The sequence below is a fragment of the Helianthus annuus genome, chromosome 5 (genome assembly GCF_002127325.2).
Source record: "Helianthus annuus cultivar XRQ/B chromosome 5, HanXRQr2.0-SUNRISE, whole genome shotgun sequence".
Lineage (NCBI taxonomy): Eukaryota > Viridiplantae > Streptophyta > Magnoliopsida > Asterales > Asteraceae > Helianthus > Helianthus annuus.
In genome coordinates, this window is record NC_035437.2 from 41497817 (window position 1) to 41569905 (window position 72089).

The 72089-nt window shown below is 36.8% G+C and overlaps 1 protein-coding gene across 23 annotated transcripts; it reads left to right on the forward strand.

Moving 5' to 3' along the window:
* The first annotated feature begins 26848 nt into the window (after positions 1-26848).
* On the forward strand, positions 26849-32817 carry LOC110940940. Of its 23 annotated transcripts, none has more exons than XR_004894566.1 (18): positions 26849-27281; positions 27477-27579; positions 27768-27918; positions 28013-28070; positions 28147-28378; positions 28486-28562; positions 29587-29630; positions 29757-30102; positions 30242-30289; positions 30518-30591; positions 30678-30777; positions 30866-30926; positions 31015-31088; positions 31688-31739; positions 31844-31954; positions 32107-32203; positions 32312-32378; positions 32460-32817. XR_004894566.1 is itself a non-coding variant. In XM_022182512.2 (16 exons), the coding sequence occupies exons 4-12, from the start codon at positions 28283-28285 to the stop codon at positions 31026-31028; spliced, it is 555 nt and encodes a 184-aa protein (XP_022038204.1). In that variant the 5' UTR covers positions 26850-27281; positions 27872-27918; positions 28013-28070; positions 28147-28282; the 3' UTR covers positions 31029-31088; positions 31688-31739; positions 31844-31954; positions 32107-32378; positions 32460-32814. The 23 variants fall into 23 exon arrangements, 2 of the variants coding, with proteins under 2 accessions (XP_022038204.1, XP_022038201.1); XR_004894567.1 differs by having other exon boundaries at positions 32107-32144; XR_004894563.1 differs by having other exon boundaries at positions 32107-32378.
* The last annotated feature ends 39272 nt before the right edge of the window (positions 32818-72089 follow it).

Sequence of the window (72089 nt, forward strand, 5' to 3'; positions counted from 1 at the left end):
TGCGTCTGATTTCAATAGATCATCAACTGATTTGAAGCGTAATCTTGGTGACGTCTATGTGAGTGAAGATGGAGTGGGATCGTCTGCAAGTAAACCTCGCATAAGTGGTGACAACATCTCTTTTGATGAGGATCATGCCAAGAATTAATAACCAAATAATCATACTTTTACAAGAACAGAACAATTATTTTGATGTTTGAGAGTTTGTTTTGAATTTTTATGTTGATTGTGCTTTAAAAACTTTATATGGTTTGCTAATGTCATATGACATATTTATCTAACTGTTGTGTCGTTTGTTTTAAATAATGTTTGTTCATGTTTCTTATTTAATTAGATTAGTTTTTTAGTAATATACACATATGATGTAGATTAAAACCATTATTTCAAAAATGTGTATAATTTAACCGTTACTATATTTACCTTTAGATGACCACTTACTTTTGTTTCTTAATTTATTTGTAATCATTACTTTCCATTTAAAATTTAAAATATGTTATATTCATAATTACAGGTAATAGTAATTTTGATTGTTTTATTCAAAGATTTAGGAAATTTGGTACACTTTCTATATTTATGATTATTTCTATATTTGAGGTAATCATTTCCATTTTAAGCAATTTACACTGATTACTATTATAGAATTCCAAAAATAGATTATCTCTATAAAACCAAAGAAAAAATACTCATTTCTTCATTTCAGCTTCAACGTTCTTTCAATCTTCATTCAGATTAATCTCAAGTTCTATTTCTTTTTTTATCACTCTTTTATACATCCAGTAAGTTAGTGATTATTCAACTATTATTCATATGTATCCTAATTTGATGTTATATCATTTATACATATTATGATGTTTGCTACATATTATAAAGTTTTGTTATGAGTAAATATTTTTAAATAAAAAACTTTTGTAGCTTAAATTCTGACAGTAAGTTATAATGTTTCATTTTACCTTTCTGTTGCTGTTTAGAAAATGGATGATAGGTTTAAACATCAATATTCATCTTCTTTCGAACCTTCCATGAATGCCGTTATTAACGATTGTAAGTGTTGTTCTTTTTATTTTTATACTGAAACATATTTTATTTAAAAATAATTCAATATAGTAATTAATTTATTTTGTTCCCAATTTCTTTCAGATTATACACGTTGGTTATCTTACGTTATGAAAGGTAACTTACTATTGTAATTAATTTGAAATTTATTATTACATTTTTTAACTTAATCTCTATTTATTCATATTTTTTATTATTCCTTTGTTGCCCTCTATAATTATTTTGTAATTGTAGCTAACGAGGCCAGGCATAGAAGAAAGTTAAGAAAACAATATCTTGATAATAAGAGGGGAAGATGTACTACACAACTTCATCCTTATTTGGTCAAAGGTTACTTCTTTTTTATTAATACTGTTAATTTTTTCAAAATTTCTTATTTTTTTATAAGTATTATTATCATTAATACTATTTAGTTTTTGTTATTTCATATTTTTTTGCTTTAACCATTTTGCTCACTGCAGTTGCCGAGGCAAAAAGAAGGCGTAGGTTAAGAAAACTATATATTAATAGTAAGAGATCAAAGTTTAATCGAAATTGTATTCCATCAAAAGTGAATTCAACGTCTTCATCAGCAACACGGGTCGTTTTAAACAACAAAGAAAACATAACACCTAATTTTTCAAACATAAGCTTGCCTACAAATTGTTCACCAGTTGTTCCTTTAAGTAAGTATTCTTTTACTTAATACCATCTTATTAGAACTTTAATATTGTTTTACATCTTACGTAAGTCTTTTTATTATTACTTTACTTACAATAATGTCTTTATTTTTTTTTGTTAGGAAATCGTTTAAATACTTCCTTAAACGGACAAACTTCCATTATAACACCTACTACTATTAAGAAGAACGGAAAAGATGTGCAACACTCTTATACAACACCCAACCGTACACCGTTGTCAAATTTATCAAACATACTACCAGGTTTGTAAACAAAAAGAATGGTTTTAATTCTAAATTTTTTTATTATATTTATAACTTTGATATATGTAAATTTAAATTTATTTAATGGTTATTTGTAATATGATATTTGTTATATTTTTTTGTTAGGAAATCATTGCATTTCTTCAAGAAGGGTTACTTCTACATCTGCGTCGGATTTAAATTTGAATGGAAAGATCAATGTAGTATTGCAAGATTCTTCTAAAATTATTCGAAGTTCGACTACTTCAAACAAAGAAAACGTAACACCTTCTTCGTGTATGACAAATATACTTTCAGAAAATCGTAATCCCTCACAGTTTACTAATGCTATGTCTTCTTTGAACCGTATTTCTCCCGGTATATTTAAAAATTATAAATTTTTCTGAAAACTTTTTATTTTCTACAAAAAATATACCTTTTCTTTAATATTGTTTTATTTGTTACAACAGACAATGTTGCAACGTCATCTACTTTACCACTGACCGATTGTTATTCTATTACTCCGCGGATTGTTAGTAAACGAAATGCTACATCTATGATGACGGATTTGTCTTCTGTTAAAAGGATGTCTTCTGGAAGACGTAAGTTGACGCATACACCAATCGAAATAGAACCCATACGAATGGCTGATCTTGATTCAGATGATGAAAATGTTGATCAACAAGTTATTAAAGACCTCAGGAAAGGCACATCTACATGTAACAAAAATTAATTGTTAATCATTATATGTTTACATTCTTATGTCTTAAATTTTCGTTTAATTGTGAAGCTTACCTTGACCATGGCGACCAATCTGTTTGTTGTGGGTTATGCTTTGCAAAGTTGTGGCAAACTGAAGCTGGAAAGGGTCGTATGACACTTCAAAAGCGAACATATGCCTTATGTTGTGCTTATGGTAAAGTTGACTTACCTGATTATAAAGAATCTGACCCATCTTACCAGATGCTTTTTCGATCTTTGGATTCAGATAGCAAGTTTTTCTTAAAGAATATTCGACGTTACAATTCAATGTTTTCCTTTACTTCTATGGGAGGAACAGTTGATACTAAGATAAACAAAGGTAATGCTCCTTTTGTTTATAGAATCAGCGGTCAAAATGCGCATAGTATGGGTAGCCTTCTTCCTAAACCCGGTGACCAACCAAAGTTTTCTCAACTTTATATTTACGATACTGAGAATGAACTGTCCAATAGGAAGACCTTATTTGGGTATGTTATTTTTATCAGCACCTATATTCTTAATCCAATGTTTTTTTTATAATTAATTATTTTTATTGTATTTTATACCTATTGTTATATATCTTTAATTTTTATACCAGGGACTCAACAACTCAATCATCTTCCAGATCAAAAGAGCTTGACGATAAATTCATAAAGTATCTAACTGACATGTTAGATTCAAAAAATATGTTGGTAAAAACATATCGGATGGTTAGAAACCATCTTCATGAGAAACCTAATGTTTCTCTTAGGCTTCGGTTGATTTATCAGAGAGATAAAGATGGCAGGACTTACAATTTACCTACATCATCCGAAATTGCTGCTTTAATTGTTGGCGATGAAAATCAAAGTGTGGAACAACGTGACATTATTGTCGAAGAGCAGTCAGGAGTTCTTAAACGTATTAGCGAGTTACATCCTTCATACCTTGCTTTACAATATCCAATTCTTTTTCCTTATGGAGATGATGGCTATAGGATTAACATTCCTCATAGGGATTTTGGTCCAAACACGAAGAAGACACGTCCAAATTGCACAATGAGAGAGTTCTTTGCTTATAGGATGCAGGATAGGGACAACAAATTCTCTCTAATCCTTAATGCAAGGAGGTTGTATCAGCAGTTTATAGTCGACGCATACACAATGATCGAAAGCGAGCGGCTAAACTACATAAGATTTCAGCAAACCAAATTACGATGCGAATCTTTTAACAGCCTAAGAAGTGTTCAACAAGGTGGCCAGACTGATTTGTCTCATACCGGAAAACCTGTGATATTACCATCTTCTTTTACTGGTGGAGCTCGATATATGATGCAAAATTACATGGATGCTATGGCTTTATGTAGGAATTATGGGTATCCTGATTTTTTCATAACTATTACCTGTAATCCGAAATGGCCCGATATGGTAAGGTTTATTGGTGACACATCAGTTAAGCCTAAGCCTGAAGACAGACCCGACATTCTTTGTAGATTGTTTAAGATGAAGTGTCACACCCCCAAAATCCCACATGCGGAGTACTACCGCTTGGAGGCGTGACTGACCAGGATCAAGCCATCAATCATATCAAACATAGCATTTAATCGTAATAAAAGTAATTAATGTAAATCATCATGACATGATTGATGTTTCAAAACCAAACATCGTTTAAATAGCGGAAGCATAGTATGAAATCTCAAAATAGTTATAAGTTCAGATAAAGTTCATGATCCGTATCCCACAACGACCTGCTCCTCCCTGTGCAAGCTCCATAATGTACCTAAGGTCCTGCAAGGCATGCAGCAAATAATCAACAAACTAGTTGAGCGAGTTCACAGAAAGTAAGTTCATAACATAGTGCATAAGTATAACTAGTGGGGGCTTCCCATACTAGTGTGTACTAAAGGTGGGGGCTTCCCAAACCTTGTGTTTATATTACTGGTGGGGGCTTCCCACGTTTATCCTTACTAATGAGGGCTTCTCATCAGTGGTACTTACTAGACTAACTTCCGACCATGTGTTCTTCTTTACCGAGAACAGGAAAACGTACAGGGTCACGTAGGCTTTACGTGACGTGCCCTTCCCCGAGGACATGGTACGCGTGGGGGCTATGTAGGCTTTACGCAGCGTGGCCTTCCGACCCGGAAGCCAGTAGATGGTATTGGGTTACGTAGGCTTTACGTAACGTGTCCTCCCGACCCGGGAGACAAATGGCAAATACTGGGTTACGTAGGCTTTACGTAACGTGTCCTGACTACCTGAGGACGATGGTCTATAGTCTAGAGTATGCGTAAGTACGAGTAACTCTTTCCATATCAACATATCCAACCCAATTCCCAACCCGGGAATCCCATGCCTTGGCTGTGTGAACTCACCTTGGTTTGCTCGGCAGATACACAAAGAGTACAGGTAGCAAGTAAATGGTCAACCACGTCCGGATTACGAGTAGTAAGGATGATCCGAGTAGTGTGGATCTTGTGCCGTCGGGTTCCAAGTAAAACGAGAGAGAGAGAGCAAGAGCTTCTAGGGTTGTGTGTGTGTTATGTTTTGTAACAACAATGAGAATCAAACCCTTACCAAAGGGTTTAGTGTTTGCGAGTGGGGAGTGGGCCGAGCCCACTCGGCTGCCTAATGGATCCGTGAACAAGGTGTGGCCCAAAGGGCTTGTGTGACCGGTTAGTGTAGTTTGGGCTCGTGCAACACATAACATGCATACACACATAATGCACATAAACAAACATTCATTTAAAATCATATGATTCAGTTCTCGTAAGCACGTAACGTTACATCAAAGCAAGTCTAAAGTTCGAGTTGTCACATTATCCCCAACTAATTGGAAATTTCGTCCCGAAATTTGGTATGCACTTACTGAGGAAGCTAGGTAAACTGTATTGTTCACTGATTTTCCTGGGGTGTCACATCCTCCCCCCGTTGATCTGGAATTTCGTCCCGAAATTCCAAAGTAGTAGCTTCAGCCTCAGTAGTGGTTGCATTGGTTTCGAATAACTGGGGGTACTTTTCTGTCATCCTGTCTTCGCGTTCCCAGGTGTACTCTGGGCCACGTTTGGAGTTCCAACGAACTCGAACAAGAGGGATTCTCTTGTTTTTGAGGACCTTCACATCCCGGTCCGTGATTTCAACTGGTTCCTCGACGAACTGCAACCGCTCGTCGATAGTGAGTTCCTTAAAAGGAATGATGAGGTTTTCATCTGATAAGCACTTCTTTAAGTTCGATACATGAAAGACATTGTGAACTGCCCCGAGTTCAGCTGGTAGATTCAACTTGTATGCTACTTTGCCAATCTTTTCTATGATTTCGAATGGTCCGACGTATCGCGGATTCAGTTTGCCCCGTTTGCCAAAACGTACTACACCCTTCCAGGGTGAAACTTTTAATAAAACCCGGTCCCCGACCTGAAATTCCAATGGCCTTCTACGCTTGTCCGCGTAGGCTTTCTGACGGTCACGTGCTGCCGCCATGCGTTGTCGTATCTGTGCAATCTTTTCTGTGGCGTCCACTACGATCTCTGGACCCGTGATCTGACTATCCCCCACCTCTGCCCAGCAGAGGGGTGACCGGCATTTACGCCCGTACAATGCCTCGAATGGAGCGGCTTGGATGCTGGTATGATAACTATTATTGTAAGAAAACTCCACCAAAGGGAGGTGCTTTTCCCAGCCGTTGCCGAAATCGATAACGCATGCCCTAAGCATGTCTTCAAGTGTTTGAATCGTTCGCTCAGACTGCCCATCCGTCTGAGGGTGATATGCTGCGCTCATGTCTAATCGTGAGCCAAAGGATTTATGCATCGCTTGCCAAAGCTCTGACGTGAATCGTGCATCGCGATCCGAAATAATGGACGTGGGCACCCCGTGCCTCGAAACAACTTCTTTAAGATAGACGTCTGCGAGTGTGGAGAACTTATCCGTTTCCTTTATAGCCAGGAAGTGTGCAGACTTGGTGAGTCGATCCACGATCACCCATATGGTATCATTCCCACGCTGGGATCTAGGTAGGCCTGTAACGAAATCCATGGAAATTTCTTCCCATTTCCATTGCGGTATCTTAGGCTGCTGAAGTAGGCCAGCTGGTTTCTGATATTCAACCTTGACTCTCGCACAGGTCAAGCATTTTCCAACGTACGTAGCGATGTGGGCCTTCATGCTAGGCCACCAATAAGTAGTGCTGATATCGTGGTACATTTTATCCGACCCTGGATGTACCGAGTAGCGAGACTTGTGAGCTTCATCCATTACAAGTTCGCGTAGACCGCCAAAAAGTGGGACCCAAATACGCCCCGTTACATAGTAGGCGCCGTCTGCCTTCTGTTCCATCTGTTGTCGTGAGCCGCGTAAGGCTTCAGCCTTGACGTTTTCGGGTTTCAGTGCTTCTACCTGAGCATTTCGTATCTGTGCTGGAAGGCTAGACTGAATCGTAAGCTGTAGCGCTCGCACGCGCTTTGGTAAGGTGTCCTTTCGACTAAGGGCGTCAGCCACAACATTGGCTTTGCCTGGATGATACTTGATAGCGCATTCGTAATCGTTAAGTAACTCGACCCATCGTCGTTGACGCATATTCAAATCCTTCTGCTTAAGGATATGCTCGAGACTCCTGTGATCGGTGTAAATCGTGCACCTGGTACCGTACAGGTAGTGTCGCCATATCTTAAGCGCGAAAACAACAGCTCCCAGCTCTAAGTCGTGCGTCGTGTAATTCCGTTCATGAACCTTTAGTTGACGAGAGGCGTAAGCGATAACCTTGTCGCGCTGCATTAACACACACCCAAGTCCCCGAATGGATGCATCACAATAAACCACGAAGTCATCTGTGCCCTCTGGCAATGAGAGGATAGGTGCACTGCAAAGTCTATCCTTTAGGTGCTGAAAAGCAGTCTCCTGGGGCTCTCCCCAGCGATAGGTAACACCCTTCTGTGTCAGTAACGTAAGCGGCTGAGCAATCTTCGAAAAGTCTTTAATAAACCGTCTGTAGTAACCCGCCAAACCCAAGAATTGGCGTATTTCTGTCGGTGTACGCGGTGCAGGCCAGTCTCTGATCGAGTCTACCTTTGATGGATCGACATGGATCCTATCCCTGTTCACCACATGGCCTAAGAAGTGGACTTCACGAAGCCAGAAGTCGCATTTAGAAAGTTTAGCGTACAGCTGTTCCTTCCGAAGGAGTTCCAATATAAGGCGAAGATGCTGCTCGTGTTCCTCCTGACTCTTGGAGTAAATCAGAATGTCGTCGATGAAAACAATGACGAACTTGTCAAGATAGGGTTTGCACACCCTGTTCATAAGGTCCATAAATACAGCAGGCGCGTTCGTTAACCCGAACAACATGACAAGAAACTCGTAGTGGCCGTAGCGAGTTCTGAATGCAGTTTTGGAGACGTCCTCATCCCGGACTCTCAGCTGATGGTAACCAGACCTTAAATCTATCTTCGAATAGTAGCACGACCCTTGCAACTGGTCGAATAAGTCGTCTATGCGTGGAAGTGGATAACGGTTCTTCACCGTTACCTTGTTGAGTTCACGGTAGTCGATACACATCCTGAACGTACCGTCTTTCTTTTTCACGAAAAGTACTGGAGCTCCCCAAGGCGAAGAGCTTGGACGAATGAAACCCTTTTCCAAGAGCTCTTGTAGCTGCTTTGACAGTTCCTCCAATTCTGTTGGAGCTAGACGATATGGTGCGCGAGCTATGGGTGCTGCTCCTGGAGCGAGCTCGATTTGAAATTCGACCTGACGATGAGGCGGTAAGCCAGGTAAGTCTTCAGGAAACACCTGAGGGTAATCACGTACAATTGGAATATCCTCCAATTTCTTTTCCTTTGCCGATGCGTCTGTAACGAGTGCCAGGATGGCAGTGTGCCCCTTACGTAAGCATTTCTGAGCCTTCAAGAAAGAGATGATGCCAACCACTGCACCACTCTTGTCGCCTTGAACTTCGAGAGGTTCCTGACCAGAACGAGGAATGCGAATAACCTTCTCGCTGCATAAAATTTCTGCCTGGTGTTGGGATAACCAATCCATCCCAATCACGACGTCGAAGCTACCCAAAACTATGGGAATGAGGTCGATAGAGAAAACTTGACCAGCTAGGATAAGATTACAGCCCTGAACTACGTGCGTGGCTTCTAGACTTTTACCGTTAGCTAACTCTACTACGTGTTTGGTGGGTAAAAGTGTTGGTGCACGTTTTAGCAGTTGACACATTTTCACAGACATATAGCTTGTATCCGCACCCGAATCAAACAAAACAGTAACGTAAATATTGTCGAGGAGAAACTTACCCATAACAACGTTGGGATCGTTCACTGCGTCACCTCGACCTAGCACAAAAGCGCGTCCCCTAGCCTCGTTGCCATTGTTGTTGTTGTTTCCACCGTTGTTGTTCCCGTTGCCCTGGTTATTATTGTTGCGATTCTGGTTCAACTGAGGGCAATCGCGTTTGAAGTGACCTTCAGCCCCACACTGGAAACATCCCCGGTTTCCACGCTGTGGCTGCTGCTGCTGCTGGTTTTGTGGAGCTGGTTGCTGAGGCTGCTGATTCTGATTCGCAGGCCGTGGACTCCTACAGTCCTTGGCCTCGTGACCCATCTTAAGACACCTTTGACAGCGACCCTTGTTACACGGGCCATTGTGATGTCTGTGGCAATTGTGGCACTTAGGTTGACTTCCCTGATATCTCCTCTGTCTGTGACCACCAGAGGATTGCTGACTGGGACTCTGATAGTGGTCAATCTTCTGCTGCTGAGCTTGTGGCTGAACGGATGCTGAACCTTTACTAGAATCTCCATCCCACTTTCTTTTGCTTTCGCTAGTAGTAGCAGGAGTAGCTGAAGGAGTGACTGTAGCAGTAGCGTTGACACGCTTAGGCAGTTTATTCTGATCCACTGCCTGGTCGGTGATGCGATGAGCGAGGCGCTGGATTTCCTGGATGTTATCGAGATTAGCCGAAGTGACATGGCTCTGGATTTCTGGCGCCAATCCCTTGAGATACATCTCAATGCGCTTGTATGGAGGGTCCACCATAGTTGGACACAGAACGGCCAGCTCATTCGACCGTTTAGTATACGCTTCGATCTCTGACCCAACCATTTTCAGATTATACAGCTCGTCTTCCAGCTTGTGGATATCTTCCCGCGTGCAATACTCACGCTTGATGAGTTCCTTAAAATCGTTCCATGGGGTGGCGTTAGCAGCTGCCAACCCCAGAATTTGCACCTGCGCGTTCCACCAGGTTAGCGCGATTCCTTCCAAGGTGCCGGTGGCAAACTTGACTTTGCGAGCCTCAGGGCACTCGCACATTTCGAATACTGATTCTAGCTTTTCAAACCAATGGAGGAGTCCCACTGCCCCCTCGGTGCCACTGAAAGAATTTGGACGACAGTCCATGAAGTTCTTGAAAGTGCAGACAGGCTGCTGCGCGTGTTGACCTATTGTGTACGAATAGGACGAAGTTAAATACGAGAGTTAATGTAGGATCTAAAGATCCTAGTGTGTGCCTATACTGCAGGATATACTACCTGCTTGAGCTGCTGCCACTGCCGCAGCAACTTGAGCTTGAACGAGAGCCTCTAGCTGGGCTTGTGTCATGTTAATTCTTCCAGACATGATCTTCATTGTAACAAGTAGCATAGGTAAGAATGGTTCGCGAATAGGGCGATGACGGAAAAGTGTAAGCACGTAGGGATTCTCATGCTATAGTATCATGTGTATCTAAGCGTAATGCGAGCAAAGTTCTAAACAGTTCTAGCAAACAGGCAATAAACATAACCTTATTACCTAGGATGTCGAGTCTTGCACGTGGAGCGAAGCGTCGTTGTGGATCGTTGAGAGCACTGTTCTGGTTATAGTCTGGTTTTAATAAAAACGTTTTTCCCCTATTAAAACCAAGTTCTCTATAACCAATGGCTCTGATACCAATTTGTTACACCCCCGAAATCCCACATGCGGAGTACTACCGCTTGGAGGCGTGACTGACCAGGATCAAGCCATCAATCATATCAAACATAGCATTTAATCGTAATAAAAGTAATTAATGTAAATCATCATGACATGATTGATGTTTCAAAACCAAACATCGTTTAAATAGCGGAAGCATAGTATGAAATCTCAAAATAGTTATAAGTTCAGATAAAGTTCATGATCCGTATCCCACAACGACCTGCTCCTCCCTGTGCAAGCTCCATAATGTACCTAAGGTCCTGCAAGGCATGCAGCAAATAATCAACAAACTAGTTGAGCGAGTTCACAGAAAGTAAGTTCATAACATAGTGCATAAGTATAACTAGTGGGGGCTTCCCATACTAGTGTGTACTAAAGGTGGGGGCTTCCCAAACCTTGTGTTTATATTACTGGTGGGGGCTTCCCACGTTTATCCTTACTAATGAGGGCTTCTCATCAGTGGTACTTACTAGACTAACTTCCGACCATGTGTTCTTCTTTACCGAGAACAGGAAAACGTACAGGGTCACGTAGGCTTTACGTGACGTGCCCTTCCCCGAGGACATGGTACGCGTGGGGGCTACGTAGGCTTTACGCAGCGTGGCCTTCCGACCCGGAAGCCAGTAGATGGTATTGGGTTACGTAGGCTTTACGTAACGTGTCCTCCCGACCCGGGAGACAAATGGCAAATACTGGGTTACGTAGGCTTTACGTAACGTGTCCTGACTACCTGAGGACGATGGTCTATAGTCTAGAGTATGCGTAAGTACGAGTAACTCTTTCCATATCAACATATCCAACCCAATTCCCAACCCGGGAATCCCATGCCTTGGCTGTGTGAACTCACCTTGGTTTGCTCGGCAGATACACAAAGAGTACAGGTAGCAAGTAAATGGTCAACCACGTCCGGATTACGAGTAGTAAGGATGATCCGAGTAGTGTGGATCTTGTGCCGTCGGGTTCCAAGTAAAACGAGAGAGAGAGAGCAAGAGCTTCTAGGGTTGTGTGTGTGTGTTATGTTTTGTAACAACAATGAGAATCAAACCCTTACCAAAGGGTTTAGTGTTTGCGAGTGGGGAGTGGGCCGAGCCCACTCGGCTGCCTAATGGATCCGTGAACAAGGTGTGGCCCAAAGGGCTTGTGTGACCGGTTAGTGTAGTTTGGGCTCGTGCAACACATAACATGCATACACACATAATGCACATAAACAAACATTCATTTAAAATCATATGATTCAGTTCTCGTAAGCACGTAACGTTACATCAAAGCAAGTCTAAAGTTCGAGTTGTCACATGAAGCTTGATGCATTGATAAAAGACCTTAAGGAAAAAAAATTTCTTAGCGATATTAATGCTGGTACGTGGAATTTAATATTTTTTTTTCACTTAATTGCTTTTTGTATTTGCTAATTTTTTTTTCGACAGTTGTTTACACCGTTGAATTTCAAAAGCGTGGTCTGCCACATGCTCATTTATGTGTTTTTATGAAAGCTGATCATAAGGTTCCTACTGTTGAACATATTGACCCTTTTATCTCAGCTGAGATTCCTGATAAAAATGAAGATCCTGAATTATATTCTCTGGTCTGTGAGTTCATGATTCATGGTCCATGTGGACAGGCTAACTTGAAATGTCCATGCATGGTAAAAAACCGTTGTTCTAAGAACTTTCCAAAGAAGTTTTTGGAGGCTACTTCTGTTGATTCAGATGGATTTCCGCTTTATAGGCGAAGAGACGATGGTCACACAGTTATTAAGAAGGGTGTCACATTGGACAACAGGAGCGTCGTTCCATACAACAAAAGGCTTCTTAGAAGATATCAGGCGCACATCAATGTGGAATGGTGCAATCAGGCAGGTTCAATTAAGTATTTATTTAAATACATTAATAAAGGACCAGATAGAGCCACTGTTGCTGTTATAGATTCAGACAGAGGCATTGAGGAGGAGATACCGAAAGATGAAATAAAAGAATATTACGAGGCAAGATATGTTTCTGCATGTGAAGCGAGTTGGAGAATATTTGCATGTGAAGTTCACTATCGGTATCCGTCTGTTATGAGGTTACCATTTCATCTTCCAGGCCAGCAAAATGTAGTTTTTAGTGGTGAAGATGATATTGAAGATGTGCTAAACAAACCACAGGTTAATTCTTCTATTTTTTTGGAGTGGATGAACATGAACAAAAAACCAGAAACTTTAAAACTTACGTATGTTGAGTTTCCATCAAAGTATGTATGGAAGTTAAAGGATCGTTGCTGGCAGCCGCGAAAAAATTATGTTGTTGTTGGAAGACTTTATTCAGTTTCTCCTTCTCTTGGTGAAGCTTATTACCTTAGAATTCTTCTAACCAAGGTCAAGGGTCCACGATCATTTGAAGAAATTAGAACCTATGAGGGTGTTCTTTATCCTACTTTTAGGGATGCATGTTATGCGCGTGGCCTATTAGACGATGATAACGAATACACTGAGTGTATTAAAGAGGCCAGTTTTACCGGAAATGGTCATTATCTTCGTTCATTGTTCGGTACACTTCTTTTGTCTAATACTCTATCAAGACCAGAAATTGTTTGGGAAAAGACCTGGGAGTTTTTGTCGGAGGACATTTTATACAACATGCGAAAGGATTCTGGGTTTAGTGGTAAATTTTTTTTTTTAAAAAATTTCTACTCTTTTTTTTAACACATAAGTTTTTTTTTTTTTTTTTAATTTAGTTTTCCTTATTTTAATAAATTATGTTCTTAAATATATAAATGTAAATTTTTGTTGTAGGTTTTGCTGTCTCAGACGAGCGTTTAAAGAATATAACGTTGTCTAAAATCGAAAACTATCTTATCCGTAATGGATCCAGCTTGCATAGATTCTCACCAATGCCTGTTCCAGATGAAGATTCCACATTATATGAGGCTAACCGTCTAATAAATGCGGAGCTTTCTTGGGATAAGGATGAAGTTAGGGCTGAATTCAATAAGCTTCATAATTCTTTAAATGATGATCAAAGAGCAGTGTATAATGAGATTATGAGTGCTGTTGGACGTGGGAAAGGTGGTGTTTTTTTGTGTATGGTTATGGTGGTACAGGTAAGACATTTCTTTGGAAAACTTTAGCTGCTTCCATAAGATGCAATGGACATATTGTTGTTAATGTTGCTTCAAGCGGGATTGCATCACTGTTGTTGTCACGAGGCCGTACCGCCCATTCAAGATTTCATATTCCGATTAATCTTACTGAAGATTCCGTTTGTAATATCAAACCTAATTCTGAAATCGCTAATCTTCTAGACGAAGCCAAGTTGATTATTTGGGACGAAGCACCGATGGTACACAAACATGCTTTTGAAGCTCTTGATCGTACATTGAAAGATGTTTTGAGTGTCTCCGACTCACGTAATTCTGAACTTCCCTTTGGTGGAAAGACTATTGTTTTCGGTGGTGACTTTAGGCAAATCTTACCGGTCGTACAAAATGGCACAAGGCAAGAATTGTACATGCCTCTTTATGTTCATCTTACATCTGGTCCACTTGCAAGGTTTTAAAATTGACCCGTAACATGCGTTTATCTGTTGGAAGCAGTAGTTCAAACATTGATGAGATAAACGATTTTGCGAAATGGCTTCTTGAAATTGGTGAAGGCAATATTGGTGATGGTAACGATGGCGATTCAACTATAGAAATACCAAATGATCTTCTAATCACCGATTCAACTGATCCAATTCAAAGCTTGATTGACTTTGTATATCCATCAGTTCTTGACCGTTTTAAAGATTGTGACTACTTTTCTGAAAGAGCCATACTTGCTCCTAAAAATGAAGTTGTACATGGTATCAATGATCGTTTGCTTGCATTATTTCCCGGTGAAGAAGTAGAGTATCTTAGCTCAGATAGTCTATGCCCAACTGAGGAAATTAATGATCCATTACACCAAGATTTGTATAATCCTGATGTGTTAAATAGTTTGATTGTTTCTGGCTTACCCAATCATAGATTGGTGTTAAAGTTGGGTGTCCCAGTCATGCTTTTGAGGAACATTGATCAGCAAAATGGGTTATGCAATGGTACACGTCTTAAGATCACGCGTCTTGGAAAACGTGTTATCGAGGCTGAGATACTATCTGGAGGTAATGTTGGTTCAAGAACTTACATTCCCAGAATTAGCATGATCCCTTCAGACAAGAAAATACCTTTCAAATTTCAACGAAGGCAGTTTCCCATAACCGTCTGTTTTGCCATGACTATTAACAAAAGTCAAGGGCAGTCTCTTTCCAGAGTTGGTCTGTACCTAAGAGACCCCGTTTTCTCACATGGTCAGCTTTATGTTGCGTTGTCGAGAGTAAAGACAAGAGATGACGTGAAGCTTTTAATATCTGACAAAGATGGAAGGCCAACGAATACAACTGTAAATGTTGTTTACAAAGAAATATTTGGAAAACTGTAGTTTAGAAATTAACAAATATTATCAAATTGTAACATTTGAAGTTTATTTTTTTATATAAATTATTGATTTCATTTTACATCTTCATCTATTATAATTGTATTTAAGTTTTAGATTAGATTATTTAAGTATAATTATCATTTGCAATATTCGTTTACAAAATTTTTTGTATTTTCTTCAAATATAAATATCACAATTTATTATAAAGTTTTGTTCAACTAATAATTTATATTACCCGTATTATTGAAAGTGTTTTTATATAGTTTTGTAACTATTATAGATCTTTAAGGGTACAATTTGTAATTATATTTTAATTTACTTCAAAATACGTGCTACTCAAAACAAAACCATCATATCACCTGCAACATCATTACCCATCAATCTTCACTTTCACCATCTCACTCAGTTATCTTTTCTTCACCGCCATTCTCTCTTAGGGTTTCAACCTTCATTGCTAACATCTTCTACAATACAATCAACAGCTACACTACAATCAACACAAGAAGGTATGTTATTGATCTATAATCCGGCTATTGAGAGTTTTTCCTCATATTGTTTTTCAATCTTTTGATTTAGATGTTATAATTAGAAGATTTTAAAATGTTCTTATGTTCAATCCACTGTTATACTTAAATTTCTTTAATAAAAATCCGATTATCAATCTGATGTTATGTTTACAACAATTTCCCATTTTTTTATGTTTCTTAATTTCCTTTATAGTTGTAAACCGCAATTATTTTATATAAATGTGATTAATATTTAAGTTCACAGATAATAGCTAAGTCAAACTTGCTTATTCATTGTAGGAATCAATTTATATGTATACTTTCAATCTTTATCAGTAATAAAATATTTATTTTTTTCCACTGTTTATATTTTGTGATGTTATGATTTTATTTTTTCATCTAAAAAGCTGTTGATAATATTTTTACAGATATGGATCCAAAAACCAGTAGTTGTTGTTTCTTGAAGTTAATCGATCTTCATCATCCCACTAAACTGGTATTTAATTTATGTTATTATGTTTAAAAACAAAATATGTTGATACTTATATGTTTTTTGTTTCACATTATAGGAAATACCCAATGATTTTGCCAAATTAATGTGGGGAGAAGAATTCCCATATGGTGATCGTATTATAATTTTTGCTGCTGACAACTTATGGATTGTTGAAATTGAGAAATATGGGGGGGGGGGGTCCTGTTTTAGGTGATGGGTTTGATAAAGTCGTTAAGGACAGTGGTTTACAAATAAGCGATTATCTGTTGTTCAACAGTATTGGACCATCTACATGGTATCTCGATGTCTATAAGTCATGTGTCTTGGATAACTCTTTTATTACTTCCATTAGAGTTGATGATGATTTCGTTGTAAGTATTCTATATAAAAAAATTATTTGTTTATCTCAAATTTGTTATGTGAAAACTTTGTTTAACATAATTGTTAACAAATCTACAGGTCATGCCAGACAAATTCTGGGGACAGTTTTACGGCAGCAGTTATAAAGGTGGATCAGCAACTGTTTATATTGGTGATAGGTTTTGGAATGTGAAGATGGAGATGTTGTCCGGCAAATGTGCTTTCACTGATGGATGGTCTAATTTGATTACAGATCTGGAATTAGAATCTCGGACTACTTTTATTTTTACAATGGCTGGATATAAGGCTTTTCAGTTGTCCGTTTTTAATCATGAAACCGGTACTCAAATGTATTTCAAGAAGGTTGACGTTGTTGTGTTGGATGATCCTATTTACGGAGATGGTGGATTTGATTTACTGCTTGCGGTTAGTGTTATTATGCTTACAACACATTGTTTTTCGTAATATGCGTTAATTAGTTAATATTGAAGTTAAAATTGTTGTTGTTTTTTAATATTATTTTTTTTGTAGTCGGAACACAAAGAGAGGGTGATTACTAACGAAAGTGATGTTGATGAAGATCTTTGTGGTCATATAGTTGCTGAATCTAACCGGTTTTCATCTTTCTCTCATACCTATCAGTCCCACGTAAGTGTTTCACAATGTCCGTTATATATTATATACTGCTTCGTGTTCTATACTTATATTTTTATCATTTATTATTATTTAGAATGACCAAAAAGGAAAGTCAAAGATTATATTTGGTCACAAGACTATATCTCCAAAGGTTGTTTCTTATATACTGTTTTTATTTAATACTTAATTTATATAAATTTAATACAGCTGGTTATGTTAAATAATTTATGGTTTTGTAGGTTAATCCTAAGGTAAAATCTGACATTTCTGTTGGGGATAAAGTCCTTTTGACAAAGGTTGTTTATGTTATAATTGTACATGTTTATATATATGGTTTTAACACTTATTGTCTCTTATTCAATTATGTAGGCTAAACCAATTGGTAAGTCATTCAGACGCAAGATATCCTCAGGCGCTTATGTTGGCCGTATGTGTTGTACATCAGGGAAGTTCAAAGAAAATGATGTAATTAAATTCACCAAGAAAGCCGAGAGGAGACTGGTAAATTTTATAATATTATTTTTTTCCTTATAATATAACATAATACAGGAGACATAACTTATGACTAAACAAGATATTTAATCCGTTAATTTTTATAATATGTATTATGACTAAACATAATACAGGAGACATAACTTATGACTAAACAAGATATTTAATTTTTTTTTCTCAGCGTTTACCGACTGATGTTTCAAGACATTTGTGTCTTTCTCTTGAAAACCTGCACCATGTTACAATTCATAACGAAAAATGTGAACTACTTAAGTTGGCCACAAGACGCGAGAAGTCTGTGAAAAGTTTCAGGTATGGTTTTAAACAGTGGCCAGCTTTCTTGAAATTGAATTACATCGACTTCGACTCTACTCTTTTCTTTACGTACGTGAAGTCTTCTCATCGTTTGATGTTGACCAAAGTCGTATCCAAGATCACAAAGAAAAGAGGCCGTTGATAAATGTTGGTTATTATGTTATGTTAGATGGTTAAGTATGAATATTTAGTGTGGTTTTATGGTTTGTTTGTTTTGAAACATTGTCATACTACTTATGGTTTGTTAGACAACTTTTTTGGTCATATGTATTTGTTTTTAATATGCTTATGACGTGGTTATGTGAAATTCATGTTACGTTAGATTTTAACTTAATAAATAATAAATTAATAAATTTAACCTAAACATATTATAGATTATCAAGATATATTTTATGTTTTTATTCGATAACATTTGACTATTATAACTCGTGAATCAAGAATCATTTTGTTTTCGTAATGATATTTTAATTTTAGAAACTTCCATATAATTGTAACAAATTAGAAGGGAATAATTACAATTTATTTGTGTCAATACATATATTTGGAAACATGTATCTTCATTAGTTATATAAGTTTTCAAAAGATTTGTAATAGCATTTAATTATTATATATTACTATATGTCTCATATCTATATATATACATAAATACCTATTATGGAACTCGGTTTTCTGTATGATACCAAAATACTTTGTTTTTATATCAAGTTGTCCGAATCAATTCAACTCAGCTGGTGTTGATTGTCGATTTAATCTACAAGGTAACATTATTCAGTTGTGTATGTTTATTAAACCTATTATTCTTGAAGATCATATTATTTTTAGATTTTTATAATATTGTTGTTCATATAACTGATAACCATGAATGATGTTAAATGTTCTTAAACTAATAAGAATAGATTATCACATGCTTGAAAACGTTTCAGTATGTGTTTTAATTTATGTTTTTTAAGTAATCATATATTAAAACATTGTTAACAAGAATATATTATCACAAATCATTTTTTTTCATAAATGATGTTACAGTAATCAACTTATATTATGAATGGAATAAGAAAATTTAATTATTTTTTAAAATTTTTATCATATATATACTTTTAATTGGTGATTCTACGTTATATTTGTTTGTAGCTTTATAAAATGGCTGAAAGTTCTTCCAGGTATTTTTTTTCTTTTTAATGATAGACTTTCTTGCGCAAAATACCCATTATCAACTTATATTATATTAATATCTTAAGTTTTTCAATCAGTAGTAGAGAACCTTTCTTTTGTAGACACATGAATGGAGCGGACGAAGTTTTACTGGTATTATATAAATTCATAAATTTGTTAAATTTAAATTTTAATCTTATGTTGGTATAAAATTTAAATTTTCCTTATCTTTTATAAATAAGAATTATAATTATAAGTTATTTTGGATTACTTCTTTATTAGGCAATTCCTTCGGACGCTGCATCCAAATTGTGGGGTAATGATAAATCACCAAAAAATGTTATTATACAAACTCAAGATGGTCGAAAATTTAATGTTTCTATAAGTGAAGCGAAAGGAAAAGATTTCTTTTTCCATGGTTGGTCAAATGTTGTTGAACATTTACAACTCAAAAAAGGATGTTTCGTGCTCTTCAATCCTTTTGATAAATCTATATTCAAAGTAACACATTTCATTAACGGTGTGTTTCAAAGCTCTTTCTGGACATCGCAACTATCTACAACATCTCTCTTTGTTGTAAGCTTATTTTTTCAATCATATTAATGATGTTATTAAATTTATGTTTCATGAACTGATTAATAAGCTAACATTTTTTTTTATAATTTTTTAATATTTCTACAGCTCATTCCTGACTCTATACTGGCAAATTACTATGATTATACGTCCGATGATATAATTTCCAATATAGATGTAGGCAACCAAAGCTTTCACGTCAAGATTGAAACGCTGTTTGGTAAAGTTGGTTTCTCCATTGGTTTTGATGTTATTGTTAGTTTGTTTCACTTGGAGGCGGGTTGTTATTTAATATTCACAAGAGGTTTTGGAAATTATTTCCATTTAACAATTCTTGGAAAAAATGGTGTTGAAATTAATTATGCTGATGTACAACTTGATGAGGTAAGTATACATTTGCTTCCTTTTTCATATATTTAATTTCCATATTACCATATGTTATTCTAATAAATGTTGTTTGTTATTTTTTAGACTATAGTTGCACCTATTGATGTAGTTGGCGAGCCAGCTATTGATGAACAAGAAAATGTTCCTGTTTATAAGTTTCATCGTATGTCTTCTAAAGATTTTGTAAGTTTTAATATTATTTTACGAAGTACTAAATATAAATAATTACATATATTTTGATGCACATACAAATACATTATTATTTTTTATTATTATTCTTATTAATTTTATTTAAAAAATAATACAGCGACTGCCTGATAATGTTTCAAGAATGGCTAAACTTGGTGCTGATTTGAAACCTATGACCGTCAGACTTTTGCATCTTTCTGAGCAACTTGAGTTTACCAATCCTACCAGACGTGAAAAGAGAGGAGAAGATTGGCGTTATGCTTTATCAAAATGGTCCAAATTCATGAAACGTGCACGCATTAACGAGGGTGATACAGTTTACTTTTCTTTTGATAAAACTCATCAAGTCCTAAATGTTGACTTGGTTGTACCTCACCCAAAAAAGTGTAGGGATTAGTTTTTTTACATTTATGTTTTTGATATTTTCTTTTCGTATGATATACATTTACTTTGTGATATTTAATAGTTTTTAAATTTTTATTCATACACCTTATTGGTCATTAAAGTTTTCTTTTATTAAAATTTTCGTATATATTTATTTGGTGTGAAAGATAGATCTACAAAACGTGACTATTCACTGGATTTAACCTTCCTTTATTACTTAATTACTTTTAATGAATTGAACATTAACCATTTGTTTCGTTATATTCCGTATTTACGAGACTAAGTTGATTACTTAATTCCTTTTCATGAATTGAACATTAACTATTTGTTGTTAAATATTATTTACTATTCAGTTACAAGTCTAAATTTAATTTAAGAAATATTGTAATTTTTACAATTTTTTCCATTCAGTTACGTTTATAAACTTATTTAAAAAAAAAACCTATTTTTAGAAATTCTATTTTATTAATCAAACACTATATTTTATTTTCTAAACTAATAAAATTTATATTCTTTTCATATTTTATGTAATTAACTTGGTTCCAATTCATTTTAGTCATGTTTTATTTTTTTTACTTCATTTTGTTTTGTTACAATACATATTTAGTACATCTTACATTCAACTTATATAAACAATACGAATCACATATAAACATCAACAACTTATTATCCGTGAATATATCTACTTAAACATTTATAATCAACAACAGTTTATAGATGATACCAACGTTAATTAAATACAAAAATATGTTATCTGGGTTGATGATATAAGACTAACTGTCTTTAAAGCAAAACTTCCAAATACCAAAATAAAACATCATAACCACTGCTTACGTGTTCAAAACAAAATTAACATAACATAAGTAGCATAAAAGAGTCATGATTGTTGGACACAAAAAAGATTTATCATTAGAGTAGTTGTTAACCTGCATTAACCCCATCCACGTGTGATAAAATCAGGAGATTTCCTGATGTTACAAATGTGAAATGCATTGTGTCACCCAAATTAATGCCATTCTCCCTCATGAACATCGGCCAACCTTCGATTGCATACCTTACACGATCTCCATTCTTCTGTCGCCTCAGATTCATATCGATGGTTTTTCCATTCATGTTTGTTACTTTTAACTCATGCACTTTATTTCTGAATCCGGCAAATCTTACAACATTAGCAGGCATTCTCTGCATAAATTCCATAATTAACAAGTAAATTATGCATACGCATTTTATAGTATTTCTATTTATTATTCACTATGTTAAAAAAGTCATACCAAGCGGTTTTCTCCTTTTGTTTTGAATTCATATTTACCACTTCCGTCAACAGTTTTTTTTCCTTGAAACAACCTTTCTTTCAACATCCACTATCTTCAAAGCATTATCATTTCTCTTTCTTTTTTCGTTTACCTTAATTTTTAAGACATACATTATATTTAGACTAATTTCTTAATGTATAAAAAAATATTTATCAATCAATGTTATTATCTTATCATATACTTACCAATCGATTTTGAGATCTCTGTCCAACTGTTTTGACGTTTGGCATTTCAACTTCTATTCTGAACAGCATGACAATATGCCTCAACCTCTTTTCCTTTCTTCTTTACCTGTTAAGAGAAACACTATCTTTAGATAAAAATAGATAACGATTATTAACTAAATATGTCTACATATATTCAATAAAAAAAACTTCTATTATTATGTTTGAAATAATTACATCATGTTTTGTTGTTTGGTTTTTCTCTTCTCTCATCCAAATCTTTGTTTCTTCTTCTGACTTTTCATTTTCAGCAATGTTTTTATTCACCACCTGTTTGTTACTACCTTCATGAATCTGTCAATGATAGTTAATAATATTAAAAAATGTGATGGTAATGTATTTTATTCTACATAAATGTCAACTTAGTACCTCTGAAATCAACTGATCTATCGAGTCATCATCATCACAGAATGTCTGTTATATAATAACATATATAAATAAGTCCTATTTTTTAGTAAAAAATTATAATTTAGTTTAAATTACTTACAAACTGAACGTTTTGGTAGTAAGTGTCTTTAGGTATTTCCATTAGAGACTCATCTTCACTTTTATCTTTGTTGGTCAAAACAACCTCAACTCCTTGACGATAAATTTTTAAGTCAAATGTTTCTTTGTCCATCATCATCAACAACAATATATCATCATCTTCAATCCCAATATCATGAAATAACTTTGGACAACCTTTTGTAAACACATAATTATCATTTATTTTTTCAGTCTCAACTTTCCAAATCTGACCTGCTGCACATATGTTATAATAATCGTTGACTGGCGTGTAATAGAAATATTTTGTCACATAAGCTTCTGGAATAACCTGAAAAATTATGTACCATTTTATTCTCAAGTATATATATAAAGCTTTTACATTACAACTATAATAAAGAAATACTCTCATTTATATAGAGACTTACTATTATCTTTAACACGCCATAACGGTTTACTGTTAAAAAAGATTCACCACATATGTTATCGACGAAACAATCCATTTCAATATTTTTATCTTCCATTATCCTTAAGCGCAAGAACATCGGTTTTGTCAAATGAAGATCCCTTACAACATTACTCCATCCGTCAGTGATAACAGATTCCCCGCTTAAACTTCTTAAATAAACTGTCCAACTTCTTTGACTTTCATGATTTATCATTACTTTAGTTCTTTGCCAATAATCACCATACACACTCTTAACAAATTCAATTGGCAACACCTGTTGTTAAAATTATGTTTTAGATACTATGTAACACAATTTTTATATACTTTTTTGTACTATTTGTAGCATACCAGTTTCAACAACGAGAAATCTTCATCTAACACAGTTAAGCATGACCAACTCATTTTTATATACCTGTAACATACAATATACTGTTATGAACGTTTACTATTCAAATTGAATGCATAGATATAAGTCTTAAGGTATAATAGATACACATTATTTTATATATATTTCTTTATATCAATAATTATCGTAATTCATAATGTATATAAAATCTGTTTATGTATACTTTAAACAATAACAAAGGAACTGTAATCACATGAATTTATTTGATTTCAAGTAAGTAAATATATACTCAATTTCATTGATTCATTTAGTTGATCATATATTATTATATACAAGGAAATACAATACTGTCTGACATAAATCTAATCCTACTTCAATATAAGTGATCTAAAAATATTTTCAATCTTAAAATTTATTTCATAATAATAACCTATTCAATCATCTAAATAAGAATATTAACCAAGTAAATTATATTTGATCACAAGAGCATCCACAAAATATATCAAACAAATAACATTATTATTCAAAATTATATACTTTGATAAAACATGCAATAAAATCTAATCCCTCTAAGATATACATAACATACACAGCATAGACGTCTAAATTTTCAATAATACCCGTAAATAAACACCTTACAGTCAACAAAAACAATCGTCAATCATAAGTTTTATTTTATACTTATAAGATATTCAATCAATCAAATAACAATATTAAAGCATAAATTCTATTTTTTAGAAAAAGATCCACAAAATATATCAACCAAAATACATTAGTAATCGGAATTTTATACTTTAAGACACATGCAATAGAATCAAATCCCTATTACATACAAGTCGCCGGAAATATTAATAACCGGAGTTCTATAATGTTTACCTAACATAAACAACATTCAATTTCGTCAAATTCTAAACCCTATTTCATGACAAATTTCTTAATCATCACCGGAAACAAGCCTTTTTAGTAACTAAAACAGAAAATTAGCTTCAACTGATCGGAAAAAAAAATGTGTAAATCAAACCTTAGATTGCCGTCCAGGTGATCGGAAATCAATTTGGTAAAGTAACTTTACCAATTTCTTCAACCGTCGATTATCGTTTCTTGAGCCTTGTGAGTGAAGTTGATAGGGTTGAATGAAGGTGACTTGATATGTTATCATTGTATATTAGATTTAATAATTTTAAGTTATTAAAATTATTATAATATTTTATATGATATATCCGTTCTTTATTAAATTTAAATATAATATTTAAATTAAGTAGAAAAAATGTTGATTATAATTGTATCTTTAATTATTTTTCAATGATTTATGTCAATATTTTACATAAATAGATATATGTTATTTTGAAACAACTTTTTCTTCGACGTTTAATTTAAATCTAATATTTCCAATAAATACACAAGTATAGTAACTAATAGAAATTTATGTACTTTAATTAAAGTATTACAATTTCTTATTGCTATATGTTATATTTTACATAAATAAAAAGTTAAAATCAGTTTTGAATATATTCTATTTTTAATTTAAATTTTTCAACTTTCTCTTATAAATACATACTTATAATTTTTTCTTTCATTCTATGTGCTGCAATTCTGTTTGACTGTTAGTATTCTGTCTGGAATTTCATTTTTTGGTTAACATGTATCGTCATGGTCCGTATTTTATCATAACTATACTTGATCTGCTATCCATTCAACAGGTACATAAATTTCATTACTTTTTTTAAACTAATTTTTTGTGTGGTTTTATATTTTTTTTTGAAATATATTTTCCGCATTTTTATTTGGTTTTCAGGCAATACCTATATGTATGAGTAGATTTATATGGATGAATAAGTTAGAATCCTCAACTATTAGTCTTAAATTTGATGAAACACATTCATGGTGTGTTGTTATTAAATTGATAGAAGATGTTTTCTACTTTACAGATGGATGGTCTGAGGTTTTAGAGTACTTTGGCCATGGATATTTCTTTATTATTTTCAACTACCTTGGTGATCGTACTTTCAAGTTCAAACTCTTCTGTCATGATCCAAATCAAGAGTGAGGGAAACCGTTTTGTAAAATTATTCAAAATCCTTTACATAGCCCAATGGTATATAATTTTATTATAGATTTTTTTTCCATTTATTAATAACATAATACTCATCAATTTGTAATAACTGACTTTTTTACAGGTTATACCAGATACTTTTCTTTCTAAACATTATGATCATCCTTTACCGGATAATAAGGTTATACTTAACGTTTCAGAGAATCATAAATGGGAAGTCCGTATTAGAAAGATTGGTGGAAAATACTGTTTTGCTGATGGTTGGTTTAAATTTATTGAAGATCTAAGGTTAAACCCTGGGGATATATTGTGTTTTAAAATTAACGACGTGAAACATTTTAATATTAGCATATTCAATAAACACGGTCGTCAAGTTTTGTTAAACAACACTCCTTTGATTGAGCAAGAATATGAACATATTAGCAATGTTGAAGGTTATCGACAAGTTAGTGATGATCCTAACTATCCTTTTTTTTTTGCAATGACAGTAACTAATGAATTGGTAATATACTATGCTGTTTTATGTTTATTTTTTTGTTAAATTTTACTATTTTTCATTTAATAACATTTACATATTCGTAATGTTCTTACAAAATGTAGATTCTTCCCAAATTGATTACTGACTTAAGTGGGTTAAATGAGTTTTCTGAAGTAAAGATCAAAGTTATTAAAGGAAATACTTGGCTTAAGAATCTTCGTACACACAATATTGATGGTCAAAGAAGGTTTGTCAATCAATTTATTATCTTATTTATTTTGTATCTTTTACCCTATTTCTATATGTATTGCTAACAAAATTTTTCATATTTTATCAACCATAGGTACGGTATTGTTGGATGGCAAGATATACTTGAAGCTGAACATATTTCCTTAGGAGATGATTGTTTTTTCAACTGGTCTAAAACGAATTCCAAGTTATTGGTTACGAAACTTCAGCAAGCATGAGTGCTAGAGTATTAGACTTCTGTTTTTATTTTAAACACTGAAAAACATATATCTTACATTTATTTTTCTATCTCCCTTGATTTACGTTTGTGGTACAATGCTTTTGTTTTTTTAGTATTTTAAATTCAGATTTCCATTATAATTTTATCTCTACAGTCCGTTTTTCTTAACTAATATAAATCAATTATATCAGAAGTACACACATGTCATTTATCTATACACCTTATTCATCATACAATTTTTCGTTTATATATAGATTTGTATATAATCTTTTTGTTTACAAAGATAGATTAACAACCCGTGAGTATTCACGGGTTATAACCTAGTATATAATAAACAAGAAGATTTGGGCTGATGTGGCATGATATTAGAGCCTCCTGGATATGGTTTAGGCAGGAAAATTTTCGGGTTAATATTTTCGTGAATGAAGCCCCACTTTATATACCCGCACCACCCATTCGGATCCGTATATAAAGCTGCTACCTATTTTTCCTAAACCCTAATATTCATTCTTCTCCTTCACGCTTCTGGATATTCTCATACGCTCAAACCCTAGACTCTTATCTTCCCCTTCACAATTCCTTGGCCATTGAAGCATTCGATCTTCAATTGTTCTTCCAATATTTTCGATTTCTTAATCATTTATTCATCCTATACCCATGATGATCGGACAAGATCAGAATCAACTGTATACATCTCCTTCGATTGGTGGCTAGAGATGCTTTGCAGAGAGATGATGTTAAACATCTAGGGTTTGGGACAATCGGTCCAGTGTTTCATCAATATTCAGTAACTTTATATTTTGAATTTTAGTTTTGATTTTGAGTTTTCTTATGGTTTAAATCAGGAACTGGAGTTTAACTTTAGAACTATATTGGCTACATCAATCGGATTTTTGAGTTCAATATCAGTTTTACTTTCATCGAACAGGTATTCTTCAACCCCCTTTCTCATTTTGTTGCTGATGATTTTTTTATCAGCTTTAGTATCTTGAAATTGAGGATAACAATAACATGTGTTGTTTTCATATTTACTTTTAATTATTGTATGTGGTTAAAATTGTAATATTTTTTTATGAACATTTGATGAATTTAGTTATTTAATTTTGGTGTTTGAATGTACCAGTCAATCCACCTTCAAGTAATCCTTTGGGTTTTCAGTTCCTCCACCCTATTTTAGTGCAATTGATTATGTGTGCTGATGGAGGTTCATGGTCTGTCATGCATAGGTAGTCTTTGCCCACCAAATCTTTCCTTGAGTTCGTCATGTTTTCAAGGTTCCAGTGATCCTTTTTGTGAACTTTTATCAAATAATGGAAATCAAACATTTAAAAAATATCCTTTTTGTTTAATTTGAAGGCGTACATTTGTAGAGTTTTTGTTTTGTATTATTCAAATATGTATTATATTTTTTTAGTTGTGGCAGTCTACGAACGCGCTGTTGTTGTTCGGATCGAGATCACACCGTGTGTAAATGTTTGCTTTACTTTTTCTTCATGTATTGTGTATAACACACGTAAGGTGGGGGAGTGAGTTTCGCGAAAGCCGCAGTTGAGAGTGACACAAGAGTATGTTTTATGTTATCTTCATTTCTTTAACATCATCAACTCATAATTAGTTATAATGTATAACATCCATCTATTATCATTATTTTTTGTTTAGGTGCTCGCTTCCGATGCTAGAAGAAAACATAAAACTAGAGTCAACACAAATGCTGCAGGTTATTTTAAACACTTTTTATCTTTTTTGTTTTTTCTTTGTACTATAAATATATTCTTGCGTTTTATTGAAACCAGGATTTTACCGGCACTTGTAACGACCAAAGAAAAGAAAGTCATTGGAAAACAATAGTTTCAAAGTGGAAGAGCATCTGCAGTAAGCTTGAATCTGTATATACTTAAAAAAAGACCATGGTTACATGATGCGAGAGTGATGCACCAAATATCGCATAATGTGGTCCCTCACATGATGCGGTTGGATGCGCGCATCATGAAGTTAGTCAGATTTTTTCCCCAAAATACAGCCTTGGTCAGATTCTTATTTATGCGCTTCTCTTTGATTTCAACCGAATTAAAAAAATCGAATATAAATTACAACTTTGGCCTCCGATTTTAGTTACGTGCTTTTATTTTCAGATTTCTTGTAGGCTTGGAGACGGACTCTGGGTCTCGGCTAAAGTGTGTTTACTTTTCATCTCCTCAACAATATCTCCGTAAGTTTTTTTTCTTTTTTACCTTCAGATTAATTTTATTTACATTTGATGCATAGTGGGTTTGCCAATTTTCTAAAATGAGTTGTTGCATGTTGCACTACAAATAAATTAAAAGAAACATCTATTCTTAGAAACAGCTATTGCCCTTTGATGTACAGTGGGCTTGACAATTTGACATCCTTTTTCAATATGCATGTATATATGTGAGGTTGAGGAAGATCGACAACCCTATATTTAATTGTTTGAAAATAGCTTCAAAATCAATTAAAAAGTCTTTCGTATGCATCAGAACTAAAACATCATTAATTTTAAAGCAAAGTCCATCTCTCCAATTTACAATGAAGTATTATTAATTAATATTATTATGTATGCTCGGCATATATATATATATATATATATATATATATATGATTATTTTCACAAACTCAACAAAACTTGATGAAGGACATGAAAGAAACTTCTCTTTAGTGGAGTCAAAATAGATCAAAGTGGACGCAACTAAACTGGCAAAAATTGGAGTCAAAGATCTAGGAGGTTTATGGTTCAACTTACATTATTGTGTTGCTCTTGACCCATCTGCCTCTTTTATCTATTTTTTTATTTTAATTAGTTGAATAGTTAGAAATAAAACAAACCCGACATCGACCCATTGTTTTCCGGGTTTTGGATTGACCGTGTCATGTAGTTCAGGTTTTTGGCTGGGGAAAAGTGACCCAATAACCGACCCATTTAAAGTTTGGGTCGGTCGGGTTTGGGTATTCGGGTTAGTTCGTGCCAGGTTGGTCAGGTTTCGGGTTTAGATGTAAAATAAAAATATATATATTTTCGAAAAATATAATCATTCTACTAAAAATATCATCAAAATTCAAACATTATTTGACAATTAGATATGATAATGTTCAAAGTTCTAAAACTTAATGTTTCAAATACCAAAGTCTTTAAAACAAAACACGTCTATAAAAAGGCATTAAGTATTCGGCTTTCGAATTTTGGGTTGTTCAGGGTTTTGGTTATCTTATTGCAGATTGACAAGGGTCTGTTCCATTGTGACAATTGTGGAATCTATAGGTTTGTACATGAAGATTATGTTTGCTACTTATTAATTTCTTTTTATTGTGTTACATATCGATATATTCCGATTCATTCTTTTTCTATTGATTTATTTTTTATGTATTCCATTTCTATTGTGTTCAGAGTTGCTGACCGTGAGTACTACTTCCATTGCAAGAAATGTGGTATGTATAGGACATTTTTTTGTATGTGTGTTAGTGCAGTGCCGGATTCAGAATTGGTTACCGGGCCGGGTAACAGAAAATAGCCAGAATTGAGAAAATTTTCAACATTAATGTATACTTTATGATCAAGAAATACACTATATTTGTAAAGCGAGACCATGGATTGGGTGGCAAACACGGTAGATCGAAGAAGAAGTTCGGGAAGGGTTCAAAAACTGAAAAAGATGCTAGCTACTACCTTGTGGACTCTCGAACATGGAAAACATTCCGACGAAGTTTGTAGACAAGCAAAAACTTGAAACCGAGTAACTTCTGAATGGCTAATTTTGTTTTAAATTAGGACTTTATGGTGTTATTCATTTACTTTTCAAATGATTATGATGATTTGAAACAGTGTAGACATGGACTTGATTATGATTTTCCATCGTGGGTTTTTTTTTTCAGGAACCAACAACACAACTGATTTTGGGTTACAAGTCTTCATTCAAGTTGGTATGTGAGTTATCTCTTTATTTTAATTGTTTTAACTAACTTTCTATACGTTTGATGAAGTTTAGTCTATTTGATTCTAGAAATCAAACTGTACACATTAGAAATATGAACATTGACTTTTCAGGTCAAACCTTTGGGCAGAAGTGAGAACTTGAAAAATGTTATTTTTGTTTCTTGTATTTTTATTTATTAAACTGGCATTATTTATTTGATTATATGTCGTTGCAGTTTGGTTCACAGACGGAAGAGACCCAGAGTCAACCAAGTTCCGCCATTCCGTTCGAGTATTGCTATGAATTAAGGTCCGTATCTGTATTACTTATGAAAATTGGCTTGTGTTTTACCTCAAACGGTGTGCAGTTTGACATGGGGATTTGATCATGTGCAGTCCAAATCAGAAGACTTTCGAAGCGCCTTTGATGAATCTAACCATGGAAGGAGGAGACAAGTATTCGGTCAAAAATCCCTTTGTCTTTGTTCCTCTTGAAGTAAGCAAAAGTTTTGCTATTTTTGTTTATTTTATATCTGATTTTAGCTCATTCTAATTCTAAGTTTGTAATTATTATGATTACATAGGATGGTGGAACCGTGTTTTGTTTGGGTATCGATAAAAGTGAGGATGTAAACATCATCGGGCGTAAGTATTCGACATTGCTTTCGTTTTCTTTACGTTGTAAAGTTACTTTTCGGAAAAAGTAACTCGTGTTGGCAATTTTTTTCTTCAGAAAACTCTTCATGATGGGTTATCGAGTAGTGTATGATCGCGAGAAGAATATTTTGGGCTGGAAAGCTTCTAATTGTGAGTGAATCTTTCATCAGTTTCATATAAGTGAATCTATTATATAGCAAAACCCGTGGTCAAAGATGAGCAAATGGTACTGGGTACTGGTACCCAAATTCTCGAACCGAAAGATCTTAAGTACCAATTCGATACCGACTTTTGGCGTTCCTGGTACCGGTTCACTACCGGTTTTTACCTTCATATACAGGTAGCGTAACCGGTATTTTAGGTACCAGTACTTGATATAGATGGCTTTTGAACACAACACTTGATATAGATGGCTTTTGAACTAAGCATATTTGACTCTAAAAACAAATTTGATATTAATTTTGGAAGATGGGTTGTGATTATACTTTGAATATAGTAAATATCTTCCATTCTAAATGTCACGAATACATTGAAACTTTTGAAATACATACTGCTGATTTTTTTGTGACTTTCAATTATTTTCTAAGTGTGTAATCAACTTTCTTTGATCGTGTGCCATTTAAGGTGTTCAATTTTTTTTTTCAAATACTAGAGGCAAATGATGAACTGGTATTTAAGATATTCATTTGAACTTTCCATGTTCATTTACATTATTATACATTATAATTCCTCATTGGTAAAAAATGCAGGTGTTACCAACTTCGTATGTGAAGAACAGTGCACTAATTTAGTTCTGTGAAGGTAAAGTAGTTATGATGTTTAGTGGTACAAAATTTTAGGTAATTCAGTGAAGAAAGTGAATGGAACCTTTGTATTTACCCATGTTTGGATCAAAAATTTTGAAGATTTGGGCTTAACTATTGAGGGGATCCTTAAGATTGTAATGTTTACATTGGAACCAAAGATATGCTGCAAAAACCTCAAATGTGCAACTCGTGGAGCTGCTTGGAGCTCAGGTACTTTTTTTTTGCATAGATTTGTATTTATCAAAATTTAAGTGTATATGAAGATGTTTTCTTTGAAAGTATATGGCAATTATGAAGCTCCCATACTTTAACTGACCTTGTACAATTGTGAAGCTCACTTACGTTAGATGTTATCATCTCAGGAGTGACTTAGGATTGAAGGAATTCGAAGAGAACTATGGTGAAATTTGCATGAATTCGTTTGCAACAATATCTTGCAGCTTGACACGATACAAATATGTGATTTAGCAAGCATGACGTTGTCTTGATTATTATGATTATTGACTGCTTATATGTCTTTTTTTCTTGATGTTACCAATCTAAACTGTTGTCAAATTCGAATTATAGATACTAATCTGGTAGCCCAACACGAATGAAGCCAGAATCAGTTAACACAAACCTTATGGTATTTTAGGTAATTTATCCTAAATGGATGGGCATGCATATCACTTTCTTTTTTTATCTCAGTTGTATAAATAATACCTCTTTTATATAGGTTATATTAATGGTGGTGGAGCAACAAATGAATCATAACGGACCTGTTTTTATGTAGCCATTCATCGATTCGTCGTATTATTATTAGACGACTTTTTTACTTGCTTGAAAGTAGCATTAGCACCGGTGGTGGTGTCGTTTGCTGGCAAGTGATCAGGATAAAGATATGCTAGAGGTGTATTTAGGGAAGCAGGTCTGTAATGGTGGCTGCAAAAACTACACTTCTTCACCTAATCCAAAAGGCGGTTAACCGCTTACGTTAATCTCATTAACTTAAACAATATGTGTGTCTACTTTAAGTTGATGTTATTGATAATGTATTTTGGTGAGAATTAATATTTTTGTTCTTTAACTCAGTATACCTGATATCTTTTCAGCGTGTTTGAATTATTATTTTATAACAGAATTTGAACTGATTTAGTTATCTTTAGTGTTTGGGTACTTCATATTAGGAATTAGTTTTGACTAACTATGGCTTGATTAGATGTTTTTGATTCTGGAAGTCTCAATACCCTCCTATAATAGTGATCTATGTTATAGAAAACTATTACTTGATTTTTGGTTTAACTTTCTTTTTTCTTTATAACATATAGGCATCATTGTTCGAGACTACTACTGAATTTGTGCTGGACAAATTAAGTGTTTCTTTGACAAGTGAAGAGGTTGATACTTTGTAGAAACTTTATCATCAAGCATTAATACTTGGGTTGCGTTTAATCTTAGTAGTTTTGCTAAAAAGGTAACACGTCAAATGGGTCAAACAAGTTAACGTTGTTCGAAATTCATTTATTTAATAATACATGACGTTAACTATTATAAAAGTTAAGTGGTTTGCGGGCTGGATGGCGTGTTAAGTCGGAAATTTAGAACGACACGTTAAACGGACAACTTATGAAAGATGAAAAGTATATAAGAGACTAAAATTGAAAGTAAAAAAAAGTGTTGAGATTAAATTGCAAAAGATGAAAAGCTTTTGGTTGAAAGTAAAAAAATTAAAGGGGTTAAATTGCAAAAGATGAAAACTTTTGAATTAGAAGAGAAAAATCAAATTAATCAAAGGGGTTAAAATACCAAAGATTAGAACTTTAGATTTAAATTGCCAAAGATTGAAATTGTAGAGTTAAAAAAGAAATCAATTAAACAAAAGAGATAAATAGATTTAGTTAAATTGATGTTTATTATTATTATTATTTAATAAAAGAGATAAATAGAAAATAAGAGTGAAAAATTATCAGAGAATGACACATGTACAAAAAGGATTTTTGTTTATTAGTACAGAAAGATTAACAATTAATCAACGTCGAGTAAAAGTTTAATGAAATAATATGTTACATTTTAATAAAAAAACATGTTTACTAACTAATAAAAATAAACAACCCGGGAAGCATTCCCGGGTGATAACCTAGTTGAGTAATAAAGTATTAAAACATAAAACATTGAAATTAGTTTAAATAAAATTTATAATAAGTTGTTCAATAGAAGTCCCACAAAGTAGGATCGGAATAAAAATGACTTAGGACATCATAGGGCCTTTAGCAGTGGAGTCGTAAATTACAAAGCTTTTTCTTGACCGAACCATTTCCAGCATATAATAAAGGTTAGTTACATACGGTTTAATCTTTTGAAAATTAGTCAGTTTTCACTAATAAATACATTTAACCGACTCGTTTTGAAAATCATTTTATAAATAATTTAATATCTATTCTATACTATCTAATAAATAAGAATCTTGTATTGCCACATGTCTCTTTTATCTATCTAGTATATTGGAGGGAAAGATTTTCATAATTTTAAGATTTTTTTAAAAATATACAACTAAATGTTGGAGGGAAAGATTTTCAGAATTTTAAGATTTTTTTAGGTATACAACTCAATATATAGCCAAAACTGATTTTGTTATCTACTTTTGTTCTTGAATCTGCCTAAAAAATCGGTAACTGCCAATAGTATATGAATTTTAGTAACTAGGCCTCAAAGAACCTGATATTCAATAGCCATCGGAAAAACCGTTTCAGATTCTTCAATCATCCGATCTTCAATTATGCTTTGTGTACATTACAATCAACATTGCTCACAGTTTCGTTCACTGTCGCTTTTAAGATAAATTTGTTTTCACGATAGAAGATACAATCACACAAGACTATTGTTTTGATTGTATTGAATCAGTCTATAATAATCTATTGTATTGGTTCTCATTAATTATTCATTTTACAATGGTTTTTAGTGGTTTTGTATCAATTGACACGATCGTTTGTTAATGATATTTTATGGATTGAGTTTTTTTTTTTTTGAATGGCAAACTTGGATCACTGACGGACCATTAGAGTATCATTATGTCACTAGCTGAACCACTCGATCATACACTAATTCAGGAGGAAACCAAATAAATATGGGAAAAAAACCCATTGGGTGAATCGAACCCATGACTTATTGGTTCTAAAGTCTTATCCCACCCTAAAGATGCCACTAGGCTATAAAGCTATGGGCTGAGTATTGTTTTTTTGTTCAGCATACCTATAACACAAAACTTTGTTGGTTTATGAATGGTTGGGCAGAACCTTCAAATAAATTGTATGTCTATGAATAAAAACAATTATTCTATTCATATGTTTTATATTGAATAGAAAATACAATGTTGTGAATCGGGTTCGCACCATCCTGCCCTTCATTTCGATCTGTACTGGCTATTATGTGTGCTTAGTCATTAGGTCTTCCAATATTAACGTGCAATTGTTAGAAAACAATTTGTTTATCTCTGATTGTATAATATCAGTTATGTGATTTAGGGTTTTTTTATGTTTTATATCACTCATCTTTCACGATGATAATTTGTTTATTTTATTTAGAGTAAACTGTCATTTTAGTCCCTGAGGTTTGGTCACTTCTGTCATTTTAATCCAAATTTGAAGCCTTTTGCATCTGGGTCCTGTGGTTTCACTTTTATTGCCTTTTTGGTCCAAAAATGAAATCAGTTCATATTTCTCAAATTAAATGCTGCTATTTTGTATTTTTCCTGAGGGACAAAATGGTCATTTCTTTTTTTATTTTATTTAAACCTTTTATTAAAACAATAATTGTGAGTCCCACCACACCCACACTTCATCTTCTACATCCTTTATCTCCCCTGCATAACAATTCATCCCAAATCAATCACGAATCACAAACTCTACCAACAAATAGATACATTCATATCTATTACACGATCAACCGGAATCATCGTCGCCGCCTGAAATCGTCGAGTTGAACAAAAGGCTAGATTGAGAAGCTAGTCGGAGTTGAACAAAAGCCTTTTCGTCAGTTTCTTCTCACGATCACAAACTCTACCAACAAATAGATACATTCATATCTATATTACACGATCAACCGGAATCATCGTCGCCGCCTGAAATCGTCGAACTAGTTCAAAATTTTGCGGATCTTTTTGATGCTATGCTCGTGGCGTTTGAATCCGGATCCAAGAGATGTACAGTGTTTGAAACGGATGAACCATTATGTTTTCTAGAATCCGTTGATCGAACGACTAAGCTTATTAAATCTTTATGTAGATTCGATTCGGATCAAAATTACGCTGTCGCAATCAATAGGTTGAGCGGAATCCAGAAGCGTGCAATGTCTATAATGGAGGACGAATTCAAGTCGATTTTAGATGATTATCAAACGTCATCTGATCGAGATCAGAAAGCAAAAACCGATGAAACGAAAACCATACATTTGTCCAGTTCTTCGAGCAATGTTGAAGATTCGTCCGAATTGGAATTGCTAGATTAAGATGAACTCCGAAAAGGCTTTTATCTAGCCTTTTTACTAAGTAGTCATGTATATAAGCATCTAACCTGTTAACCAAATTAAACAACAACATCAATTTACACAAAAATCGGTCTCTAGAACCAAATTAGCTTCAAAACAACATAAAAACTGTAATCACAAACACTCTAACAACATCAATTAACAAAACTATCTACCAAAATAAAAAAACCCTAAAAACTGAAACTGTCACGGACCCCGTCCCGGTTTTACCCGGTCCAGGAGCCGCGGGACAGAAACCCGTGGTATTTATTATCTGATTTGACAGCGGAAGTTTTAACAGGATCTTTAAACTTGAAAATGCCCGATTATTTTATTTCATAATTTGGGACGAACCCCGTAATTTACAATAGAGGAATTTCATGAGGAAATTCCCTGCTTTACAAAACATGTTTATTTATTTAACTGAGCCACCACTTCAAGCTTGATTAGTGCTCCGTAGCACTTTTCCTTGATTCACAGGAGGTCACCTGAAACACGTTTTAAAAATATTTTTTGTCAGCGGGGAAATACTGGTGGGTCACTCAAATTTGATAAAACGACACACAGCTATTAATTACAGCATAAGAGCGATTACAATGGCTTTTATCTTATTTTTATCTGGCACCGTGTCACACCCTGGTGACGATGGTCATACCACTATTGGGTCCTCTCACCCAAGTAGTGATGATTATCACTGTTAGGTTGATGAACCTAACCGTGAGAGATTAGTAATGTGCACAATACCCCACTAGCTAGTGATTCAAGATAACCACGACTTAATCCCTGTAATTATAATGACTCACATTGCAAGTTTAAACGGGCAGAGTTTAGCCTACTGATAAGCTTGATAACCTAATTTAAACAATAATGCACACGAATTAGGTCAGTAACTAATACAACATTTACGATAACTCACGAGATTAAAACCCTCACAACGAATGACAAAGTGCAATACTTAAACATCCATTGAATTCATGACGAATGACAAAGTATAGCCCTAATGTGGGCAACACTTAAACATCCATCGGATAGTTTAAATCGATCGGACATTGAATCGTAGCAGCGATCGAGTTATTACCCTTGATCGTAGCAGCGTTTTGCTATTTTGAAAGTGAAATTCGAGTAGAATATGAGTTATTTTGAGAGTTTTTGCGAGCACAGACGAAAGCCCCATGCATGGGCTATTTATAGCGAGAAAACGGGTTTTACACTGCCTGCATAACCCCACTCTTAAACTTACGTGGCCCGCGAGGGGCCCTAGTCTACGTGTAGGCTGTGTGTGTCACGAGTAGGTGTGCCAGGTGGACAACACGTGGCCCGGATGCTTATCCGGTCAAAATTCAAGTTGACATGGCCCGCGTAAGGGCTGCTGCTTGTTTACGCGGCCCGCGAGCAGACCAAATTTCATGTTTTCTTGGTTTTTCATGCATGTTAGGGTTTCAGGGGTCCGGGTTTTCACTTACGAGTCGTTTAGGGACATTTTTGCAGTCCTTACATCCTCCCACCTTATTTAAAATCTCGTCCTCGAGATTTATTGAAATAAGTGAGGATATTTTCGCTTCATCTCCGATTCCAGCTCCCAGGTGTATTCGGGTCCTCTTTTTGAATCCTATTTAACTTTGACTAGTACCAGTCTTTTGTGTTTGAGAAACTTAATTTTTCTGTCTTCTACTTGAAGTGGTTTCTCAACAAACTTCAGCTTTTCATTCACTTGTACGTCTTGAAGAGGGATCACCAGGGATTCGTCGGCTAAACATTTCTTGAGGTTGGATACATGAAACACGTCGTGTACTCCAGCTAGCTCTTCTGGTAGTTGTAGGAGATAGGCAACCGGTCCTACGCGCTGAGTTACTGGGAATGGTCCTATGTACCTTGGACTCAGCTTTCCTTTCTTACCGAACCGAACTACTCCTTTCCAAGGAGAAACTTTCAAGAGTACCTTGTCTCCGACTTGAAATTCCAACGGCTTGCGTCGGTTGTCTGCATAACTTTTCTGGCGATCTCGAGCCGTCTTTAGTCTTTCCTTGATTTGTGTTATCTTGTCAGTGGTTTCTTGCACAATCTCAGGACCTGATAATTGGCTTTCTCCTATTTCTGCCCAACAAACTGGAGTTCTACACTTGCGTCCATACAGTGCTTCGAACGGGGCAACTTCGATGCTTGAATGATAACTATTGTTATAGGAGAATTCAATTAAGGGTAGGTGGTTATCCCAGTTACAACCAAAATCGATCACACATGCTCTGAGCATGTCTTCCAGGGTTTGGATCGTCCTCTCACTTTGTCCGTCTGTTTGGGGATGGTAGGCAGTACTTAAATTTAATCGGGTCCCCATTGCTTCTTGAAAACTTGTCCAGAAATGTGAAGTGAAACGACTATCCTTATCCGATACAATGGAGAGTGGAACTCCATGTAAGGATACTACTTCGTCTACGTATAGCTTGGCTAATCTCTCCATGCTAAAGGTTTCCTTCATGGGTAGAAAATGAGTGAATTTGGTTAATCGATCCACAATCACCCAAATTGTGTCGTTACCTTTTCTGGTTTTGGGTAACCTAGTAACAAAATCCATTGTTATTAGTTCCCATTTCCAAACAGGCATTTCTAATTGTTGGAGTAACCCTGAAGGTTTCTGGTGTTCTACCTTAACATGCGAACAAGTTAGACACTTAGATACATATCTAGCTATGTCCTTTTTCATTCCTGTCCACCAGAAATTATTCCTTAAATCTTGATACATCTTATTGTTTCCTGGGTGCATGGTATACCTAGATTTATGAGCTTCCTCTAAAATCTTATTTCTTAAGTTTTCTTGTTTAGGTACCCAAATCCTTTTCTTGTGGAATCTCTAAATTCCATCAGTACCTTGTTCTAGCTCCTTTATCCTTCCTTTCATTCCTTCAGCATCATCCTTGATTGCTGTTTCCTGAACATTCTTCAATTGTTCCATTAAATCTACTTGAAGATTTAATCTAAGAGCACGAACTCGCTTTTGCTTTTCAAGATACTTACGACTTAGAGCATCTGCGACTACATTTTGTGACACCTGGGTCACTGAGACCATCAAACAAATACCAAGCCAATGAAATATTGTATTTCATACTTGGGATCTGTATAAAAATATGTATCTTTTGCACATATCAACTCTTGTTCGATTTTAAGCTCTAAATCGCTTTCTAGAAGGTTATACGCGCGCTGATGCGTAAATATAACCAGTTTAATGCAACAAACACTCCGGAATAGTGAAATAGTCTTAACATACCTTAAATAACCTTTACATAACTTAGAAATAAGTTTTGAAGGCTTTGGTATAGCAAAATCAAGTTAATTCGCTTATAGGGACTGAATTTGACAAACTGCGAAAGTATGCCAATTTGAACTGTAACAGACATTCCGGGACATGACCATAAGTTAAACACACCTTAAAAATCCTTTACATAGCTTAGAAATAGGCTTTGAGGTGTTCGGTGTGCTAAAATAAACTTTTGGATCATTCAGGGACTAAAAGTGTCAAAAAGTGCATAAGTTTGCACCTTCGTGCATAACTTACGTTATGAATACATCCGGACATCCAAAAATTTATGTAAGCATTATAATATTATGCCTTAGCGTTTGGCATGAGAAAAATCCATTCGTCGCGCAATTTGGATCGTTTTCCGCACTTATGCGCATTCCGTCCTAATTAAGCGAACATCGCGATCGTACGGCCAAACGAACCAACATCCGGCATATTTTTGAGCATGTTTCATGTCCTCAATGTTTAAGCATCATTTTAGGGCCTTAAAGATGGCTTAACGGGCCTTAAACATGTCGGAAATGGCCCTAAACCACAATAGGGACCTAAACTGTCATTTCTGAAACTTGTTTTCTGATCTGGACATCCAGGCGGCCCGCGTAAGCCCAGTATGAACTATTACACAGGCCGCGTCAGCCTCCCAGACCAGATTCAATATCTTAATCCACTTGCAACAACCTTTCAAACCTCCAAAGGGCAACGCCACGTGTCAAATCCCTATGGTGGGGGCAAAATAAGCCACCACAACATTGCGACAAGTGTACGGGTTAGATCGAGGCACAATATTCAAGAAACGATCCTAACGGTCTTGCATATCCTATAAATACCCCCCATTTGGTGTAAAACCCACAAATCTGATCAAAGAGCTCTAAGTTGATGCCATTGCTTCATACCTGAGCTCCTAGATCAAGTCTAGCTTTCGGGGACCCTTCGTAAGTGTTCTTTCGTTCTTTTATTCGCTTTTCGAGTCCGAAAGTCAAGCTTTGTTTGACTTTCTGCGTTGACCAGGTTATGGTTAACACGAAGTTCGTTCGAACTTCATAACCTGAGCGTGATCACGATGGTTATAGTCCCTGGCGACTACACCTACTGATTACCACGTTATCTAGGCTCAGTGACGAGTCGTAGTTTCGGCCAAAATGCGCATTCTTGCGTATTTTGTAACCAAACTACTCATAGGTATCAAAACCGTTTGTTTTGATACCAAACCTGTTTTCTAAACTTAGTTAAGCATGTTCTAACATGCTTAGCTCGTCACTTTTAGTATAGTGCTTATATAGGGTCGTAAGGTAAGCGATCTAAACAGTCGCTTATACTTTCGAACCCGACCCATTTGGTCAATCTTTAGGATCCGACCAAACACATTAGGTGACCATAGTTGTATAGGGAATAACCTTCCGAGGTTATACCTTATGATCACGACGTTAGGCGTTCCAAGCGCGTTTTACGCGAACGACGCGTTAAGGTAGCATAAGCTACCAAAACGGGTCGTAATGGGTCGTAAGCACTTAGGTTAAGTTTCACTTTAGTATGTGGTATTTGTTAAACCATATTACACGAGTCTCCATACTCGTTTGGTTTACGAACCCGCATCCTATCCAATCCTCCGATTTAGGTCCGGTATATTAACATAGTTACCTATATTAGGTGCCGTTTGATATCCGTGATCTCTCGCATTGTTTGGTTGTTATACAAGGACTTCAAAAGCAATCTCAGGTGAGTACATAGACCCCTCTTTTACTGTTTTCCAAACTGTTTTGGGGTGAAACACATGTGCCTACTTGTTACTTTCATGCTTTCCTGTTTTCACATCATATACTTGCTATGTTTATTAGTACATTTATAGTACATGATTTCAATACATTTTATGCTATGTATGCCCATTGTGTGCATACTTAGTACACAACTTATAATACATTTCATGCTATGTACGCCTATTGTGTGCATACTTAGTACATTGTTTTACATTGCATTTCTGTTGCACATGCTCATCCAGCATATGAACACATTATACTACATTTTGAACCGTTGTAACCATTTGACTATGTGAACCGTCTTAACCCTTTGATTATATGAACCGTTTGTAACTATTGAACCGTGTGAACCAGTTGTATCTGTTGACATGATTTACATTTGACAATAGACATTTTACTATAGATAACCATTTCTACAATTGTTAAACATTTCATTTTGATGGTTTGGTTTGAGTAAGTGATTTAAGTAACGAGGCGTGTGCAATATGATACAAGCATGGTGGATACGCCGCTGGTACTTCCTATATATAAGTGTTTGTATGGTATTACATATCGTAGCGTTATTTGAATCATTTCAATTTGAGACACATAACATTTTATACAAATAACATACTTTTTCACAAGACATTGATTTACAAAAACCTTATCTTATAAAAACTCATTTTACATGGTTATTCATTTAACCATGCATTATTCTCTTATTTATACATATCATCTGATCTTATCGTTTTTCAAATGATTTACAAGACAAAGCAAATTACAAGGTTCATGACTAAACATTTTTCTCAAACATAAGTCATGAATTCTGTTTTCACAAAACCTATGTATCTCACAGGCATTTTTATGCTGACGTACCTATTTTCACATGTGTTTTCAGGAGATGATACATAGGACTTATCAAGACATACTTAGGCGGACCTGCGCCTTAGTGACTTAAAACGAGACAAGAACTAGTTAATTTATGTTATGTACTCTTTGGTTCTTGTTTAAAACTATGTAAACTTTCATGTTTGATTAATAAAACGAAACATCAATTGCCATGGATTTGAAACAATAAATTCTGTTACAACACTCCCCGACGTTTCCGCCACGTTTTGTATGTTCTTCGTGGTCGGGGTGTGACAGAAAAGATGGTATCAGAGCCAACGCGAGTTTACTTGCGTTTAGTCATAAAACAATACCGTCACCTATCCTTAGGCGACGACCACAACAAGAACATAAATTCCAAAACCGCTTTGAAAACTAATCGTCTGTTCTAGGATGATTGATTACTAGGTTTTGAACCCTCTGTTATAAGGTTTTGAACCCCTTTGAATTTTCAAAACTCTCGTCAAAGTTTTGGGTCCTAAATAGTGTGAACACGTGCAAACTGGAAGAGTGAATGCCTGTACCCTGGGTTTTCTATCTAAGGCTAGAGTGTTCGTACAAATTCACATAATCGGACCAGTCACTCTTACCTGGGAACTCTTGGGGTGAGTGTCCACTTATAGGCGAGCATGTCTTCGCGACACACTATGAGGATCTATTTGCTTTGATTCAGCCTTTGTGTTGTTTGTTCGCTTCGTGGTTCAAACAAATGACCATCAACCATGATTATGGTCATTGTAACGTCCTATTCTTACCCAATGCCATTTCATTTGTTTTCTTTCTTGTTTCTCTTTTAGAATGCCTCCTCGACGCGAAAACCAGATAGCGACTGCCGAACTGGAAGAAATCATTGCGCAACAAATGGCTGCTCAATTCCCAAACCTCTTTGCTCAATGGAACCAAGCCAACAACAACAATAATGCCCCCTGCAACTTCAAGACGTTCAACTCGGCTAAGCCATCAAAGTTTCCTGGGTCTCAAGGAGCGACTGCACTTCTGCAATGGTTCGAGAGTTTAGAGAGCACCTTCAGACATGTTCAATGTCCAAACGAGCGAAAGGTAGAATTTGCATCTAGCGTCTTTGAGAAACGAGCTTTGACATGGTGGAATGGTGTGATGAGAGATAGGGGTACCGATGTGTCACTGGCTCAAACATGGCAAGAGCTTCGAGCTTTGATGATGAAGGAATTCTGTCCTCGTCACGAGATCAGGGCCTTGGAAACGAAGTTCGACGATCTTAAGCAAGTTAGCGGTGAGCATCGAGCCTACACGGATCGTTATGAGGAGTTAAGTTTGTTATGCCCGAATATGGTTACGCCTTTGGATAAGGCAATCGAAAAGTACATTGATGGCCTCCCTGACTCAATACAAGACATTGTGACTGGTAGCAACCCTACTACAGTTAGACAGGCCAATGAGCTATCTGCAACCTTGACTGAATCAAAGATCAGGAAAGGTAAACTTTTTTGAAAAGGTGAGAAGGAACCGGTCGAGGAATCAAACCCAATCGAGGAATCAAAGACCATGGATGAACAGACTGGATCCCCTAAGAAGTCAAAGAAGCGAAAGACTTCTCAGAACTTCGCCATGGTTACTCACAATGGTCAAGCCGTCCCCAACCAACCAGCTCAACCCCTGCTAGGAAACCATACAATGGAACTGCACCCTTGTGCAACCAATGTAGCCTCCATCATCATGCCAATGTAATGTGCCGAAAATGCCAGACTTGTGGACTTATAGGCCATACAGCAAGAGTCTGCCCAGCTGCAGCTGCACCAAACCCAGCTGGCAACAATCCTGCTCAAGGTCGTTTTCTACCAGTTTCTTGTTTCAACTGTGGCGAGATGGGTCATTTCCGAAGAAATTGCCCAAAGCTTGCTAATGCAAATCCAGCACAGGGATGAGCATCTGGCTGACTAGAAGACAGCATCGTTTAGAAATAATCACGTCTTATGTATTAATTTCTTTTGTTGTCAAGGTCCAAGAAACAGTTGTTATCGTTGTTCATAAATAAATCTTTTATTTACATTGCAATGTATTTATGTGGTTGCATGTATAAACAACATATCCCTTAAAATACCGACAATCAAGGAACCGTATTCCTTGAAGAACAAACTGCCCCCAAAATTCTCCCATTCTATGATATCTTGCGTTTTCCACGAAATTCCTAAGTACCCGTTTCTTCTAAGGAAACGAAGTACAAGGCGCAAGTTACAACACGAGATGAATACCCAAAGTACCACTGTAAATCCTTAATAGGGTACCTAGGGGTATTTCCGTAAATTCTAAAATTGATGTGTTCCTTAATTCGAATATTACGTTTCTTTGAAAACAAAATCGAATTTTTGGGAGATCTTCCTATCTTTTCAGATAGATCCCAGAGGACATTGTAGCCCATCGACTGGTTTCCATATCCATTCTCAATCGATAACAAATTAATAACCAAGTTAAATAACTATGTGATTATGTGCTTATGTGTTCCTTTTTATGTTTTTGGTGTAACCCAAGTTATTGTTATCCAAATCCTCGCAGAATCCTCCATATCTACGAATAAGGGATTATAATAGAATACCCAAAGTTACTACATAAAATCCTTAATGGACTTCTACGTTGTAGTTAAGTCCCTTGGATTATAAAGTACTACTCCATAATTAGACCCCTTGAGTGGTCTAGTTAAACAGATTGATCTGAAAATCTGGTTAGGAATACCATGTGATGATATAGCTAGAAAGACTCCTTGGTGGTCTAATTAAAGAGATCATCTGTCGATCTAATTAAAGGGACCCTATGGTAGTCTAGTCACCCTCATCACAGGTTTGATTTTCCTCCCCTAAACATTACAAGACAAACTGTGAGGACTATGCAAGGAATTACGTAATTATGGATGCATACATAATTATGGAATTTAGTTCACAGAAACCACAACGAGCTTTTTCATGTGCCTAGAAGTTAACTCTATTCATTTCCATTTCTGAGGAAGCACCCGTTGAAAATGACTCCGTTTGTTCATTTTCGTTTCTGAAGATTGTCCGTTGAGGAAATGAATATCCGTTTGATTATCCTTTTCATTTCCATTTCTAAGGAAGCACCCGTTGAAAATGACTCCGTTTGTTGATTTTCGTTTCTGAAGATTGTCCGTTGAGGAAATGAATATCCGTTTGATTATCCTTTTCATTTCCATTTCTGATGAAGCACCCGTTGAAAATAACTCCGTTTGTTGATTTTCGTTTCTAAAGATTGTCCGTTGAGGAAATGAATATCCGTTTGATTATCCTTTTCATTTTCATTTCTGATGAAGCACCCGTTGAAAATAACTTCGTTTGTTGATTTTCGTTTCTGAATATTGTCCGTCGAGGAAAAGAATCCCCGTTTGTTTATTCCTTCATTTCCGTTTCTGAAGAATACTCATCAAGGAAATGACAGGATTATGCCTTGTATATCTGGGGGTTACTTGACACAAGGTCACAGATGGACTCCTACGAATAAAATTTCGGGACGAAATTTCCTAAAGTAGGGGAGACTGTGACACCTGGGACACTGAGACCATCAAACAAATACCAAGCCAATGAAATATTGTATTTCATACTTGGGATCTGTACAAAAATGTGTATCTTTTGCGCATATCAACTCTTGTTCGATTTTAAGCTCTAAATCGCTTTCTCGAAGGTTATACACGCGCTGATGCGTAAATATAACCAGTTTAATGCAACAAACACTCTGGAATAGTGAAATAGGCTTAACATACCTTAATTAACCTTTACATAACTTAGAAATAAGTTTTGAAGGCTTTGGTGTGGCAAAATCAAGTTAATTCGCTTATAGGGACTGAATTTGACAAACTGCGAAAGTATGCCAATTTGAACTGTAACAGACATTCCGGGACATGACCATAAGTTAAACACACCTTAAAAATCCTTTACATAGCTTAGAAATTGGCTTTGAGGTGTTCGGTGTGCTAAAATAAACTTTTGGATCATTCAGGGACTAAAAGTGTAAAAAAGTGCATAAGTTTGCACTTTCGCGCATAACTTACGTTCTGAATACATCCAGACATCCAAAAATTTATGTAAGCATTATAATATTATGCCTTAGCGTTTGGCATGAGAAAAATCCATTCGTCGCGCAATTTGGATCGTTTTTCGCACTTATGCGCATTCCATCGTAATTAAGCGAACATCGCGATAGTACGGCCAAACGAACCAACATCCGGCATATTTTTGAGCATGTTTCATGTCCTCAATGTTTAAGCATCATTTTAGGGCCTTAAAGATGGCTTAACGGGCCTTAAACATGTCAGAAATGGCCCTAAACCACAACAGGGACCTAAACTGTCATTTCTGAAACTTGTTTTCTGATCTGGACATCCAGGCGGCCCGCGTAAGCCCAGTATGAACTATTACACGGGCCGCGTCAGCCTCCCAGACCAGATTCAATGTTTTAATCCACTTGTAGCAACCTTTCAAACCTCCGAAGGGCAACGCCACGTGTCAAATCCCTATGGTGGGGGCAAAATAAGCCACCACAACATTGCGACAAGTGTACGGGTTAGATCAAGGCACGATATTCAAGAAACGATCCTAACGGTCTTGCATATCCTATAAATACCCCCCCCATTTGGTGTAAAACCCACAAATCTGATCAAAGAGCTCTAAGTTGATGCCATTGCTTCATACCTGAGCTCCTGGATCAAGTCTAGCTTTCGGGGACCCTTCGTAAGTGTTCTTTCGTTCTTTTATTCGCTTTTCGAGTCCGACAGTCAAGCTTTGTTTGACTTTCTGCGTTGACCAGGTTATGGTCAACACGAAGTTCGTTCGAACTTCATAACCTGAGCGTGATCACGATGGTTATAGTCCCTAGTGACTACACCTACTGATTACCACGTTATCTAGGCTCAGTGACGAGTCGTAGTTTCGGCCAAAATGCGCATTCTTGCATATTTTGTAACCAAGCTACTCATAGGTATCAAAACCGTTTGTTTTGATACCAAACCTGTTTTCTAAACTTAGTTAAGCATGTTCTAACATGCTTAGCTCGTCACTTTTAGTATAGTGCTTATATAGGGTCGTAAGGTAAGCGATCTAAACAGTCGCTTATACTTTCGAACCCGGCCCATTTGGTCGATCTTTAGGATCCGACCAAACACATTAGGTGACCATAGTTGTATAGGGAATAACCTTCCGAGGTTATACCTTATGGTCACGACGTTAGGCGTTCCAAGCGCGTTTTACGCGAACGACGCGTTAAGGTAGCATAAGCTACCAAAACGGGTCGTAATGGGTCGTAAGCACTTAGGTTAAGTTTCACTTTAGTATGTGGGCTTTGTTAAACCACATTACACGAGTCTCCATACTCGTTTGGTTTACGAACCCGCATCCTATCCAATCCTCCGATTTAGGTCCGGTATATTAACATAGTTACCTATATTAGGTGTCGTTTGATATCCGTGATCTCTAGCATTGTTTGGTTGTTATACAAGGACTTCAAAAGCAATCTCAGGTGAGTACATAGACCCCTCTTTTACTGTTTTCCAAACTGTTTTGGGGTGAAACACATGTGCCTACTTGTTACTTTCATGCTTTCCTGTTTTCACATCATATACTTGCTATGTTTGTTAGTACATTTATAGTACATGATTTCAATACATTTTATGCTATGTATTCCCATTGTGTGCATACTTAGTACACCACTTACAATACATTTCATGATATGTACGCCTATTGTGTGCATACTTAGTACATTGTTTTACATTGCATTTCTGTTGCACATGCTCATCTAGCATATGAACACATTATACTACATTTTGAACCATTGTAACCATTTGACTATGTGAACCGTCTTAACCCTTTGATTATATGAACCATTTGTAACTATTGAACCGTGTGAACCAGTTGTATCTGTTGACATGATTTACATTTGACAATAGACATTTGACTATACATAACCATTTCTACAATTGTTAAACATTTCATTTTGATGGTTTGGTTTGAGTAAGTGATTTAAGTAACGAGGCATGTGCAATATGATACAAGCATGGTGGATACGCCGCCGGTACTTCCTATATATAAGTGTTTGTATGGTATTACATATCGTAGCGTTATTTGAATCATTTCAACTTGAGACACATAACATTTTATACAAATAACATGCTTTTCACAAGACATTGATTTACAAAAACCTTATCTTATACAAACTCATTTTACATGGTTATTCATTTAACCATGCATTATTCTCTTATTTATACATATCATCTGATCTTATCGTTTTTCAAATGATTTACAAGACAAAGCAAATTACAAGGTTCATGACTAAACATTTTTCTCAAACATAAGTCATGAATTCTGTTTTCACAAAACCTTTGTATCTCACAGACATTTTTATGCTGACGTACCTATTTTCACATGTGTTTTCAGGAGATGATGCATAGGACTTATCAAGACATACTTAGGCGGACCTGTGCCTTAGTGACTTAAAACGAGACAAGAACTAGTTAATTTATGTTATGTACTCTTTGGTTCTTGTTTAAAACTATGTAAACTTTCATCTTTGATTAATAAAACGAAACTTCAATTGCCATGGATTTGAAACAATAAATTCTGTTACAACACTCCCCGATGTTTCCGCCACGTTTTGTATGTTCTTCGTGGTCGGGGTGTGACACATTTGCTTTTCCTTCGTGATATTGGATATCACAGTCGTAGTCACTTAGAATTTCCATCCATCTTCTTTGCCTCATGTTTAATTCTTTTTGCCCAAATATGTACTTTAAACTCTTATGATCTGTATAAATAGTAAACTTACTTCCATACAGATAATGTCTCCAAATCTTAAGGACAAAAATTATTGATCCTAATTCTAAGTCATGAGTCGTATAGTTTTCCTCGTGCTTCTTTAATTGCCTTGAGGCATACGCAATTACCTTTTTGTGTTGCATTAGCATACATCCTAATCCTAATTTAGAAGCATCACAGTAAACTTCAAAATCTTCTGTCCCTTCCGGTAAGGCTAGAATCGGGGCATTTGTTAATCTTTGCTTTAAAATCTTAAAAGCCTCTTCTTGCCTAGGTCCCCATTCAAACTTCACTGCTTTACAGGTTAGCTTAGTTAATGGTACAACTATCTTAGAAAAATCCTTAATGAATCGCCTATAGTACCCAGCTAACCCTAGAAAACTTCTAACTTCCATAGCTGATTGTGGGACTTTCCATTTGGTGATTGCTTCCATTTTGGAGGGATCTACGTGAATACCTTCGTGATTCACCATGTGCCCTAAAATTGCACCTCTTGGAGCCAAAATTCACACTTGGAGAATTTGGCATAAAGCTTCTCTTTTCTTAACAAAGTTAAGAGTGCATGTAGATGTTCACAGTGCTCGTCCTGGCTTTTGGAATAAATAAGTATATCATCGATGAAGACAATTACAAATTTATCAAAATACGGTTACAGATCCTATTCATCATATCCATAAATGCTGCAGGAGCATTTGTTAATCCAAAGGGCATAACTGTAAACTCGTAATGACCATACCTAGTTCTGAAAGCGGATTTAGGTATGTCTTCTTCTTGTACCTTCAATTGATGGTATCCGGAGCGTAAATCTATCTTCGAGAAATATCTAGCTCCCTGAAGCTGATCGAAAAGATCATCAATCCTAGGTAATGGGTATCGATTCTTAATTGTAACTTTATTCAATTCCCTATAATCGATACACATTCGCATCGAACCATCTTTCTTTTTCACAAACAACACTGGTGCTCCCCAAGGGGATGAACTAAGTTGTATAAACCCTTTGCTTAGTAATTCATCAAACTGCTTTTTCAATTCTAACATTTCAGTGGGTGCTAACCGATAAGGCGCCTTGGCTATCGGTGTAGTTCCAGGAATTAGATGAATTCGAAATTCCACTTCCCTATCGGGTGGTAATCCAGGTAGTTCTTCTAGGAATATAGCCGAGTATTCTGATACTACTGGAATGTCCTTAAGTTCTTTACTTTTGGTATTGACAACTACCGAAACCATATATGCTATTCCCTGTTTTCTTGAATAACTGGCCACTTTCATGACTGAAATGAATTTCATTGGCTTTCGTAGCTTATCTCCTGTAACCATAATTATTTCTCCTGTGGGTGTATGAATTTCTATGGAATTCTTATCACAAAGGATTCGAGCATGGTTGGCTACTAACCAATCCATTCCTAACACAATATCGAATCCAGCTAAGTTCATGGGTAACAGGCTTGCAGAAAATTTATGACCTGAAAGTTCTATTTTACCTTCCTGCAAGACTCGATCTATGCTAACAGAGTTACCGTCGGCTGTTTCTATGGTATAAATCTGTCTAAGTTTGGTTAAAGGTAACTTAAGAGCTTGGCAGAACGAAGTATTTATAAAACTTTGGTTTGCACCAGAGTCAAATAATACTTTCGCATAAACGTTGTGAACTAGGAACGTACCCGCTATCACATCCGGAATCAGATCTGCTTCTTGTGTAGTCAACTGGAAGGCTCTTGCATTCTTCTTGGTGGTTCCTTCTGTAGGTTTAGCCTTGTTGTCAGCTGGTTTGACCAGTTTAGGGCAGTCTGGTCTAAAATGTCCAGCTTCTCCACAGTTGAAGCAGATGGTTGATTTCTTCCTTTGGAAATCTTCTTCTCGATGCCCTGGAATTTTGCAGAAAGTGCAATACCCTTTACATTTTCCAAAATGCTTCCTTTTGCAGGTACTGCAAAAGGGAACAGTGGAGGATTGCCCAATTCCTCTTTTCCTGAAGTTGTTACTAACCTTACCCCCTCTGAATCCTTGGGTAATTTTCTGAGCCAATTCCTTCTTTCTGTTTTCTTCTCGCGTGCGTACCAGTCCATCGGTCAAGGTATTGGCTAATTCCAGTGCATCGTCAATTGTGCGGGGTCTCGCAGCTTTGACGATATCGCGGATCTCGCTAATTAAACCCCAAATGTAGCGAGAAGTAAGTATTGGCTCTGGCGAAGCCAGGGTTGGCACAATTCTGGCATACTCGAAAAATTTCGAAGTATAACCTCGACAGTCAACATTCACCATTCGGTGGCTCAGGAACTTGTTTGCCATTTGTTCCTTTTCATATTCGGGACAAAATTTTCTTTCCACCAATTGTCTAAATTCTTCCCAATTCATAGCATAAGCCAAGTCACTTCCCTTGGCTTGCAATACCGTATTCCACCACTCTAATGCCTCTTTCTTAAAAAGGTGAGAAGCATACATAACTTTATCTTCCTCCGCGCATTTACTTATTTTAATTACTGCTTCAGTTTTCTCTAACCAACGCAGTGCGGCTGTTGCCCCTTAAATTCAGCTGGTTTACAGGCATGAAATTCCTTGTAAGTGCAACCAGGTGTTGCAGCTTTCATTCGTTTGAGTATTGGGGCTTGAATTAAGTTGTCGTTATTGCCTCCTCCGTTAACACTATTACTGAAATTACCGTTGCGCGTGCGTTTGCTGGGGTGAGCTTGTGAAGGCTCAACAGGACTTTTAACTGCAGCAACGATTGCCGGAATAGCGTTAACTATTCCCTGAGCGACGATGTTTTCTATATCTTGCCGATTTAGAAAGTGATCCTCGTTATTGTTTTTCGATGGATTGACTTCATTAACTGGTTCATTAACAGCGTGTTCCATCTGAATGTTTATTATTTAGTAATTATCACAGGCTAATATTTAGTACAAACATTTAGGTATAACTGTACAATCAGATAAAAATATAGTGAACATTTCGACTTTTATATATATATATATATATATATATATATATATATATATATATATATACATGTCTATTACAGATTACAACTAGATTTCAAAATATACTAGGGTTGTGCATTATTTTAGTCTAGCTAGGAATATTATACTCAGCAGGCTTCTATATAAGATTTATTCTATCTCCTCTTACTAAGTTGTTTATCTTAATGGGCAAAGTTTTTGGCTCATAGATGATATGAGTGCTAGTACTGGGTCAGGGTGTTGAGATCTAATTTTATTGGTTGGTTCGGGTTTGGCAGTTTAACTTAATTAAAAGTTAACATTTACTGCTGTAGTGGCTAACATATAGAGGTTTGCCCATTGTTCATCCAATTCATCTTCCCATGGTGGGTTATTGCCTATTTCCTGAGTTTCCTTATTAATTATCACTCCTTTTGCTTGTGACTTCTCTGCTTTTTCTTGACTTTTTCTAATAATCCAACGTCTTTTCTTAGCAGTAAGTGGTTTCTCAAAGTGTGCCTTACGAATAAATATTCCTTCCTTAGTATCTGCTGAGTATCTTGAGGAATTTGATTGAGATGAGATTCCCTTATCTTCTGGTGAACTATCTAGTTGACGATAGATGTCCGAAATTCTTTGCTTACCCATGTTGTAAATTAACAAATAGTCAAATATCACAAAAACACATAATCATACTAACACGTATAGTCAAAATTGTCGACTTTGCGACTATCAAATTTTATATATTTTAGTAGTATGCATCCGTACACACTGATTATCTTACAGAAGTTCTATTTTAAGTTATTTTACAAGATTATATTATTTATTATTTTATTATTATTAAACAACCACACCACACAACCACATACCGTCCCTGTCAGCTGGCACTTTAGAAACGACGTTCCCTCTCGTCGTACTTCCAGGAGATCTGCTCTCCCACTTCCTGGATTCTATTTCCTGCATCTATCAGCTCCTCGCCATAGTGGCGGAGTTCAGCCAAGTTCTCATTGCTCATTGGTGGGTTTGGCGTAGGCTCCGAGTCGAATTGAGGGAAAAAGGTGTTAGGGTTATTCAAGAGGTTCTGAAATTGCCAGTCAGTGGTCCACCATTCTTCCAGCTCTCCTTGTAGAGGTTGGGGGTTAACAATGGGATCTGGGATAGCAGGCTCTAAATCTACTAGGAGTTGTGATTCAACTGGGTAATAGAAAAAGTCTTCATAGGCAGGTCCGATGAGGTCACTAAGTGCCAGTTTACGATCTAACTCCTCCCATGATGGCATTTCCTGGGCTTGCCCAGAACTTTCCCCAATCTCTATCCCTTTTCCCTTATCCTTGGGGTCCTCAGCCTTTTTAACTTTCGCTTTCTGTACCGTTGGTCTTTTTCTACGCACAAGCCTCCAGCCTACAAACATTCTTCTCTTTTCCACCTTTGGTTTATCCTGGGGTTGGGCCTGAAATACCATTGGCTCTTCAACATCATCCTGGTAGCCCGTGAAAGTGTCGGTAGTATCCATATCTGTGGTATGGATAGTAAAGTTTTGTAGGGCTTCTGACAGTTCATTTATGCTGTTAGCACATGATGTGTGTCGGTGTGTATATAATTTAGATATATAATTAAGCCCTTTTTACACCTTTAGCCAAGTTTTAAATTTATAAAACACGATATTCACTAACACTAAACACACATATGGGCAAGTGCACCCATCGTGGACGTAGTATAGTGTTGGTAAGATACCGAGGTCGTCCAAGGACACAAGAGCTTTTAGTACCGGTATCCTCAACGTCTAATCAAATCAAAAAGTTAGAAAAATGTTTTTAAACTAAGAAAATAAAAACTAACTAAACGCTGAAAAATAAAAATAAAATAAAAACAGATAGACAAGATGAATCACTTGGATCCGACTCGTGTATTAGTATAACCTTTGATTATTTTCGCACTTTTGCACTTGTTTAAGAGATTATCTTAGTTATTGTAGTAGGCCCCTCTTTTGAAGGCGACGTTACCCTCAACCCAGTAGTTTGAGTCAGCAAGGATACAATCCTAAAGGGTTGGATTATTGGAAGATAATGAATTAATTTATTAATGCAAATTGTGGTAGGCCCCGCTTTTGGCGGTGACGTTACCCTCGGCTAAGTAGTCTGAGTCAGCAGGGATACAGTCCTAAATAGCCGGGTTATAGTATTAATAGTAGTTAACTTACGAGGGGGTCAAAGAGTTTGGATCCCCGCCATCCAATACCTATGGGCATTGAAGGAGATCCTACTAAATTTGACCCAGATCCCTTGCAGGACCTCTAAACGCTGAACAAGGGCAAGACCCTTACCAAACCGTTCCCTTAACCCCCGACCAGGTAGCCAACATACCTCCATATAGACCGTGGAGATATGAATGGTGAAAATCTTTTATTTTATATAGACAGTAAAATAATGCCAAGACACCACGGACAAACGATAAGGAAAGATCACCTTCAACATAAGCAACTAGTTATTAAAGTCATTAATACAAAACCAAATAAAAAGTGCAAAAGATTAAAAATAAAAAGTATTATACTAAACACTTGTCTTCACCAAGTGATGTAAGAGACTTAGGCAAACATGGCCTTGATTGTCAAGAACTCTTACTATCAATCTTGGATCCCGAGACGACTCACACACTCTACGATGGACAATGGATGATGGTGGTGGATGATGGTGGTGGATGATGGTGTTATGGTGGTGGTGGGTGGTGGATGAAGTGTGAGAGAGGTGGTGTGCCAAGGGATGAGTTGGAATGAAACCAAGCACTCCTATTTATAGGCTGAACAGAAGGCTGGGCACGGCCCCGTGACCGCTGGACACGCCCCCGTGCCTGTCTGACACTCTCTCTCTTCATTAATTGTAATTCGCAATTACAATTAATGCGCCTGCTGTACTTTCGCCACACCCCCGTGCTCACTGGACACGGCCCCGTGGTGGGCAATAAAAGCTTCTACAGGTTTGTCTTTTCTGCTGCTTCTTGGGCACGGCCCCGTGCTGGCTGAGCACGGGGCGTGTTCAGGCTTCTGTTTTCTCTTCTTCGCTTGGGAGGATGCCGTTGAGGGTTCGGGCAGTCTACTTTTATTCCTTTTCTTGTATTTATGTTAGAATTAGCTGTCTTTTTGCTTCCTTTGTGAATTTGAGCTTATTTCATCCTGAAAATACAAAAGGAAGACAAAAACACTCTTTTTCCAACATTAGTACTTAAAAAGGGTTAGTTTTATACCTTATTTGATGTAATTTATATGTTGCATTTTACACACATCAAATACCCCCACACTTGAACTTTTGCTTGTCCTCAAGCAAAACTCTTTAAATGTGGCTTACACTCCCAAATGGAATGGGTAGAAGAGAAGGTTTTTGGCTTGTCATAGAGTGTCGGGAATCCAAGATCTTTTTGGGTTTTATTTTTATTTATTTACAATCCTATTCGTTATGATTTATTTAGAACGTTTCATAGGATAAATTACTTATTTGGGCATAACATGCCTTTTTAAAATTCCATATATATACAAGTTCACATACCTCACGGGAGAAATCACTCAACACTCGGCTGAAGGTGTATTTTTTTGTGAATCACTCGAGAGCGGCATGGAACTTACGCCTTCCATAGGCTTGCCAAGCAATCAATCCTCCTCCTTTTTAACTTTATACCTTTGTAAATATCAAGAGGACTTTTTGGGTGAAGGGTTAGGCTTGGGCTAAAGGTGGGTGGTTGGGTTAGTGGTTAGTAAAAGGGCGAAAAGCGTAAAAAGCGTCGGTTTTCGTAACACATTTTGTTTTTAGTGACTTTTTATTTTGAAGTATTTCTCCAAACAAGCTTTTGTTTGTATAGCTTTGTTTGTTTTTAACTTCATCGTCATTTTTTTTAGTCACATAAAAGAACGAGCTTGCGAAAAACCGAGCTTGTTACTAAAATAAAGGGTGAAAAATAAAAAGGGTTTTTGGTGGGTAAAAAGGGTTTAGGGTAAAGAAACGAAAGGTTTAGGCTCAAAGGGGTTAACTAGGGGGATTTTTTTGGGTTGGTGGTAAAAAAAATTGAAAAATAATGGTGTAGAAAAAAATTTGTTAGTCCTAATGCCTCCATCATTTACTTACTTGTGTTTAAGTTGGTAAGGACCGGGAATGAATCGTCGTGGCAAGTTCTAGAGTTGTAAGAACCAAGCGGCTTATACACACAAGAAACGAAAAATGAGCATTTAGTCTAAAGATGTAAATTTGTATGCTCTATAAAGGCTCAAAACTCGCTTTTGTGGGAATGGGTTTTTAATGTGATCAAGTATATATAATCAAATTTTAACTAGACTTGATATGCCATTTCATAATTTTCTTATGTTGGTTCTTGTTATCCCGACGCTCTCGGTTGTAAATTTTATAAAAATATAACCTTATTAATCTTGGGATTCCTAACTTAAACTTCAGACAAGTAAAAAGAAAAAATGAATTTTTTTTTGAAAAAATTTGGGGTGTTTAGCGGTTCCAATAGAGTTTTGTGTAAGGCTTGTTGTTAGGACTTGCAAAATTTCAAAGTGTTAGCTTCCCCCCCCCCCCCCACACTTAAATTACACATTGTCCTCAATATGTCCCAAAAATAAATTTTTAGGTTGATTGGATGTGTAATGTGGTGTTAAAAAGCAAAGATTTATGTTACTGGCAGTCTGCACACGGCCCCGTGTTCGCTGGACACGACCCCGTGGTGAACTGCCAGTATCGAAAACTTACAGAAGTTGAACACGGGGGCGTGTTGGTTAGACACGGCCCCGTGTCTGGCAAATAATTGCAGGTCAGTAACCAAACAGCAGGTCTGGGAGATGAACACGGGGGCGTGTCGGCTGGACACGTCCCCGTGTGGACAGTCTGTGAGCCTGAAAAACAGGTTTCGTCTCCCGGTTTCTCCATTTTGGGCCTGTAAGTGCTAAGGTTTAGCACTCTAACCCTTGATTTGTACCTGTTTCATCACTCAATACCACACCAAGCAAACATAAAACATCCTACATTACCATAGTTAATTGTCTCCAAGCATAGAGTAAAAGAAAAATAAAACGGAAATAAAAAGTAGTCAAGGAAAGTAAATTGTTCAACAAGTGGCACGCAGGTCATAAATTGTTCGATAGAAAAGGGTACTTAAACCTGTGGGCTCACCACCAACCTGCTCCTTGTTCCTTTTAAGCCTCCTACTACATGTCTTCATTGCTATCCTCACCTCCACCCCCATGCCCCGCCATATACTCCCGGATGCTACCGATATCATCTTGTATATCATTGATGTTGCGCTCAATAGCCCCGACCCGGTGGTATGTGTTGTTGGCGAGATTGTAGGTGTTCCTGGTGCACATGAGGTTTTCCTGCAAAAGATCATGTAAACTTTGAAAGTTAGGAAAACCGCCTCCTTGTGAGGAGGATTAACCCGGATTGCCATGGGGTTGGTACTGGTATTGGGGAGGTGGTGCATGAAGAACTAGGGCCTCCTGTGGGTTCCATGCATAGCCTTGCGTTCTTTGGAAGCTCACCGTCCCGTCTTCCGCCTCATAAAGCAAGTTCATGGCTCGGCAAATGTGGTAGTCAACTCGTCCCGACCATGGACTTCTTTCAAAGGACCTTGGAATGTTCGTGAAGTGCTTGAAAAGACGGTACACCCATCCCCCAAAGAAGATAGGTGTTGGAGCGCGAGCAAGGCGATTGAGATGCATGTTTCGCAACAGGAGATATGGAACATCGAGAGGCTTCCGGTTGTGGATGCAGTGAAGGACAACCAAATCTTTCAACCCCACAACGCCACTACTGTCGTGACGCTGGTTCAGCGAGTAGGTGAGGAGCCTGTGAATATAGCGGTATAGCGGGTCCCTTAGTTTGGTAACCTTAGTGCTGCTAGGGTTGTAGATTCCTTCACCAATTTGAGCCCATGCGGCTTGACGTTCGGTCTCGTCCAAGTCTCGTAATCCCCCAGTGTTTTCCTCATTTCCCGATTCCTCTTCACCGTATAGTCCTATTATAGATCCAAACTGTGCCATGGAGATTGAGTACTTTGTCCCGCCACACCGAAATGCGACCCCTTCATTGTCAAACGGGTCACACCTCGAATTGAAAGCGAAAGTACTGTAAAACTCCATTATGCATTGATGCACCGACCGAAGCCGAGTGTTCAATGCAACTGCTAGTGGCCCTATCACGATGTTGTTGAATCGGTCTAGTTGGTTCACCATGGTTAACAAGTCCGTACATGCTCGCCTAGGGTACTCCTCGGGTCTTGTTTGGAGTATCTCATATCGTGCCCTAGCATCGAGTTCGCTTGCATTGAACCTTGTGAACTTTGACATCTGAAAGAATACACCAAAAGTTAGTACGAAACAAAGAAATTTTTAAAGAAACTGCAAACAGTGGGCTTGACACGGCCCCGTGTTCAGCGGACACGGCCCCGTGTCCAGGCGTCTGTAACCTAAAAACTTCATTTTTCGTCCCGGTTCTGAAAAACTGAAAATTTTTAGCCAAATAGCTGCGGTTTCCCCCGAAAATGAAACCCTAAGTGTCGTTTTTCCCAAAACAAACCGTTTACCCTTCCAATTTTGTCTTTTTCGGTGCAAAAACAAGGGTTTGGGGTTTTAGTAGGAAATCGAACGAATCTATCAACAATACATGTTTATTTACTTTCTACTACACTAATCTAAACTACTACTAACAGATTGCATCAAAAATTTGAAGTTCGATCCGGATGAACACGAAGAACCCTAGATTTTTCCCCAATTTTTGATGTTTTAACTACATGCAAGTAACTAATCTAACTACTAAAGATGATAGAATCATACCTTGATGTTGTTAAACGTGGTAGTGACGTCGGAAATCTGCGGAAAATCGCCTGGAACCAGAGCGTTTTCGGCAAAACGGGGCGTGTGGAATGAGGTAACTGTTGTGAAAAGAGGGTTTTATCCCGACAGTCGCCTCGACACGGCCCCGTGTCCAGCGGACACGGTCTCGTGCCGAGCAAGGTTTTTAAATTTTTTTTTTGTGCTCGTGTGCATGCCCCTTTTTCCGAAAATGGTTAGAAGACTTACCGGTTTTTGACGTACACTTGCCTGTTCGTAACATGTCGGGTATGATGTTGAGTTTATTCGTTAACCGTTTGAAGCGAGATTTCCTCTTCCTCATCCTCAATGGATCCTCGGTAGAGTTTTAGCCGTTGGCCATTGACTTTAAATGGTATCCCATTTCGAGCTTTAATTTCTACTGCACCGTGAGGAAAAACATGGGTGACGGAAAAAGGTCCTGACCACCTAGATTTTAGTTTACCAGTAAATAATCGAAGTCGTGAATTAAACAATAGAACTTGATCTCCTACCCGAAATTCATTAGACTTAATATATTTATCATGTAAATTTTTCATTCTTTCCTTATAAATTTCGGAGTTAGAATATGCATAATTCCTTAGTTCGTCTAATTCATTCATTTGACAAAATCGATTTTTACCGGCAGTTTCTAAGTCTAGGTTTACATTTTTTATTGCCCAGTAGGCTCTGTGAGCTATTTCTACTGGCAAGTGACAACTTTTTCCATAGACGAGCTTATATGGGGTCGTGCCTATAGTGGTTTTATAAGCAGTTCGAAAGGCCCATAACGCATCGTCTAATTTGTCGGCCCATTCCTTTTTATTTAGTCCTACGGTTTTTTCAAGTATTCGTTTTAAACCTCGATTAGTCACTTCGGCTTGCCCATTTGTTTGAGGGTGATACGCTGTTGAGACCCGGTGATAGACCCCATACCTTGTTAATATTTTTTCGAGTTGATGATTGCAAAAATGAGTACCTCTATCACTTATCAAAGCTTTTGGTGTCCCGAAACGAGAAAATAATTTTTTTCAGAAATTTTACCACTACTCTTCCATCATTCGTTGGAAGAGCTTCGGCCTCCGCCCATTTAGACAAATAATCGACTGCCACAAGTATATATTTGTTTCCTTTTGACGGTGGGAAAGGTCCCATGAAATCGAGTCCCCACACATCAAAGATTTCACAAACGAGAATGCCATTTTGAGGCATTTCGTTTTTCGAAGAAATATTACCTGATCTTTGGCAAGCATCACATGTCTTTACAAGGTTTTGTGCATCCTTGTAAATGGTTGGCCTATAAAACCCTGAATCAAATACCTTTCGTGCGGTACTCGCGGCACCATGATGTCCTCCGTATGGACCTTCATGACAATGACGGAGAATTCTTCGTGCTTCATTACCATGGACACACCTTCGGATGAGCTGGTCGGCACACATTTTGAAAAGATAAGGGTCTTCCTAAAAGTAATGCTTTACATCAGCAAAGAATTTCTTTCTTTGATGATGCGGCCATCCTTTGGTGAATATACCGCTAGCTAGATAATTAGCATAGTCGGCATACCATGGCTCTTGTCTACTCTCCATCATTTCCAAGGATTCTGTGGGAAATTTCTCGTTGATTTGCTCGTCCCTGGTCGCTTCCAAAGCTGGGTCTTCTAGGCGTGAGAGATGATCTGCAGCAGTGTTTTCTGCTCCTCTTTTGTCCTTGATTTCGATGTCGAATTCTTGGAGGAGTAGAATCCATCTGATCAAACGGGGTTTTGCGTCTTGTTTCTTGAAGAGGTACCTGATAGCTGCATGGTCTGTATAGACTACAGTTTTAGAAAGAACAAGATAAGAACTGAATTTATCAAAAGCAAACACCACTGCTAGTAATTCTTTTTCTGTAGTTGTATAATTTTCTTGTGCATCATTAAGCGTTTTACTAGCATAATAGATTGGGTGGAAATGCTTTTCTTTTCTTTGTCCCAAGACTGCTCCAACGGCAAAGTCACTTGCATCACACATGATTTCGAAAGGGAATTTCCAATCGGGCGCTATCATGATAGGTGCATTGACTAGCATTTCTTTGAGGGTTAGAAATGCTTGATTGCATTCCTTGTCAAAGATGAAAGGTGCATCTTTTTCAAGTAATTTTGTTAGAGGTCTTGAAATTTTCGAAAAGTCTTTGATAAACCTTCTATAAAATCCAGCATGCCCTAAGAAACTTCTGATTGCTCTTACGGAGGATGGTGGAGGTAATCGAGAAATAGTTTCTATTTTTGCTCGATCAACTTCCATTCCTTCGCTTGAGATTTTGTGACCGAGTACTATTCCCTCTGTTACCATGAAATGGCATTTTTCCCAGTTAAGGGCGAGGTTAGTTTCCTCACATCGGGATAGCATTCGTTCAAGATTATCGAGGCATTGGTCATATGAGTCTCCAAAGATGGAAAAGTCGTCCATGAAGACTTCCATTGTCTTTTCTATCATATCATGGAAAATGGCTACCATACAACGTTGGAATGTTGCAGGTGCATTACATAGACCGAATGGCATGCGTCGATATGCGAAAGTTCCGTAGGGGCATGTGAAAGTTGTTTTCTCTTGGTCTTCTGGTGCTATCGGTATTTGAAAGTAACCTGAAAAACCATCTAAGAAACAATAAAATTTATGACCGGATAGTCGTTCTAACATTTGATCAATGAAAGGCAAAGGAAAGTGGTCTTTCCTTGTCGCTTCATTTAATCTCCTATAATCTATACAAACTCTCCATCCTGTGACGGTTCTTGTTGGTATTAATTCGTTTTTCTCATTAGTTATTACCGTCATACCTCCTTTCTTTGGGACTACTTGGACGGGACTTACCCACGGACTATCGGAGATAAGGTAGATTAGTCCGGCGTCAAGTAGCTTGATGACTTCATTTTTAACCACTTCTTGCACATTAGGATTCACTCTTCGTTGTGGTTGAATTACTGTTTTGTAGTCATCATTTATTAAAATTTTGTGCGTGCACATGGAAGGACTTATTCCTTTAATATCTACAAGCTTCCAAGCGATCGCGTTTTTGTGTTTTTTAAGTAGATTAACTAATTTCTCTTTTTCTATGTTACTTAATTTAGAAGAAATAATTACAGGTAAACTACCATCTTTGTCTAGAAAAGCATATTCCAAACCTTTAGGAAGTTCTTTGAGCTCAATAGGTGGGTCTTTAGAAGACACCTTATTTTGTGGCTCATCTAGATCAAGAACCTTAAAGGTTTGTTCTATGGCGATCTCTTCTTCGACAAAGTGGTCATCTTCCTTAGTTGTATCGGGTGGTTCAGCTTCATCTTCAATTAGGGGGTCATTATTGCCAAAAGGATACTTCATTGAACGCTCAAGATCTATGCTCCTTTTGAATGCCCCTAACTGAAGAGGTAGATTGTTGAATTTCCGGTTTTTCAAAGCTTTATGAGTTTGTACAAAAGGTTTTCCCAAGACTAGAGGAGCGTCATCAAGGATAACAAAGTCGGTTGGGACTACCATTTGATTTGTTTGAACCAAAACATCTTCAACTACACCGATTGATTTTATCACTTTTCGATCGGATAGAAAAATGGGTATTTGAAGTGGAGTAAAGTCACTACTACTTAATTTTTCAAAAATGTAGTTAGGCATTATGTTAACACAAAGATCTTTATCAATGGTGATATTACTAATAAATGAATTTTGAAAGAAACATGGAACCGGTGTAATGTTAATTTCAAAAGGATCTTCTTTTATTAGCGAAGTTTGATCATTAGTTAACTTAACACTCACTATTTCTTTGATTTTAGCACTAGTGTTTAACTCTTTTAAAAACTTGGCATGAGGGGTTACTAAACAATGATTTTCGAAAGTAGGTGACAAGAGATTAATTTCTTCAAAATTAGACTCTTCTTGAATTTTAACATTATCGGACTCACCTTTTTCGTTGTTTAACTCATGTGTCAGTTTTTCACTTTCTTGTTCTTCCATTTTTACATTTTCAACTATCTCTACGTTATTATTACAGTTTAATTCTTCTCTTGCGCGGGATTCCTCTTCCCTTGCGCGAGATTCTTTCATGTAACGTTCGATAGTTTTAATGTGTTCTAATATCCTATTGGTCACTTCGGTGAGAGAAAAAAATTTGGATCCTTAAAGCTTGAATCCGGTTGTTCGATCCTTGGCTCCTCATAGTACTCATATGAAGTAGATAGTTCACACCATTGTTCTTCATTGTAAGTATATGATGGGTAAGGGTCGAAACTTTGTTCTTCATAGTACTCATATGAGGTGGGTTGTTGACGCCATAGTTCCTCATAATAAGAGTATGAAGGTGGTGGCTCATATCTTGAGTCTTCAAAGTATGAGTATGAAGGTTCATACCTTGGTTCATCAAAATATGAGTATGAGGGAGGAGGTTCATACCTTTGGTCTTCATAGGGTGTGTATGAAGTTGATGGCTCGTACCTGGGCTCCTCATAATGGTTGTATGAATTGGATGGTTGATATGAGTTATTATATTGAACCGAGCGTGTGTTACGACAATTAGTGCAATAATTACCCCTATAATCATCCTCATCATAGGTGTAGTTGTAACCTCCTGAGTATTGATCCATAAGAATCACTCAACAGACCACAACTGAGTCTCGGGACCAGAAAACAAAAACAAAGATGGAAACAGAAGCTGGACACGGCCCCGTGTTGGGTGAACATGGCCCCGTGTTCAGGGTCTGTATCTGGGCGTTTTAATTAAAGTTACTGGTCACGTTGGACACGGGGGCGTGTTCAGTGGACACGGCCCCGTGTTCAGACTCTGTATCTGGGTATCTAACTAAAAATATGCAGCACGGGGGCGTGTTCAGCGAGCACGGCCCCGTGTTCAGGCTACTGTAAATGCAAACTAAACTAAAATGCAGAAAAATGTGCGCGTATTTTAAAAAGGTTTTGAAAAACTGATTAGGCCGTCGATTTTAAGCTTTCTTAAAATCCTTGTGTCCCCGGCAACGGCGCCAAAAACTTGATGTGTGTCGGTGTGTATATAATTTAGATATATAATTAAGCCCTTTTTACACCTTTAGCCAAGTTTTAAATTTATAAAACACGATATTCACTAACACTAAACACACATATGGGCAAGTGCACCCATCGTGGACGTAGTATAGTGTTGGTAAGATACCGAGGTCGTCCAAGGACACAAGAGCTTTTAGTACCGGTTTATCCTCAACGTCTAATCAAATCAAAAAGTTAGAAAAATGTTTTTAAACTAAGAAAATAAAAACTAACTAAATGCTGAAAAATAAAAATAAAATAAAAACAGATAGACAAGATGAATCACTTGGATCCGACTCGTGTATTAGTATAACCTTTGATTATTTTCGCACTTTTGCACTTGTTTAAGAGATTATCTTAGTTATTGTAGTAGGCCCATCTTTTGAAGGCGACGTTACCCTTAACCCAGTAGTTTGAGTCAGCAACGATACAATCCTAAAGGGTTGAATTATTGGAAGATAATGAATTAAGTTATTAATGCAAATTGTGGTAGGCCCCGCTTTTGGCGGTGACGTTACCCTCGGCTAAGTAGTCTGAGTCAGCAGAGATACAGTCCTAAATAGCCGGGTTATAGTATTAATAGTAGTTAACTTACGAGGGGGTCAAAGAGTTTGGATCCCTGCCATCCAATACCTATGGGCATTGAAGGAGATCCTACTAAATTTGACCCAGGTCCCTTGCAGGACCTCTAAACGCTGAACAAGGGCAAGACCCTTACCAAACCGTTCCCTTAACCCCCGACCAGGTAGCCAACATACCTCCATATAGACCGTGGAGATATGAATGGTGAAAATCTTTTATTTTATATAGACAGTAAAATAATGCCAAGACACCACGGACAAACGATAAGGAAAGATCACCTTCAACATAAGCAACTAGTTATTAAAGTCATTAATACAAAACCAAATAAAAAGTGCAAAAGATTAAAAATAAAAAGTATTATACTAAACACTTGTCTTCACCAAGTGATGTAAGAGACTTAGGCAAACATGGCCTTGATTGTCAAGAACTCTTACTATCAATCTTGGATCCCGAGACGACTCACACACTCTACGATGGACAATGGATGATGGTGGTGGATGATGGTGTTATGGTGGTGGTGGGTGGTGGATGAAGTGTGAGAGAGGTGGTGTGCCAAGGGATGAGTTGGAATGAAACCAAGCACTCCTATTTATAGGCTGAACAGAAGGCTGGGCACGGCCCCGTGTCCGCTGGACACGCCCCCGTGCCCGTCTGACACTCTCTCTGTTCATTAATTGTAATTCGCAATTACAATTAATGCGCCTGCTGTACTTTCGCCACGCCCCCGTGCTCACTGGACACGGCCCCGTGGTGGGCAATAGAAGCTTCTACAGGTTTGTCTTTTCTGCTGCTTCTTGGGCACGGCCCCGTGCTGGCTGAGCATGGGGCGTGTTCAGGCTTCTGTTTTCTCTTCTTCGCTTGTGAGGATGCCGTTGAGGGTTCGGGCAGTCTACTTTTATTCCTTTTCTTGTATTTATGTTAGAATTAGCTGTCTTTTTGCTTCCTTTGTGAATTTGAGCTCATTTCATCCTGAAAATACAAAAGGAAGACAAAAACACTCTTTTTCCAACATTAGTACTTAAAAAGGGTTAGTTTTATACCTTATTTGATGTAATTTATATGTTGCATTTTACACACATCAGCACACATGAAGAAACACACAAATTTCTAAGTTAAAATTTTGTAAACTAAAATTTCACGGAATCATGGAATAGCAATCAGAAAAATTAAGTATTTTTTAAATACTTAAGTGGCTTAAATCAGTGGCTCTGATACCACCTTTTTCTGTCACGGCCCGCGTCCCGGTTTTACCCGGTCCAGAAGCCGCGGGACAGAAACCCGTGGTATTTATTATCGGATTTGACAGCGGAAGTTTTAATAGAATCTTTAAACTTGAAAATGCCCGATTATTTTATTTCATAATTTGAGACGAACCCCGTAATTTACAATAGAGGAATTTCACGAGGAAATTCCCTGCTTTACAAAACATGTTTATTTATTTAACTGAGCCACCACTTCAAGCTAGATTAGTGCTCCGTAGCACTTTTCCTTGATTCACAGGAGGTCACCTGAAACATGTTTTAAAAACATTTTTGTCAGCGGGGAAATACTGGTGGGTCACTCAAATTTGATAAAACGACACATAGCTATTAATTACAGTATAAGAGCGATTACAATGGCTTTTATCTTATTTTTATCTGGCGCCGTGTCACACCCTGGTGACGATGGTCATACCACTATTGGGTCCTTTCACCCAAGTAGTGATGATTATCACTGTTAGGTTGATGAACCTAACCGTGAGAGATTAGTAATGTGCACAATACCCCACTAGCCAGTGATTCAAGATAACCACGACTTAATCCCTGTAATTATGACTTTGAAAATAATTTGAGGTATTGTAAAACAATTTTAATAAAAAGAGAATGACTCACATTGCAAGTTGAAACGTGCAGAGTTTAGCCTACTGATAAGCTTGATAACTTAATTTAAACAACAATGCACATGAACTAGGTCAATAACTAATACAACATTTACGATAACTCATGAGATTGAAACCCTCACAACGAATGACAAAGTGCAATACTTAAATGTCCATCGAATTCATGACAAATGACAAAGAATATCCCTAATGTGAGCAGCACTTAAACATCCATCGGATAGTTTCAATCGATTGGACATTGAATCGTAGCAGCGATCGAGTTATTACCCTTGATCGTAGCAGCGTTTTGCTATTTTGAAAGTGAAATTCGAGCATAATATGAGTGATTTTGAGAGTTTTTGCGAGCACAGACGAAAGCCCCATGCATGGGCTATTTATAGCGAGAAAACGGGTTTTACGCGGCTCGCGTAACCCCACTCTTAAACTTACGCGGCCCGCGAGTGGCCCTAGTCTACGTGTAGGCTGTGTCTATCACGAGTAAGTGTGCCAGGTGGACAACACGTGGCCCGGATGCTTATCCGGTCAAAATTCAAGTTGACGCGGCCCGCGTAAGAGCTGCTTATAGTTTTCGCGGCCCGCGAGCAGACCAAATTTCATGTTTTCTTGGTTTTTCATGCATGTTCGGGTTTTAGGGGTCCGGGTTTTCACTTGAGTCGTTTAGGGAGATTTTTGCAGTCCTTGCAGAAACCCTAGATGAAACAAAACCTAAACAGAGGAAGTAGATGGCGGCAGCGAGGAGGAGGACGGTGATGGCAGAGGAGATGTAACTGCGGCATGTGCGGTGGCCGGAAGTGGAGGAGAAAGGTAAGAGGATGAAGATTTGTGCTGGTTAAGGAGATGAATTAGATGGCGACAATGATATTAGAGAGAGAGAATAAAGAGAGGGGTGTTTAGAGAGAGAAATAGTGCTGACTTTTGTGCATATTTTTATTTTATTTATATATATTAATGCTTAAAATGACCATTTTACCCCTGAGAAAAAGGACAAAATAGCAGCATTTAATTTGACAAATATGACCTGATTTATTTTTGGACCAAAATGACAATAAAAGTGAAACCACAGGGACCCAGAAACAAAAGGTTTCAAATTTGGACTAAAATAGCAAAAGTGACCAAACCTTAGTGACCAAAATGACAGTTTACTCTTTTATTTATTAAATTAACTTTTACATTCTTATGCAAGACATTTATTTGTAATGCGCTGCTGAGAATTTTAGGAAAAAGTCCACCATTTAAAGTGCAAAGTTTGACCATTACATAGTCTAATGCAAATATATAATCTTAGTTAAATGATTGTGAGTAACGATGTAGTCAATTTTTTGTTATAAAATCACAAGGTGTAGACAAGAAATGGTGTAACTTTTACAAGATGTTGAAACGAGAGTTATTGCAATTTTGATGAGACTCAGCATTGTTAAAAGTATCTCATAATGATGGTATTTGTGTTGGGATATAAAACTAAACTGCCATTTTATATATAGAAGAAAAAATATTAAATTAATAAGACAGACTCCATCAACCTTAAAGTCTATCATAATTTATGTATAAGCTTATAATTTGAGAAAATAATGATAATATGATATGATCCCACATATTCAAAATTACAAAAATAAAATCAAGTTTTACTTATTCAATCTGTGTAATACAAGGGTTTTAATCCCATTGTGTGTGTGTGTGTGTGTATATATATGGAGAGGATCATGAGAAAAATAAATATAAATGAGAAAACTAGAAAACTAACTAAAAAAGCCTAAAAAACATTGTAGTTCCAAAAAGTGGATGATCTAGTCACCTAATCCTTGTATACGAACAGACCCTGTTGTGCGGAATCCAACCGGGAAAGCAAACCAATATCGAGATAAACACGAGACAATGATTCAACGTTTACTACATACGATTGTATATATGAGACGAGTTCAGTTTACAAGATAACAATATAAGTTTCACACACACTAAGCTCTCTCACAGTTCTCTCGGTTGTCTGTGTTCTACCCTCTCTACTTTCTGTCTTCAGTGCTGCTTATATAGAGGAAACAGTCGACGAAACAACTTCAGCCGACGAAATCCCTCGACGAAACACCAATGTGGCGAAACAAAATATGTTTTGTCACACTCCCAAGTCGACGAAACATATGTTTCTTCAATAGAGTTTCGTCAACAGCAGGTATAGCAGGAGTTTCGTCACAGCATGGGAAGCAGAAGTTTGGTCATCATCAACAGCAGGAGTTTCGTCATCATCAGAAGCAGGAGTTTCGTCATATATGCAAATGTATGGTTCTTTGTGAATGGTCTACTGATTAGTACTTGATGTCAAATTCTTTGTAATACATGACCATATAATTCACGTTGACCTGTAATCCTTGCATATATATGTTATCTCATAACATCATCATGGTGATGTCATGGTGATGTGGCGTCGGGAAATGGTTCGCGGCTCTCTGTGCTTCGCGTGTCGAACTCTGGGGCGCACAACGGAGGAATGTCGTGACATCGGGCTTGAGCCGAACCTAACCGACTCGAACCGAACCGAGTTGCGTCCACATAAAGTGTATCAACAAACTCCCCCTTGGACGCTACTCATAAGGTTCATCTTCCACGTCTTCCATATCGGAGGATCTTCAAAGCCTTCACGTGTCGTAAGTAGAAGTGTATCAACAAACTCCCCTTTTCATTTAGGAAGTGTGTTAACAAACTCCCCCTTAAAATAAACTCCATTTTCAGCACTTAGATCCTTGAGGTGTTGATGAGTGGTCAGCGGAAACTCGATCATCCTTATCTTTTGAGTGCCTCCATGTCGTGTCTTCATTCCAGAGCTTGTTATCGAAAACGTTCTCTTTGCCTTTAGCTGGTTCGATTGTAACATCTGCACATGCAAGAAAGCTAAACGCATAATGAGAACAAACACTTGGAATATAGTTAACATAAACAAACGACACACATGTGACCATGTTTTCAATCAACTACCGTCCGACAGTTTGAAAGTTTAAAAAATTGTTCAATTTTGGTTTTTTTTTTAACTTTCAAAACTTGCAAATTTCGACCGTTTATGAAGAGTCAGTCGTTTTGGTTTTCGTTCAGGTTTCAGGTAACGAAGACTCGAGTTCCAACATCGGTTAATCAAAAATAAGATAGAAATAAAATATTTTTGGGGTTTTATAAAATTTATATTAAAACACACCTAAAATCTTTTTGGAATTTTGAATATTTCAAATGTAAAGACAGAAAGCAGTAAATAAATATATACAGAGAGGCAGAAACTGAAAGCATTAAATAAATATTTACATACATTCTTTTTGCGAGTTTCGAGGGTAAGAGAATCATATCAGTGTACGGTCACGCCAAAAAGCTCTTGTTGTTCAGTTAGTTAACATTTAGATAAGCATCCTATAACGATTATCGGTATTGTTGTCCACATAAGCTCAACTTATCAGATGTAATCATGGCGAGGGGATACGTTAAGATATGATTTATACTTACTGACCGGTGTTCATCCACACACGACACATTCCCGTATCAAGGTCTGCACGAGGGTTCATCTTATTGGTGAGTATACTATTTATCATCTGTTTTGACGTATATGAAAATGTGAGATACTCACTTATTTTGATTTGAAAACAAGCCCTATGTGAAAGAACTTATTGATGAGGAACTTGGTTTTCATATGCATGAGGGCACGAGAGCAAGTCCGTGAACAGGTCAGTACTAACGTACAGCAAAGAGACGAACTTGACTCCCGGATAACTGTGATATATTATCACTTATTTTGTGGACATGTGATTGTTTATCACTTATTGAGGTCGTATGCAGTATGTACACGTATGTATGGTATCATGGAAGATCTAGACTTCGTCTCCGTTGTTTTCGGTAAAAGAAACAACCATGATACCCAGATGATAAACAACATAAAGACCACATATCTCAGAACCTCGACAATCTATCAAACGAAATTTCGGTACTAAGACCATATGCCAATGAGCGGTTCCCACCTGGTCTTCAGTCGATTTAAGTTTATATCACCCTGCACACTTTAAAATGACTATGAGCCTACCGATACATCTATAGAGCTGCTTATCATTTTTCATTTTAAGGTTCAAAGAGGTTTGGACAGACTACTGATGTACTATCATTTTCTCTTTTTCTCGCCAGGAAACTCATTTTTGTTTTTCTATAGTTTTTGTGTTTTTGAAATTTTTCGATGTTTTTGGATTTTCAAATTTGGATTTACTCCCCCTAAAATGTAAAAACTATGATAAATTAAAAACACAAAGATATTTACAAAAACGATTTTCCGATGTCGGTTTTACTCTTGCTTGACCTTAATGTCGTTTACCAGTAATAAAAAGTCAAATCTTGATTTATCAAATGCTTTGGTAAAAAGGTCGGCACGTTGGTCATCGGTGTGGACCTTAACAACATCGATTAGTCTTTTATCAAAGCAATCACGTATGAAGTGATACTTAATTTCGATGTGTTTGGTCTTTGAATGCTGCACAGGATTTCTAGTGATCTGTAAGGCAGCAGAATTATCAACGAAAATAGGAGTAGTTAAGAATTCAAAACTATAGTCGCGCATTTGTTGTTGGATCCACAGGACTTGGGAGCAACAACTTGAGGCAGCATTGTATTCAGCTTCGCATGTTGATGTAGCGACACAAGTCTGCTTCTTGCACTGCCATGTGACTAGGCGATTTCCTAAAAACTGACATCCAGCCGTTGTGGATTTGCCGTCGATTTTGCATCCGCCAAAATCAGAATCACTGAAAGCGATCAAGTCAAAGTTATTATCCCTAGGGTACCATAGACCGGTGTCAAGACAACCTTTCAGATAACGAAAAATCCTTTTTACAGATGCAAGATGTGAGGCCTTCGGGTTCACTTGATAACTGGCACACAGGCACGTTGGAAACATTATATCTGGTCTTGATACTGTGAGGTACATAAGAGATCCGATCATAGCGCGATAGTATGAAGAGCTAACAACTTCACCCTTCAAGTCAGGATGAATTCCATGATTTTGCTGAAGTGGGGTGGGCGATGTGTCGGACATCTGGAATCGGCTCAAGATGTCATTGACATACTTAGTCTGATGGATGAATATCCCATACTTCGTTTGTTGCACTTGCAAGCCCAGAAAGAAAGTCATCTCCCCCATAGCGCTCATTTCAAATTTCTCCTTCATAACACGCTCGAAATTCCTACACAAAACATCGTTACTAGAACCAAAAATAATATCATCTACATATACCTGTACCAGTAGAAGATCTCCATCCTGTTCTTTGATGAAAAGAGTACAATCGATAAGACCTCTGCGAAATCCATTCTCCAGTAGATAATTAGATAAGGTTGCATACCAAGCTCGAGGTGCTTGATGTAGACCATAGAGAGCTTTGTTCAGCAACCAAACCCGATCAGGATGAATAGGATCTTCAAAACCTGGAGGCTGTTCGACATACACCTCTTCTTCAACCACACCATGTAAGAATGCACTTTTCACATCCATTTGGTTGACCTTGAATCCTTTGAAGGAAGCATAGGCTAGAAAATTCCGAATAGCTTCTAGACGTGCAACTGGTGCATAGACTTCGTTGTAGTCGATCCCTTCAATCTGACGAAAAGCTTGAACGACTAATCTTGCTTTGTTTCAAATAACTACTCCACGGTCATCCTTTTTGCATTTGAAAACCCAACGGGTACCAATCTTCTTGTTGTCCTCAGGTTTCTCAATGAGTTTCCAGACACCTAGCTTCTGGAATTGTTGCAGTTCTTCCTGCATTGCTTCAACCCAAGAATTATCTTTCAAAGCTTCTTTCCAGGATTTTGGTTCTTCTTGTGATACATAACACGTGAAGGACCAATCGTTTTGTTGACC

Coding starts and splice junctions, on each gene's coding strand:
- LOC110940940 (XM_022182512.2), top strand. CDS start 28,283: ATGCACCAAATATCGCATAATGTGGTCCCTCACATGATGCGGTTGGAT. Junction 28,379..28,485: donor TTCCCCAAAATACAGCCTTG/GTCAGATTCTTA, acceptor TTTTATTTTCAG/ATTTCTTGTAGGCTTGGAGA. Junction 30,290..30,517: donor ACAAGTCTTCATTCAAGTTG/GTATGTGAGTTA, acceptor ATGTCGTTGCAG/TTTGGTTCACAGACGGAAGA.